This window comes from Mustelus asterias, chromosome 5, assembly GCF_964213995.1.
Source record: "Mustelus asterias chromosome 5, sMusAst1.hap1.1, whole genome shotgun sequence".
Taxonomy (NCBI): Eukaryota; Metazoa; Chordata; class Chondrichthyes; order Carcharhiniformes; family Triakidae; genus Mustelus; species Mustelus asterias.
Window position 1 is genome coordinate 79121665 of NC_135805.1, and position 72089 is coordinate 79193753.

The following is a 72089-nucleotide window of genomic DNA, read 5'->3' on the forward strand; positions in this document are numbered from 1 at the left end:
TCCTGGGGTCACTCGGCTCTACCAATTTGTAAAAGCCCGCAACCTGCCTTACTCGGTGGAGGACGTCAGGTCGGTAACAAGGAGCTGTCGGGTTTGCGCAGAATGTAAACCGCACTTTTACCGACCTGACCGGGCACATTTAGTCAAGGCCACTCGTCCCTTCGAGAGACTGAGTGTTGATTTTAAGGGCCCCCTTCCCTCAACGGATCAGAATGTGTACTTCCTCAATATCATTGATGAGTACTCTCGGTTCCCTTTTGTTGTTCCCTGCTCTGATACATCCGCTGCCACGGTTATCAAGGCATTCCGTGATCTCTTTACCCTGTTTGGGTACCCCAGCTACATCCATAGCGACAGGGGCTCGTCATTCATGAGCAATGACTTGAGGCAATTCCTGCTCTCATACGGGATTGCCTCTAGTAGGACCACGAGCTACAACCCTAGGGGTAATGGACAGGTGGAACGCGAGAATGCTACAGTCTGGAAGGCTGTCTTACTGGCGTTGAAGTCAAAAGGTCTTCCAGTCTCCCGTTGGCAAGAGGTGCTCCCTGATGCGCTCCATTCTATTCGCTCCCTCCTGTGTACGGCAACCAATGCTACTCCCCACAAGAGGATGTTCTCATTCCCTCAGAAGTCTTCCTCGGGGACCTCATTACCGTCTTGGTTGACGTACTCAGGACCCGTCCTCCTGCGGCGACAAGTAAGGGCCCGCAAGTCCGACCCATTAGTCGAACAGGTCCATCTCCTCCACGCCAACCCTCAGTATGCCTATGTGGCATACCCTGACGGGCGAGAGGACACGGTCTCGATCCGAGACCTGGCGCCAGCAGGGGACGTAGCAACCCCTGTCGCTCCCATACCCCCTGTAACAAACCCTTTATCTCTTGTTTCTTCCCCGGACACGGCGCGGGCAGCATCGGGATCATTGCTTAACCACTTTACTCCCATGTACAGCTTGCCTGAGCCCAGAAGATGGTCGCCACCGCAGGGCGTGTCAGGATCCCCTGGACTACCGTCACCTCAGGGTCAACCGGCCTGTGAGTCCGTGGAAGAACAGCTGGACGCCGCTTTGGGGAGAACGCCACTGCAAGTGCCTACTCCGGTGTCACCGCTGGTATTGAGGAGGTCACAACGACGGTGCGGTCCCCCTGACCATCTGAACTTATAGACTGCTGACACTTTATTCTGTTCTTGTACCCCGCCGGCCTTTGTTTTCAAAGGAGGGGTGAATGTGGTGAACCATCGTTGGTTCCCACTGGATAGTGCTGAGCCAGGGGCTGGCCAGGACTACAAGAATGTACATATGTTACTGTTGGGTTGTGCTATTGTTGCTGTTGGGTTAGGGTGGGGTTGTTACACCTTTGTACTGTAGTGTTGTGGCACATCCCAGTCGGGCTCCGCCTCCTGGGAGAGGTATAAGAGTCCCTGCTCTGGCCAGGACCCCTTCAGTCTGGGATAGTGTATATAAGTTCTGGTAGCTTCGTTAACAGTAAATAAAAGCCTTTCATTTACTGAGCTTCAAGCCTCATGTCTGAATAGCGCATCACCAACTAAATACATAATTTGGTTCTGTCTTCACAGAGGACTTAAATGAGGCACCAAAAATGTTGGGAAACACAAAGATTAAGCACACTGGGATGTAGATTATCAAACCCTGGGGATTTATTGGCCTTCAATCCCAATTTCCCTCAAACCATTTCTCTACTAATACAGATTTCCTTCAGTTCCTTCTCACTAATCTCTGTGAAAGACATGAAAGCAGAGATCATTCATAAACACGTGGACCATTTGAGGACAAGAGAGACATTCTAAAAGTCAGTGTTGCCATCAAGAAATATTTTTGAACCTGTAAGCACAGAAGTACCTGGTCAACCTGTTGTAGAAATAACTGATGTCGCTGTGAAAGCAAGTTGTAATGAATAGCTTGTACCGTAAAATGGGGCCTGGAAGATAGCAATCCGATTCGTGCCAGGCTTCTCACGCTGCCTTCCCGGCTCGCCACTCTGATCGACGGGCATGGCAAGCTGGTATGAGTCCTATGCCCTCTGACTCTAATGAACGTAAATTCCAGCAGTACATTTAGCAACCTAATCCATCAAGCAAACATTAATTGTAACTCTTAATTTTAACCTAGTTATATGGCTCTGGTATTTATATTATTACATGCACCATTTGTACACAAAGTTTCCAATGATTGGAGCCATACTAGTCATAATATTGGTGCTTATCAGATTCATCATTGTAGCCCCCAGGATTTCGCTGTAGGGAACTATCCTCAGCCCAGCTGTCTTCAACTGCTTCATCAATGGCTTTCCCTTAGTATTATCCATTTGCTATTGGTGCTAAAGCATACAGTTTCATTCACAACTCCTCTATAATGAAACAGCAATAGAAATGGGAAATGTCCAGGCCTGGACCCGATAACTGACAGATAATATTTGTAATACATAAATGGCAGTTCATGACTAGCTCAAATAAGAAAAAGCCTGCCCAATTCCCCCTCCCACTTACAAAGTGGCAAAGTGAGGTAGTAAAAAACTAATTTATAGTTTTTTAAAAAACATTAGAGCTGATATTCCCCAACGTTCACGCCAGGCCACTGCTGCCTGAGAGAATGGAGAATTTGGCACTCAGCCAAATCTCCATTCAGTGCAACAGGACCAGCAAATCCCACCCTAGTAATTTAAAATCTAATGTGGTGACTCAGATCAATAGACGTCCATTTCTAAGGTTTGAGTGAATGTACACATAAATGTTGTTAAATTAATTTTTTTTTGTATTTTTATTCCAATTCAATCAAATCAAGTCCAATTCAGAGTCTCAACAAGTTGAGACATTCCCGATCCAAGCTGACAAGACAGGGCTCTCTCCTCCTGACTTGGGCTTGATCTACATGATCTAAGCTGATTGGAGTAGGAATAGCTCCTCCTCCAAGGCTTGATCTCATTTGCATCTTAGCCAAAAGGCCGAGATGCCGCTTTTAAAAATTGCTTCAAATGAAGCTGAAATGTAACCTAATGACTTCAACCAAGCACAGCATGTCAATACTACACTTGATCTTAGCCAAAAGGCTGAGAGTTGTTAAATTAAATATTACTGCAGAATGATAATTGTTTTCATGTGCATAGCCATAAATTACACATTTCTATTAGTTCATGGGATGTGAGCATCACTGGCAAGGTCAGCATTTATTGCCCATTCATAATTGCCTTTGAGAAGGCAGCTAACTTTACGTATTTATGCAGACGTCCTGTGAAATATGCCACTCTTCTGACATGCATTTGAATTGTGTGCAGAGAGTAAAAATGAAATAAATTTGCATTTCTTCCAATCTAGGATACAATGTTGAATGTGCGGTTTTAGCACTTGAAGATTGTGCCTCTGGTGTTATTCCAATGAATCTTTATGATATCCTTTTCTCAGTTTGGATAACCTCTTTATAATCGATGCAGAGAAATGTAATAAATGGTGACAAAACTGAAGTCCTGCACAAATTTAAATTCAATTTAACGTCAATATTTTACTCTTATATTTCTTCCTTTTTTCTGCATAATCAATGCTTTTGAATTTCCCTCTAACCTGTTTTCTGAATCGCCCTCGGGTTCACTGCAATGGACTAGAGACTTGCCATTCCGTCCCTGCTCCTATGTTCAGTAGTGGTGTTTAGTGGTGGATAAATTATTTTACTTTGTCATTTAAAACATCACCACCAGAATACAATAATGATAGAAATACGTTTAAAATAACGCAGAAATATGTATAAATCTACATATTCCATAACCGTGTAACAAATATCACACAAAGAAAAAATCATGAACATTACATTGAAGTGCCCATCGTTATTTATTGCACTAAATGTAGTTTTTCTTCATTCATGCCATTCCTTTAATCAATAAATTCTGTTCACATAGGTCACAACAGGTTGTATCTTGCAATAGCACAATTCACAAATATATGACACAAATTTTACATCATGATAAAAATGAAAAGAACAAAACACATTTACAATTTCCCTTTGATGCCAATTATACATAAAAATCTTACATTCCACTCATATTCCCAGTCTTAAAACCAAAATCACTTCTCAAAGACCCATTATTTTCCTACAATTTAAAATATCATTTGACAGAAATTTAAAATATACAAAATACAAAGATTTTATTAATCCTAAAGATGATTTTCACAGAAAAAAATCATCACGTTAATAACTTCTCATACTGTAACAATTGTAGTTGCAGCATTTAATCTTATCAGCTTGTTACATTTAGTTCATTAGCTGTGAACAAAAGTTAAATTTCTTTCTAATGTGCTTTCTTTCATTAAATATTTTACTCAACTTTCCTCAAAGGTTTGGAGTTCAATAAACATTTTGTACTGACCCACAGACCATGTCAAATTCATTCCATTGAGCAAGACAATTTTTCTCTTTTCCTACTTTCGCTCTTTGCCCATGGAAGGTGTTGATATTTGGGTCCAAGTGTACAAGGATTGCCCCATATGGCCATTGTATTTGTGTGAACATGGACATTGTGACAGCAAACCATGTGAACATTGGGAGGAGATGCGGTATATGTTGGGGTTGGTGGTGGTGGTGGGGGGGTGGGAGCAATGAGTGGTGAGGGATGAGGTACTGGGATACCAAAGCATTAGTCTACATCCTGACAAACACCTTTTGCAGGAGGGCTCAGTAAATGGTGATGAAAAGTGGGAACACTGGCAACTTTTTCCCCTTTCCTGCAGAGATACCGAGGTTACTCCTAATAGCAATCCTACTGAGATGAACTCTACTTGATGCTGACCGGAGTTATTGAAGGAAGACACATTTGTTTCTTGAGAAGAGCTTTAGCAAAATTCTCCATACTTTCAACAGGAGATCAAGAAAAATGTCAGTATTCTAATCCAAACTGGCAGTGTTGTGTTGTGAACATTTCAAGCCCACAAGTTTGAGAGACTCTGCGTAGGCCCAAAGCAGGAATTGGGGGAATACACTTCAGAGTGTGGCCGGGGGTGTGGGGGGATGGGGAAAGAAAGCAGCATGTTCACTCTCAAATATTAAACAAGACACAAAAACACCCTTCTAAAATTATCCATAACATTCTGTGGAATTAAGTGTCATAATGGTGAGAATGTTGGAGTGATCCACGCCAGTCTTTCAAGTGTGCCGGCACCACATGCATCCCACACAGTCAAATGTTTGGAGCAAGGTGAGATGTGCACTGGTACTGTGGGTGAGCCCAACTTCAGAGTGATTAGGTGCCATTTCGCAAGGTGCCTGATCACACAGTGCACTGGGAGACCCCTTCCCTCCCCCCATGGACATTGGGACCCCACCCCCTCATTGACGGCATGTTTCCCCACCACCTTCCTGACACAGATCGCTGACATTGGGGCATTGGTGTCCTCCCAATAGGTCCTCATTCACAATCTCTGACATTCCCCCCTTGACTCAAGCTTCAACACGTTGGCACTGCCCCTGGCACTCCAGCAGTGCCAAACTGGCACTGCCAGTGAGTCCAGTGGCCACCGCCGGTGTGTCAGGCGGGCACTGCCTAATGATGCACAGCCATGCACCAACCACCCAGGGACTTCAATGGCCTCTGAGCCCCCCCCCCCCATCGGCTTGACCATCACATAGAAACATAGAAACCCTACAGTGCAGAAGGAGGCCATTCGGCCCATCGAGTCTGCACCGAGTCTTCAAATATTCTTCCTCTGTCGTACCCATGACTAACATGTCATCCAAATAACACTGGACGCCTATCAATCATAGAAATCATAGAAATCATAGAAACCCTACAGTGCAGAAACAAGCCATTCGGCCCATCGAGTCTGCACCGACCTCAATCCCACCCAGGCCCTACCCCCAGATATTTACCCACTAATCCCTCTAACCTACGCATCCCAGGACACTAAGGGGCAATTCTAGCATGACCAATCAACCTAACCTGCACATCTTTGGACTGTGGGAGGAAACCGGAGCACCCAGAGGAAACCCACGCAGACACGAGGAGAATGTGCAAACTCCACACAGACAGTGACCCGAGCCGGGAATCGAACCCGGGACCCTGGAGCTGTGAAGCAGCAGTGCTAACCACTGTGCTACCGTGCCGCCAGGCCTCCACTAATGGAGACCAGTTAGTGATTCACGTAGGAATGACCTCCCTCCAGAGAGGTGGGAACAATCCGGACGGAGGAACAATGACGTGCGAAACTCGCTAATGAAATAGAAATCCATTCTATCGAGTGCTAATCTGCTTTACGCGCTTTCTGGGTGCGATCCGGTTCCTGCTAGTAGAAAGGGCTCGGGTCGATTGAAAACTGTTCCACACCAGGCGCAAAATCAATTTTTAGGCACGTGCACTATTTTCCTGGATCAGTGCCATCTGCACCAGACCTGGCAAGGTGGGAAAATCACCCCCATTGTCTGCAAAACTAGATGATCTGGTTTACTTATATAAATAAGGAATCCATGATGGTGAATAATTCCACCACTAATAGCATAATCTTATAAATAAACTCTATGACACGACAGGTAATTTCTCAGCTTACACCAAAATGTTCTTGTGTGTGTCTTTTAATTGATATGAAATAGTGCACAATGTTGCTCACCCCATCAAATATTCTGTGTTAACAAGAAGCGCAATGCCACAGATTTTTATACATTCTTTAAAAAAGCACTCATTGCTTCTTGAATGACTTCTAAAATGGTTTTACAAGGTGTAAATTGACCATTTTTATTATTTGTTCTGTAACTGAAGGAAATCTGTTTTTTCCTTTGAGCTCCAGCAGTTAACTCAGAGTGGAAAAGCTTTGAGATGCGTCATTATCGCTGGAGTGTAAATGTTGAGTTAAACTGTAGCTTTCTGAAAGATTGGAGAAGGAAAAAGATCAGCAAGAGTTGGGAATCACAAAGCAACACCGTATTAATGTACATTTACTTACCTGCACAGCTCTTTTTAATTGCAGCATAGGGTTAAATATCAACACAATAACAAACTGTATTTGTATGGCACCTTTAATAGGAATAGAAGCAATTTCCACTATTTGACAATCAGACACTAAGCAGTGACAGAAGAAACGCTGGGTGAGGTGTTTGAAGTCGATAAGGAGCTTTTCAGAGAGTGAGAAGGGATTGTGGCAAAAATGTGGAGTTGAGAAGGCTGAAAGCTTAGACAAGGAACCTAATGGAGTGAAAGGGGAGCTATGATAGAAGAGCAGAAAGCACATCCTGGAATATAGGACTGGAGAAAGTAGCAGAGGTAGGAAGACGGTGCAGGGCTAAAAATTTTGAATTTACTGCATGGAGGAGTTAAGGACAAGGATGGTAAAGGATCTGGATTCTTGGTACAGGGTGTTTCAGTTTACATTGAATGTAAGTTAGATGGTTGGCATGGAATCACTGGAGGAATCGGGCTTGGAAGTGAGCAAATCTTGAATTAAGATTTCAGCAATGATGGGGGAAGAACAAAGGTACAAGCAGCAAATACTGCCAAAAGGCAAACAGATAGTCTTAGTGGTGAATAGGGTTAGAATTGCAAGTCAGGTTCAATCTGTCTTAGACTGACTGCCGACAAAGGAGACTGGAGTGCAGACTTTGGTGGAATGGAACAGGAAGACGTTGCTGAAAATCTTCCTGATATTTATCCCCATCTTGATTTTGAACAAGGAGTAGAACAACAAATGGCAGCCTGGAACAATTGCAAGGTAGAGCCTTGAGCTCTGATACCACACATGTGACACCAACAAACACTTATTAATTCAACAATATATTTTATCCCTCTTTTAATGTACTAAAGTGAGGTTAGTGAGGCTTTGCTTTTGGGGCGGCACGGTGGCACAGTGATTAGCACTGCTGCCTCACAGTGCCAGGGACCTGGATTCAATTCCTGGCTTGGGTCACTGTCTGTGTGGAGTTTGCACGTTCTCCCCACATCCGCATGGATTTTCTCCAGGTGCTCCGGTTTCTTCCCACAGTCCGAAAGACATGCTGGTTAGGTGCATAGGCCGTGCTAAATTCTCCCTTGGTGTACCCGAACAGGCGCCGGAGTGTGGAGACTAGGGGATTTTCACACTAACTTCATTGCAGTGTTAATGTAAGCCTACTTATGACACTAATAAATTAACTTTAACAGTGTGGGGTTTTGTAAAGCAGCAGTGAGTTGGAAATGGGGTTATATTACTCGAGGGTCAACACTATAACCCATGCTTGTGCATAGTGAGGCTCCTCACTAGGAGCTTCACCCTGCAAATTGACCCATATATATTTTAAACAGACTAGAAGATCACTAAAATATCAAAGAGAAGAATTATAGATATAACCACTCAGTGACTGTGCACTGGACAGTGTCACTGTAGATCCTTCAAAAATATCATCACGAATACGAAGGGTGAGGTCTTCCGGCTATTTACACCGGCGGGATCTTCTGGTCCCGCCGATGATGCACTCTGCTGTGGGTTTCCTGGCAGCATAGGGTGGATTCAATGAGAAATCCCACTGACTGCGACGGGACTATAAGATCCCATCAACGACAAAAGGCCCCTGCTGCTGAGAAACACACCACAGGGTGGCCAGAGAAACTTGTCCAAAATAGCAGATCACTAAAAATATTGTTGTACACTGGATATAAATGCTGCGAAGTAGCCTTTTGTTATTAGGATAACACTCTATGCCAAATAAATATTATTTGCTCAAATTTATTAAAGTCAGTTTTAAAGCCCAGCTTTTTCCCCCTGCAAGTGTTTTCAGATTTGCCTTTTTATCTTAAATCTGGTAGAAGCTGCTGAGGGACTTCACTGGTGCATTCTGGGAGAAGTCAGACCAGCAACATTTGCCTAGAAGTGGGAAGCGGAAGATCCCGGAAGATTGTTTGTTTGTGCACTAATTTATTTATTTATTTTTCAGTTAAATTTGTGAAAAAAAATCGGAGGTTTTTTTTTCAAAACAGGAAGTAGGCCCAGCAACAGCCTGGGAAGCTTTTGGAGGGTTTAAAAGTAGGCCGCACCTTTGAGCGGGCAGCGTCGTTAGCGGGCAGTGGAGTGAGCAGGGGGCAGAGTGAGAGCTGAAGGGCTTTGGCTCAAAACGGGCTTCGGCGAGAACAGGCAGAGGCGAGAGTAGGTTTCTTTTTCTTTTTCAGAAAGTTTATTCCTGTATTTCCCCAGAGTAAAAAAAAATGCCAGGCAAGATGTTGGAATGCTCCTCTTGCAGGATGTAGGAGATCAGGGAGACCTCCGGTATCCCTGACGACAGCACCTGCAAAAGATGCATTCAGCTGCAGCTGCTAGCAAAGCGTGTTAGGGAACTGGAGAAGGAGCTTGATGACCTCCATCTAATTCGGGAGAATGAGAAGTATATAGACAGTAGCTTTAGGGAGATAGTTACACCTAAGCAGCAGAGCACAGGAAATTGGGTTACTGTAAGGAGAGGAAATAGCAGTGTGAAAGGACAGGCAGAGCAGGGTTCCCCTGTGGCCATACCCCTCCACAACTGGTATACTGAATTGGATACTGTTGTGGGAGATGCTTTACCTGGGACAAGCTGCAACAGCCGGAACTCTGATACTGCGTCTGGTTCTACAGCGCAAAAGGGTGGGATGAAGAAGAGGAGAGCAGTAGTGATAGGGGACTCAATGGTCAGAGGTACAGACCGGAGGTTCTGTGGTCGGGGCAGAGACTCCCGCATGGTTTGTTGCCTCCCAGGTGCCAAGGTCAGCGATGTCTCTGATCGCGTGCACAGCGTTCTAAAGTGGGAAGGTGATCAGCCAGATGTCGTGGTACACGTCGGTACCAATGACGTGGGAAGGAAGAGTGAGGAGGTCCTAAAGAGTGAGTACAAAGAGCTTGGAAGGAAGTTAAAAAGCAGGACCCCGAGGGTAGTAATCTCAGGATTGCTACCTGAGCCACATGCCAGTGAGGGCAGGAGTAGGATGCTTGGGCGGATAAACACATGGCTGAGGAACTGGTGCAGGGGGCAGGGTTTCCAATTCTTGGATCATTGGGACCTCTTTTGGGGCAGGTGGGACCTGTACAAGAGAGACGGGTTACACCTAAACTACAAGGGGACCAATATACTTGCAGGGAGATTTGCTAGTGTTATTGGGGAGCGTTTAAACTAGATTTGCAGGGGGGTGGGACCCAGAGTGCCAGAGCAGATTGTGGAGCAGGGGTAAAAAGACAGGTTAGTTCAAGCAAAATCACAAATGGAAGGGTAGAGTGTGGTGGAAATAATTTTTTGAGGTGTGTCTATTTCAATGCCAGGAGTATTGTGGGGAAGGCAGATGAGCTGAAGGCGTGGATAGACACGTGGAAATATGACATTATAGCCATTAGTGAAACTTGGCTACAGGAGGGGCAGGACTGGCAGCTCAATGTTCCAGGGTTCCAATGTTTCAGGCGGGATAGAGGCAGAGGGATAAAAGGTGGGGGGGTGGCATTGTTGGTCAGGGAAAATGTTACAGCGGTACTCAGGCAGGATAGATTAGGGAGCTTGTCTACAGAGGCCCTATGGGTGGAGCTGAGAAACAGGAAAGGTATGACCACATTAATGGGCTTGTATTATAGACCACCCAATAGTCAACGAGAATTGGAGGAGCAAATCAGCGGAGAGATAGCTGACAACTGCAAGAAACACAAAGTTGGGATAGTAAGGGATTTTAATTTTCCACATATAGATTGGGATTCGCATATTGTTAAAGGTTTAGACGGGGTAGAGTTTGTAAAATGTGTTCAGGAGAATTTTCTACATCAGTATATAGAGGTGCCAACTAGAGAGGATGCGATATTGGATCTCCTATTGGGAAATGAGTTAGGGCAGGTGATGGATGCGAGTGTGAGGGAACACTTTGGATCCAGTGATCATAATGCCATTAGTTTCAACCTGATCGTGGATAAGGATAGATCTGGTTCTCGGGTTGAAGTTCTGAACTGGAAAAAGGCCAAATTTGATGAAATGAGAAGGGATCTGGGAAGTGTGGATTGGCACAGGCTGTTCTCTGGTAAGGATGTAAATGGAAAGTGGGAGGCCTTCAAAGGAGAAATTTTGAGAGTGCAGAGTGTGTATGTTCCTGTCAGGATTAAAGGCAAAGTAAATAGGAATAAGGAACCTTGGTTCTCGAGGGAGATTGTAACACTGATTAAGAGGAAGAGAGAGTTGTATGAAATGTACAGGCAGCAAGGAACACATCAGATGCTCGAGGAGTATAAAAAGTGCAAGAAGCTACTTAAGAGGGAAATCAGGAGGGCTAAAAGAAGACATGAGGTTGCTTTGGCAGACAGAGTGAAGGAAAATCCAAAGAGCTTCTATAGGTATGTTAGGAGCAAAAGGATAGTGAGGGATAAAATTGGTCCTCTTGAAGACCAGAGTGGTAGACTGTGTATGGAACCAAAAGAGATGGGGGAGATACTAAATGGTTTTTTGCATCCGTATTTACTGAGGAAACGGGCATGGAGTCTACGGAAATAGGGCAAACTGGTAGGGAGGCCATGGAAGCTTTACAGATTAAAGGGGAGGAGGTGCTCGCTGTCTTGAGGCAAATCAGAGTGGATAAACCCCCAAGTCCGGACAGGGTATTCCCACGGACCTTGAGGGAAGCTAGTGTTGAACTTGCAGGGGCCCTGGCAGACATATTTAAAATGTCAGTTTTCACGGGGGAGGTGCCGGATGTTTGGAGGGTGGCTCATGTTGTTCCGTTGTTTAAAAAAGGTTCCAAAAGAAATCCGGGAAATTATCGGCCAGTAAGTTTGACGTCGGTGGTGGGCAAGTTATTGGAAGGTGTGATAAGGGATAGGATCTACAAATATTTGGATAGACAGGGACTTATTAGGGAGAGTCAACATGGCTTTGTGCGTGGTAGGTCATGTTTGACCAATCTATTAGAGTTTTTCGAGGAGGTTACCAGGAAAGTGGATGAAGGGAAGGCGGTGGATGTTGTCTACCTGGATTTCAGCAAAGCCTTTGACAAGGTCCCTCATGGGAGGTTAGTTAGGAAGGTTCAGTCGCTAGGTATACATGGGGAGGTAGTAAATTGGATAAGACACTGGCTCAATGGATGAAGCCAGAGAGTGGTTGTGGAGGATTGCTTCTCTGAGTGGGAGCCTGTGACTAGTGGTGTGCCGCAGGGATCGGTGTTGGGTCCATTGTTGTTTGTCATCTATATCAATGATCTGGATGATAATGTGGTAAATTGGATCAGCAAGTTTGCTGATGATACAAAGATTGGAGGTGTAGTGGACAGTGAGGAAGGTTTTCAAAGCTTGCAAAGGGATTTGGACCAACTAGAAAAATGGGCTGAAAAATGGCAAATGGAGTTTAACGCGGACAAGTGTGAGATATTGCACTTTGGAAGGACAAACCAAAGAAGAACGTACAGGGTAAATGGTAGGACTCTGAAGAGTGCAGTTGAACAGAGGGATCTTGCAATACAGGTACAGAATTCCCTAAAAGTGACGTCACAGGTGGATAGGGTCGTAAAGAGTGCCTTTGGTACATTGGCCTTTATAAATCGGAGTATCGAGTATAAAAGTTGGAGTGTCATGGTAAGGTTATATAAGGCATTGGTGAGGCCGAATTTGGAGTATTGTGTACAGTTTTGGTCACCTAGTTACAGGAAGGATGTAAATAAGATTGAAAGAGTGCAGAGAAGGTTCACAAGGATGTTGCCAGGACTTGAGAAGCTGAGTTACAGAGAGAGATTGAATAGGTTGGGACTTTATTCCCTGGAGCGTAGAAGATTGAGGGGAGATTTGATAGAGGTGTATAAGATTTTGATGGGTATAGATAGAGTGAATGCAAGCAGGCTTTTTCCGCTGAGGCTAGGGGAGAAAAAAACCAAAGGGCATGGGTTAAGGGTGAAAGGAGAAAAGTTTAAAGGGAATATTAGTGGGGGCTTCTTCACGCAGAGAGTGGTGGGAGTGTGGAATGAGCTGCCGGATAAAGTGGTAAATGCGGGGTCACTTTTAACATTTAAGAAAAACTTGGACGGGTTCATGGATGAGAGGGGTGTGGAGGGATATGGTCCAAGTGGAGGTCAGTGGGACTAGGCATAAAATGGTTCGGCACAGACAAGAAGGGCCAAAAGGCCTGTTTCTGAGCTGTAATTTTCTATGGTTCTAGGTTCTATGGTAAATACCAGGAGAGGCAGCAGCATTTGGTACCAAAAATTGTAAATTGAGAGAAAACTAGTTTAAAAAAAACTATTTTCATCCATTTTACTTGGACTTAAGGAATCTTCAAGATTCAAGACAAGTTATTTTTCCTGTGAAGAATTTGACTGTGATACACAGGAAACAAATCCTTTGCAAAGCAAAACTTGACTCCTTTCGTCCCCATCAATTGTTATGTTAGCATCAACAGAATTTCATCATATATTTACTGTATTCCTAATTATTATGAATTGATAAAAAAATTATTCCACACATCCAGTGCACATCATGCTGATTGGTAGCTTTTAGAATAGCGACAATGTGCTTTAAATGCACTGGATCTATCAGTAGATTCATAAGTATTTAAATTGGGCCTGGATTTTAACTGAGAGTTCATTTCCCTCAGAAATGCACTCATTCCTCGTGCATCCTTTTACTTCAATAATAACTACCAAATTACAGCAATAATTTAAAATAACTTTTTTTTGAAATAACTTTTATATTTTTAATCATGGGAGTGGATCTATTATAGTTCAGCTTCATGATTATACTTACTCCTTCTAGAAGGAAACAGAAATTTCGGTTTTGAGGAAATCCTCGAGGTAGAAGTGATCTGTCCAGTCTGAAACTAACCAAAAAAGTGTTAATGTAGGAGCAAACAGCCTTTGTTTACTTGCTGTTAATTTTTTTTAAACCAGCTCTCCCCATTTCTCTGTCCTCTGAACAGAGTGATTCAATAAGGAACAGAACTCACTCAGAGCACATCACAGAAATTACCAGCACACAGCCCAGAATTTCATGAGATCTTCTCTCTACAAACACTGCTGCTTGCTGGGAACATCAAGACAGTGGCAATTATTTTTTTTCATATATATACTGCTCCCAATGGGAGCCATCAACAGACAACTTGCCTCTGTGCCATTCTGAATCTAGCTAGCTGGAGAATAAGCATGGCAAGGGTAATTCAGTTACCCATGTAAGTTCCTCACCCTGAGACTGGGATAGAGCTGGGAAATCAGGGCTGTACTGAGGCTGGGTCAAGAGGGTGGTCAGGTTGAGAGGCAGTTAGTTAGGGGTGGGAGATTCGTTGGCTGATTGGCCAGGTGGTCATGAGAATCTGGCGACTAGTCAGGACAGCATGGAAGGGTCATGTTGGGTCCGAAGGTAGTATCCGGAGCTGGAGGTTGTGAGGGGCGGGGGTGTAGTGATTGAGGGGCCAGTTTTGAAGTTACCTAGGCATCATACTAGGTAGTTTCCACCCATCATCCAAAGGTGGGACGAATTCTCCAACCTTGCCCGCGGCTGGAATTCTCCAGTCCTGCTGCAGTGAACAGAAATTTGGCTGAGCGCCAAATTCTCCATTCTCGCTGATAGTGGTGGCGGGGCATGCAAGACCAGAGAATTCTGGCTGATGTGTGAGTTAGATGGACTAGCCATGGTAAATGCATGAGGTTAGGCTGGAGGGGAGGGCTTTCGGGGAGCCAGTGCAGACTCAATGGACCTGATGGCTGCTTTCTGCACTGTAGGGATTATATGATTCTGTGGTTCTATATTAGATTTTAATTAGTCTAATGTTCCTGAGTAACTATTTGAGTAAGTACCATGGAACTGTCCCAAGTCTCTGACCCTAACTGGGATGCATTGGAATAGTCACGTTTAAGTATACCAAAAACATGAATGAGGGTTTCAGCAAAAGACAGTACAGACTGTCTTAGCAATGGAGTGAACATATGGAAACTCATCTCAAGGGCTGTGAATAGTTTATATCAGTCTCAGATAGCTGCCAGGGAGAAGGATGGAGTCGGTGGTTAGGGAACGGAGTTAGAAGTGCAGATCAATAACGCTGATCTTCCCAGTAGTTAATTTGAGAAAGAACTTTCACATCAATGTCATGAAGCCTGACAATTGGGTGGATCAAGAGAGTTGGTGTTGAGGTATTGTTGTCGACATACATCTGGAAAATGTCACGGTTTTCTGATGATGATGCTACAATCAGTAATATCTCCATCTTGATGTGATTAAACATAAGGCTGATAATCATTATACATCCTAGCTTTTCTTCACATTCCTTCGTGGTTGAGGTGATCCTCAACTCTAGAACCTTTTCCCATCTTGTGTACATTCCTTCATCCTCCAGTCTTCTAGTCTCTCTTTATCACCGTCCTTTTGCGCTTTTATTAGGGGAACAGCTCCTTGTTGGCTGAGCTCTGTTGCCATGAGTTCCATTCTCAGACCTCTCCATCTTTCTATTCCTCTACCTTCCTTCAAAAATCTAATCGAATCTCATTTTATAAACCAAGTCTTTAACCGCCCTTTCCTCTTATCAATTCTTTGAACTGCACCATGGGACATTGTGTCAAATATATAAAGATATAGTGCAAGCTGTTATTGTCCTTCCATTCCCATCATTCTGTTCACTCTCAAAATAGCCGACCAATTCCATCTTATATAAGTTCTGAGGTAAAGTGTCCATCTAGAGCATTTATATTTATTTTCTTTTTAGATGGTAATTTTCTGCCATTCTTATTTTTTAAACCTTACCTTTGTTCGAGAAGAAAATCCTGACAATGAAAATTTCTTCAACAAGCTTTCTCGTACCTAAGTTAATGGCAGAAGAAAATATTTTATTAGGTGAAGAGAAAATAAATAATGCTGGGAAACTGGTGGAAATGGTGAGTGAAGCTTACCTTCTTATCCATGAATGTTCCAAAGACCAGAATAAAGAATCCCTAAAAAAGGAAGACATTCTTCAGCAGTTAACCAATAGATCTTTAACAAAGTATAAATTTTCTTTTTAAAACGTTGACCTATTGACAAATGTTCTATTTATAACAAGTAGTGCAATCAGGTTAAAATAGACTTTACAAGCAGAGGTTTCTTTTAACCAGTGATATCCAATGCAAAACTTATCAGAGCAAATTATTGGCAGATCCAGAGAACAGGTTCCCTCCCTCTCCCACAAAAATGTTGCTTATGGTTTTAGCTCCACACCCTAGATAATCAAACCCTGTTCCCTATTAAAACTTGTAAGCTACCACTACAAAGAGTGGTCAGACGATTAAAATTCTTATCCTTGTTTTCAGTCTCTTCATGGCCATGTACATCCTATCACCGCCCTACAATCTTTAGAGATCTCTGTACTTTCAGTTCTGTCCTCTTGTGTATTGCCAATAATAATCTTCACTGGCAGCCTTGTCTCTTCAGTTGCATTGGCTTAACATTTGAAATTATCTCCTTAAACATTTCCTTGCACAACTTCCTTGCTTTGGTAGTCCATGGCCCTCACTTACAGTGAGATGGATGGGGAGAGGAGAATGATCTATGATATGTTTAACTCATGGAACATGCTTAGCTGGTGATAAGTACTTTATATGAATTTGACTGCATAAATATGAGTTAACTAAAAGTTAGAAGTGAGGAATTATAAAAATATAGATAATACATACCTGAAAAGCATTGAGAATTGTAAATACATAATGAAAAGCCTTAGGAGAACCCTTTTGAAAAGTCGGTATTCCAAATGCCCAGGTGAGTCCGAGGATTGGGGTTAACACAGCAATGCTTCTCACAACTTGTTTGAACGTTTCTCTCTCCTGATTATTTTCTCTGGATTTGTCCCCAATTGTTGGCCGTAACAGTTTAAATATGACAACAATCAGAATAATGAGGTTTATTGCGATTATAACCAGTGCAGGTATAACAAATGCAAGTAGAGGGTATTCTTTCTCCCAGCCGAGCCAGCAGGCACCTTCTCTTGTGTAACTGTCTCTTGGGTAGGTAACTCCAATGGTGATGACAGAGATTATTAATGGAGATAGATAACCAATACTAAATGATATTCCCATCATAGCTGACTTACTGAGATTATGGAATGGGAAAAGCAAACGATAGACAAGTAGTAGACCCAGGGTTAACATCCAAAAAAATAAGGCAAGATAGAAAAAGTGAATGAAGAAAGTAGCAGCTATGCAAGCCCCCGTTCCTGGTGTTACAGCTGAAGCCACAATGAACCATATATCAGCTACCAGCAGATTTACCGCTATATTCAGAATTCCAACATGGCGAGTATATGAAGTCTTATTTTTGGTCACATGTTTCCACACTGCGGCCTCTATAATAACAGCGATTACTAAACATCCTATTGATATGGCAACTCCAATTATGGTTATATACCCCAAAGCTGGGTCGTCTATGGAATCAGGGGACATTAAAATAGAAAAGGATGTCAGGTGATCACAGTTACATGTGATATTTTCCCCATTAATTTCAGGCGTACAGCCGGTGTCATTCCATGCGCCATTGCCACTAAAATCCCAAAATGCACACATGGCAGTGTTGAGATCAAGCGTGCGATTTCTTGGTGAGAAGGTCATGCTGATGTTAACAGGTTTCTTAACGTTTAATGTTATTGTCACAACAAGACCATTAATCAAAAAGTCTCCACCGAAGGTTGTAGTATTGGGTAAAATATCAATCCATGTTGGATATGCAATGGTGATAACTGTGGCATTTGATGACATATCTTCAATTTCTTCAGCAGGAATGAACACATTAGCACTTAAATTGGAATATTTTTCAAGGGGAAAATTAGCAAAGGTTGCATGAAAAGGGGTGTTATTATTCTGATGAATTCTAGAAGCACGGAACTCAAGATTCTTTTCTTTGATGTGTAACGTATCATTCTGCAACTTGAGACGAGTATTAAAATTTTCCACTGACTGTAACAATTGAGAGCTAGGGTTGGGATTATCTTCATTTTGTGTGTTTGTGAGATCTTTCCATGTGTTTACTGATGCAGAAGAGATAACGCTGTTTACGGTTTGCAAGAAATTCTGAAAAACACAAAAGAAAGCTTTATTAATCAAATAGTCAATTCCAAGTTCAAAGAAAATCAATATTTTTGGCAGTAAAAGAATTGCGAAAGGTACATGTGAACATACAAAACTGATATGCAGTGAAAAAACAAGTTGGTTGATTAAGCTTGCCCCAAACGCATGGGGCAGAATGTTACGCTCCCCACAAGATGGATTCTGAGGCCGTGGGGCGGTGGTGTGGGGGAGTGTAAAAATTGAATGAACAGGATTTCCCTCCCAGGAACCTGCCCACTTAAACTCAGATGCAATTTCATGTAGGGTAGGCAGGGTCTTAGGCGGAAAACCTTTCTATTCACCTATTAAGGCCTTTAGGTGACCACTTAAGGGCCATATCCTGTCCAGCCTCAATTTCTAGGCCCAGAGAAGGCCCACTCAAAGCAGAAGTGCCTTCCCCACTTGTCAAAAAACAATGTAGCTCCCTCTTGAAGGCTTGTAGAAAGTAATACCTCATAAGGCAGCAATTAATCCCAGATGCTCGGTCCTCTCTGCAGAAAGAGTCACCTCATCTCTAGACTATTCCTACTTCTGTGTCATTTAAATGCATGTCTCCATGTCCTCCCCAATCTGTCAAACCATAAAACCATAGAATCATAGAAACCCTGTAGCGCAGAAGGAGGCCATTCGGCTCATCAAGTCTGCGCCAACAACAATCCCACCCAGGCCCTATCCCCATAATGCCCCATTTACCCCATTAATCCTTCTAACCTACGCATCCTGGGACACTAAGGGGAAATTTAGCATAGCCAATGCACCTAACCCACACATAACCATAACACCTTAAGAAATATGCAATTAGCTCAATGGACCTTTGAGGCCATTACTCCTTGAATCAGAATTAGAATTCCGTGGCCTTAGTGCGTTATCATAGTGAAATGAGAATTAAGACCTGAGAATCATGTTTCTATGCGGAATTAAGAACAAAACAAATTTCTGTTAGATGGGGAGAGGATGAGAGCAAACGTTGGAAGAAAACATCAGTATTTTATATTTCCAGATGTCAGAGTCACATTTTTCAGAAAACTGCAGAATAATGGGACAGTTTGTTGGAAAATCCGAAGTGTCAGGCTTTCATGTTCCCCACAGAGGCTATGTTACTCATTCTCTCTCCATTTTACCTGGTTTGCAAAAGATAGGTGTTTGATGGCCAGTGCAGACATGATGGGCCGAAGGGCCTCTTTTTGTGCTGTAATGACCCTATGGGATTCAACATTCACCTTGCTAAACTTCACTTTCACATCGAAGAGACAACATGCAGTAAAATGTTAGGCTCAGAAATGTTTCTGGCAAATTCTGGTTCTTACCTCCATATCTGTTTCATTAACAGTGGCATTCACAGTTGAAATTTGTGTCAGAATGGTAACCACAGCTTGGACATTGCCAAGGGTGTTCACGTTGACTTCATCTGTGACATTGGATAATTGCTCAAGCAGATTCGAAAAAGTTTTTTTCAAAGTGGTGAGGTTTAACGCCTGGAAATGAAATTAGAGATGATTACAGACATATGAAATTGCTGGACTGGAAAAGACAAAGTGGTAAATTGTGCACAGTCCACGGAGTCATGGTGTAACTGCCTAGCACGATCCCAGTGCACCCTCCATTCCCACTCCATCAACAGTCACATAATCTCCTGGGAAAGGCAAAAAGAAAATAGTTTTGTAAAAACCCTATGGCACTTCAGGCAGATAAATCTCGGAGGTGATATTACGGCCTCGCCACACCCGGCACAGATGGCGCCGATCTTGGAAAATAGCATGCGGGCCTAGAAACAGGTTTCGCGCCCGGCTCCAAACATGTTGTAATCATCCTGGCCCCTTTCTACTGGTGCAAACCTGGATTGCAGCAATTAGCAGACTGAAAGTAGCGATTCTTGCCAGCAGTGATTCTCGCTGGCGTGGGGGACGCAGTCTGGAGGCCGGAAGATGCCATGCAAAAGGTAGGCGAATTCTTTTAATGCCCATTGATTGGCTTCGCGCCCTGTCAGGGTGCAAAGCTGATCTCGCCGGAAAAACAGGGCCGAAAGGATACAAAACTGGTTTGCGCCCGGTCTGAATTGGCATCTTAGCCTCCCATGCAATCTTCCCGGCTCGCCACGCTGAGCGACCAGCATAGCGAGCCAGTAAGATTACACACAGAGTTGTCATGTCCTTATTTTAAACATCTCAATCAAATCCCCCTGAAATGTGCGCTTAAACCGCAGTAAAAAGACACAGCTATTCAAGCAATGAAACTAATTAAGCTTTTAGCTCAGGATTATGAATGAATGGCATAGCTCGTTTAAAGAGCCATTGAAGCCACAAAGGGCCAGATGGCCTCCACTTACACATTGCATCATTCAATTATTTGTTACAAATATGAAGTTTGTAAGATTGTGTGTTGAGACTGTCTTTTTAATTAATAAAATGGAAGAATTATGGAGGTCCCTGTGACTTGTTCTGACTCCTGCTTGAGAACAAGCTTGGATGATTTGGTTGCAAAAGGTTAAGGGAGGTCGAAATTATTTTCCTGGAAAAAAGGTGCAAGATATTCACATCTGTAAACAATGACTGGGGCAGCTGCGTTGATGGTGAATAGACTGGTAGGCCAGTGTTCTCTGACCCCACCTGCACCTAGAATTATCTGGTCCTGCTGGTGTGAACGGAGATTTGGCTGAGTGCCAAATTCACCATCCTAACTGGCAGTGGTAGCAGGGCGTTTAAGACCAAAGAATTTCAGCCTTAGTCTCCAAGTAACAGGGAGGTGTTAGGAATGGCATGTTTTTTTAAACGGTTATAATTTACACTGTCTATTTAATTAGAATGGAGCTGAAGGTCTAAAGGAAAGTTAATTAACATTTCTACCTGGATAGAAGGTCCATAAGTTAAGTTTATTTATTAGTCACAAGCAGGCTTACATTAACACTGCAATGAAGTTACTGTGAAAATCCCCTAGTTGCCATACTCCGGCGCCTGTTCGGGTACACTGAGGGAGAATTTAGAATGGCCAGTTCACCTAACCAGCACATCTTTGGACTGTGGGAGGAAACCGGAGCACCTGGAGAAAACCCACTGAGACACGGGGAGAATGTGCAAACTCCACATAGACAGTGACCCAAGCCGGGAATCAAACCCAGATCCCTGGTGCTGTGAGGCAACAGAACTAACGACTGTGCTACCATGCCGCCCCGCCCACGTGATTCACACTGCCATGGGGAAGCCATTGTAGGATGCAGCTGTAGATTTTCTTGAAGTATCAGTAAACTGCACAGACAGGTTTGTCGGCACGAATCTGGAAGAGGGAATGTCATGATCCCAGCTGAGTTTACTACTTGACAACCTGTTCCCAAGATGTAACCGGCTTAATAGTTCCTAACTTTTACTTTTTCTTGAGATATGTGGAAGGTGACTATTGAACAGAGTGACAGAAGTCAGCTGCTGAACTTATTACAAAACAATAAAACATACAATAAACAAAGGATTAATTATGTTACATTACTTCTTCACCCATGATACCTTTACAGATATATACAGATTTGTAAGGATAACACAAGTTACAGAATCTTCCTTATACTCTGATGTTCTCAGTAAGTATACAGTCCATATAATAGGTGAAATGCATTTCAACACCTAACACATTGAAACCAAATGACAGATGCCATCCAAAACAACTTCTACGGATTTCTCATAAATTCCCCCAGACACTTGCCACACTGTGAGCCAACTGGTCTCACTGGAGCTCTGTCCTCTATGTGAGGGTTTCCAAACTCCACTTTCAAAAACACACCTTGAAATCTTCTCCCAAATAATGCTTTCTCTCAGATGTCTTCATCAAGGATCCACCTCCAGGGTTTCAACATCTTCTTTCAGTGCTCCTCCATTGGATCGCCATGTGCATTCAAGCTTCCATTCCACATAATCTCCCAGATACCTAGCTGTGCAACTGAAGATCACTGCTTCACAGGCCATAATAATGTCACCAACCTTGGGTCACCTTGGATCCCTGTCTTCTCACAAGGTCTGAACTTTGCAATTCTGTCTTTAACATGGAGCCTCTCTGCTTCTCACTCTCAACTTCACAGAACAGGACTTTGTAAAAAAAATACTAGCTTCTGTTCTTTGTCCCTTGATTTCACAGTCTTCGTGGAACTTTCTTCTGTCACATTCTCTGGTTTATGGGAGTTTTCTGTTATTTAATTTGAAATCTGCTCTCTTTAGACTCTCTTTATATCCCTGATCCAGCAGTTTCTGTAAATAGCTCCTTAATTCTAGGTTACATTCTTCCAACTGTCTTAAAATACTCTCTGTTCCCATGTGCATTTTAGGGTCATAAAACCTCGTGACAAATTAAGCATCTAAACAAAGCCACAGGCCAATAGACAACTTTTAAAAATGAAGCTAAAACTTAAAGATATAGATTATGTCCAACATAAATAAATATAAATTATTTACAGCTATATCTGTTTCCTACCAGGAGAGAGAGAGAGAGAGAGCAGAAAGATAGAGACAACTAACCCTGTACCTTAAGCACTGAAAATGTTAACCCTGTCAGTCACCATGTGAAACACGTATTGAAGAGACCAAGTTCTTAAGGACTGAAATGAGATTGGAAGATTCACCTTGCTTGGTTATAAGGAAGAATCTTAAATTTATCCCTCACTGTGAAAGTTAGTTTGGGGATTAGAGGTTATCTGGCTGGAATAGAAAAAAAGCAAGCTGAGAATAGCTCTGGACAGGTTTCTGGAGTATGAAGTGTCCAAGTAAAGAACATATATAACTGTGAAGGGAGATTTTCTGTTTGTTTAAATGTTAAAGACATTTTCATGGTTAATACTATAAGTTGTCAGTTGAACTAGCCTTTAGTCAATGTTGTTTCTAGTTCATTTCTTACAGTAAAAATCTTAAAGCTTGAAATCTTGTCAAGTGACTCTTCCGACAGCTACGTAAAATTTGGATATTTTTCTAAAAGTTGTTGGTCTCTGCAGGATTTGTGATAGATCCTATGCTACTAAGTATCAATCTAATGGCTCTACTCTGCAACTGTACTCGTGCCATTATATCACCCGTCATATTATGTGAACGTAATGTTCTCAATAAGACCTGGCCAATATCTTATCAAAGGATTTTTAGTTTTATATTAGATCTTTTTGTAATGCATCTTAATAGTCCATTTGATTTTACTACCTGTATCATTTGTAACCTTACAGCAATAAATGTTCTTATAAAACCTAGGTCACATGGTATCTGCTTGATATTAGCCGGCCTGCATTCATAACATTGCATTTATTGGTATTCAGTATCATCTACCAAAGACTGACCCATTTCACCATTGAATCTGGATGTGATTGCATTTATTATTTGTTAACATTCATGAAAGCCTTCATCTCACTTTTGAACTGGAGACAAGTTCCCCTAAGCCTATATCAATAGACAGTTATCCTCTACAGACAGTTACATGGGTAAGATTGGTATAGAGGGATAAGAGCCAAACACAGGTAATTGGGACTAGCTTAATGGTAAAAACTGGGCAGCATGGACAGAAAGGCCTGTTTCCATGCTGTAAACCCTATGACTCGATCTAGATTATTAAAATAGATTGCAAAGAGAAATAGTTATAACACCAACATCCATGGGATTCTACTCACAATCGATCTTCACCTGGACTATGACCATTAACAACAACCCTCTTCCTAAAAGGATGCAGCCAATCCCTCAACTTCCCAATAACAGCCTGCCATTCCATTTCTAGTGTTTCACAGTTTATGTTACTCTCTCTCCCTCCCCTTAGTTTGTTTCTCTCTCTCATCCCAGAAGTTTGTGTGTCTTCTCACTCCCTCACAAACAACCCCCCAAACCGAGTTTGTGTGTCTCTCCTCTTCTAATTTGTCATCTTCTCTTCCTCGCTCCCTAGTTTATGATCACATTTCTATCCCTCCCTGGAAATTGTGATCTTCTCCTCTCTTGCTCCTCACTTCCTCTCCCTTCTCCAGTTTGTGTTTGTCTCTTTGCCCTCCCGCACTCTTTCCCCACCATTAGCATTTTGCTCTCTCTTCCCCCGTCACTTTGTTAGGATTCAGAGTTTCCAAGTAATTTTCTTGGCTACAGTGCCATCATCCTTACAACTAAAAATGAAGCTGTGTTTCCCAAATAATAAGAACCAACAGGCCTCAGACAATGTGGTTTGGTTACAAACCATGACAAACTGGAGTACAATGTATACATGAATCATACATACAAGGACCATTTTTATCTCCAGTTACCAGCAGAGGCACCCGTGGGAGTTACACACACTTAGTCACACTAACTCACTCCCACATGCACAAAATGCCCAACAGTCACAAAATCACTCACTCCCACACAATCATTCACTCACTTTGACTCCCACACACAATCACTCACTCATACTCACTCCCACACACATTGTCTCTTGCACTCCCCTCTATATATTCACACACACTCAATCCCACACATACAGTTACACTAATTCACTCCACACACACATACTCACTCACCTCCCACACATACTCAATCTCACTCACTCCCTCACATACACACTTAGTCACATTAACTCATTCCCACACACGCACATTCATTTCCCTACGCGCGCGCACACACCCCCCCTTTCCCTGGGCCTGCCAAGACTTCACCCTCCCTATGCTCACTAAGTCCTCATCAGGGCTGTGGCTGGATCTGAGGCTGTGGACCCCTCACACACCCAGCCAGACTGCCCATCTACCTGTTCACACCAGTCCCTGCAGTCCACCAGCTCTAACCCACCCACTCACTCCCCATTAAAAGTAGCACTTTGAGTCTCTTTAGCCTGAAACTGAGATATAAGAACCTTACCCAGCAATTGGTGATGTGCTGCTTGTCCAATCAAAGGCTGGCTTCATCCTACATTGCCTGCTGAGCCTATCAGCAGCCAAAAAGGTAATAATCTCTGGATTACTACCTGAGCCACGAGCTAATTGGCACAGGGTCAGTAAGATTAAGGAGGTAAACGCGTGGCTCAAAAATTGGTATGGGAAGAATGGGCTCGAATTCATGGGACATTGGCACCAGTATTGGGGAAGAGGGGACCTGTTCTGATGGGACGGTCTTCATCTGAATCGTGCTGGGACCAGAGTCCTGGCGAATCGTATAACTAGGATTGTAGATAGGGCTTTAAACTAAATAGTGGGGGGGAGGGTTCAGTTGTATGGAGAATTAGAAAATCAAAGTTAAAGGAGAGGGTAGAAGTGCAGGTTAAAGATGAGGACTTTCAACTGGTTAAAGGAGCTGAGGGCTCAGGAGGGTTTAGTAAAGTTTCAAGACCATGTAACAGAACAGAGAGTACAGAAGATGGCAGGAATCTAACCTCAGACAGAGCAAAAAAGGTGACAAGTATGATAAGGGAGGTGGTCAATGCAGGACTGAGGGTGTTGTACCTAAATGCGCGCAGCATACGGAACAAGGTAAATGAGCTTGTTGCGCACATTGAAATTGGTCAGTACGATGTTGTGGGCATCACAGAGACGTGGCTGCAAGGGGATCAGGGCTGGGATCTAAATATACAAGGATATGTGTCCTATCGAAAGCACAGCCAGATGGGCAAAGGGGACGGGGTTGCATTGTTAGTAAGGAATGAAGTGGAATCGATAGAAAGAAGTGATATAGGATCAGAAGGCATAGAATCTCTGTGGGTAGAATTGAGGAATCACAAAGGTAAAAAGGCCGTAATGGGAGTTACGTACAGGCCCCCTAGCTGTAGTCAGGCTGTGGGGCAGAAAATAAATCAGGAAATAGAAAAGGCATATAAAAAAGGCAATATTACATTAATCATGGGGGACTTCAATATACAGGTGGACGGGAAAATCAGGTAGGTAGTGGATCACAAGAAAAGGAATTTGTGGAATGTCTAAGATGGCTTTTTGGAGCAGCTTGTGACAGCGCCTACTAGGGAACAGGCAATTCTGGATTTGGTGATGTGTAATGAGGCAGACTTGATTAGGGAACTGAAGGTGAAGGAACCCTTAGGGAGCTGTGACCACAATATGATAGAATTTACCCTGCAGTTTGAGAGGGAGAAGCTGGAATCAGATGTAACGGAATTACAATTAAATAAAGGTAACTACAAAGACATGAGGGAGAAGTTGGCCAGAGTTGATTGGAAAGGGAGCCTAGCAGGGAAGACAGTGGAACAGCGATGGCAGGAGTTTTTGGGGATTATACAGGAGGCACAACAGAAATTCATCCCAAGGAGGAGGAAACATACTAAGGGGAGGACGAGGCATCCATGGCTGATGAGGGAAGACAAGGACAGCATAAAAGCAAAAGAAAAAGCATACAAAGTGGCGAGGATTAGTGGGAAGCCAGAGGATTGGGAAGCCTTTAAAAGCAAGCAGAGGACAACTAAAAAAGCAATAAGGGGGGAGAAGATGAAATATGAGTGTAAGCTAGCTAGTAATATAAAAGAAGATAGGAAGAGATTTTTCTATCTATAAAGTAAGAGATAGGCAAAAATAGACATTGGAAAATGTAGCTGGAGAAGTAACAATAGGAAACAAAGCAATGGCAGAAGAACTGAATAATTACTTTGCATCAGTCTTCATGATGAAGCCAGAGGTTCAGGAGAATCAGGGGGCACAGGTGAGTGTAGTGGTCATCACCAAGGAGAAGGTTCTGGGGTAACTGAAAAGTCTGAAGGTGGATAAATCACCTGGACCGGATGGCTTCAGAGTTCTAAAAGAGATAGCTGAGGAAATTGTGGAGGCATTGGTGGTGACCTTTCAGGAATCACTGGAGGCAGGGAGGGCCCCAGACAACTGGAAAGTAGCTAATGTAACACCGCTGATTAAGAAAGGAGGGAGGCAGCAGATGGGAAATTATAGGCCGATTAGCCTGACTTCGGTCATTGGCAAGATTTGAGAGTCTATTATTAAAGATGAGATCGCAGAGTACTTGGAAGTGCATGATAAAATAAGACTGAGTCAGCACGGCTTTGTCAAGCGGAGGTCATGTCTGACAAATCTGTTAGAGTTCTTTGAGGAGGTAACAAGGAAGTTAGATAAAGGAGAACGAGTGGACGTGATTTATTTAGATTTCTAGGTCTTTGACAAGGTGCCACGTAGGAAACTGTTAAATAAGTTAAGTGTCCATGGTGTTAAAGGAAAGATCCTGGCATGGGTGGAGGATTGGCTGACTGGCAGAAGACAGAGAGTGGGGATAAAGGGGTCTTTTTCAGGATGGTAGCCAGTGACTAGTGGTGTGCCTCAGAGGTCAGTGCTGGGACCACAAATTTTCACAATATACATTAATGATTTGGAGGAAAGAACTGAAGGCACTGTTGCTAAGTTTACAGATGATACAAAGATATGTAGAGGGACAGTTAGTATTGAGGAAGCAGGGGGGCTGCAGAAGGACTTGATCAGGCTCGGAGAGTGGGCAAAGAAGTGGCAGATGGAATACAATGTGGAAAAGTGTGAGGTTATGCACTTTGGAAGGAGGAATGGAGGCATAGACTATTTTTTTAAATGGGGAAATGCTTCGGAAATCAGAAACACAAAGGGACTTGGGAGTCCTTGTTCAAGATTCTCTTAAGGTTAACGTGCAGGTTCAGTCAACAGTTAGGAAGGCAAATGCAATGTTAGCATTCATGTCGAGAGGGCTAGAATACAAGAGCAGGGATGTACTTCTGAAGCCGTAAAAGGCTCTGGTTAAACCCCATTTGGAGTATTATGAGCAGTTTTAGGCTCTGTACATAAGGAAGGATATGCTGGCCTTGGAAAGGGTCCAGAGGAGATTCACAAGAATGATCCCTGGGATTAAGAGCTTGTCCTATGAGGAACGGTTGAGGACTCTGGGCCTGTACTCATTGGAATTTAGAAGGATGAGGGGAGATCTTATTGAAACTTACAGGATACTGCGAGGCCTGGATAGAGTGGACGTGGAAAGGATGTTTCCACTAGTAAGAAAAACTAGAACCAGAGGTCACAGCCTCAGACTAAAGGCACGATCCTTTAAAACAGAAATGAGGAGGAATTTCTTCAGCCAGAGAGTGGTGAATCTGTGAAACTCTTTGCCACAGAAGGCTGTGGAGGCCAGGTCATTGAGTGTCTTTAAGAGAGAGAAAGATAGGTTCTTGGTTAATAAGGGGATCAAGGGTTATGGGGAAAAGGCAGGAGAATGGAGATGTGAAAAATATCAGCCATGATTGAGTGGCAGACCAGACTCGATGGGCTGAGTGGCCTAATTCTGATCCTATGTCTTATGGTCTTATGATCTGTGATTGGACAAGCAAGCTCTGAGCATTTTTAAAAACTCTCACAGGGAACTTTTGGAGTTGCACGATTGCCTACACTACAAAGATGCAATGGGCTTCATGAAAATGCCTCATGGGTCAAATGTCGCCCATAGGTCAAGCCTTGGATAAGTCTGTGCTAGATGGTCTTGAGCTACTTCAGCAAATTCCTGATTGTGCTTTGAAGACGCTTTGAGTGCTCAAGAGATAGTTCTGTTATCACAAAGAGCCCATCTACTGCCCTGATCAGATAGCCACGATATTATTACAGATAATTTAGTTCAACATCCAATCAGTGGTTATCCAGAGGATTTTAATGATATGACAATCATACTCTTGAAGGTGATAGGAATATGACTGGCCTCTATGTTCTGACGATAGCCATTATTTAGCAATTAGCTGGCATCACTCCCTTCAACAGTATACACCCATCACATTTCTAACCCCATTCAGTCTCCAGCCAAGCCTGGACACCAAGTTTTCTGACTCTTAGACCTTCGAGATTGAGGATAACTTCCTTCCACTTCGGTTCAATGGATTCTGAGATGGTCAATGAACTCAATGTACATCTGCAGGCTCTGTTACACGTGGGGAAGTGTTGCTTTGAGATTTGGGTGGATGAGATATTGGGAGGTTTGTGCACTTTCACCAAAGCCTTGATTTTACCTCAAATGTTTCCAACAAAGTCTCTCGATGTTTTCAGTGCCTTCTGGATAAAACTTCTCCATATTGGTCAGTCACAAGTCAGGGACTCCCATGAGTCAATGGAGGTGTTTGACCTCTTTAGCGATGTTTTGAGGACATCCCTAAGAAGTGTTCCTGTCATCCTCCTGGGTGCCTCCTGCCACAATCGAGTTCTGAGTAGAACAGTTGCTTTGGGAGTTTGGTGCCAGACAAAGAAAAGATATTTTCAGACCAGTGGAGCTGTTTTTGTGATCGATGCCTCAAAGCTGGGCAGCTTCGCTGGGGAGAGATGCTACTCCAGGAGTGCCCTTTTCAGCACAGGATTTGGAGAATCTTGAGAAGACATTTCTTTGAGGTGCTTATTCAGCATTTTAACTTCAGTGTCTTTGTGAATTCCGTACCTTCCAGTCCACCAAAAAGTGTAAATTCTAATCCTTAGCAAAATGCGTTTCAACTAACTAACGACTGTGCTAAAACAAAACAATGAAGAATTTGCTATGAACACATCTTAGGGAACAGCACTGACTGTAGTTTCTACTTTAATAATTCATACCTGAAGGATATTGTTGATTTCCTCTGATATACAGAAATCTAATTCCTTTTCATACTCCCCATTCTCTCCACATCTTCTCTTCTTAACCCCTGGCTGATTTTCACAGGGGATTTCTACAGTGGTATTATAGTTTGCTGTGCCATATATTTCATCATAGCATGGTATTTTATCATCTGTTTAAAGAAAACAGCGTTGATACAGCTTTCCAAAAGCTACATAATTTCATTCTTACTGTTCATTTAAGTTTATCACTTGTTCCGTACTCATCTGATGTGTGCGTTATTGATTATTGATATGCGAATATATGCCACTGTGCTTGGAACAATTATTGACCGGCAAATATTTCGATCCACAAGTGTCATACAAACATCATTGGTTGGCTTGCTAAGAAGTGAAATAAATGAAAAGAAAAAAAAGGAGACAATAGGAGCAAATTTAAATTGATCAATTCCACCAGGCTGGAATCAGGTGAACTATTTTTGTGAATGTGCAAGTGAAATCCAGATTAAACTGCATTTATTTCAATTCAAGAGGCCTGACGGGCAAGGCAGATGAACCCAGGGCATGGGTGGGTACGTGGGACTGGGATATTATAGCAATTAATAGGATTGAGGGTTATAATAGGATTGAGGGTATTAATAGGATTGAGGGTTATAGGTAAGCCTATATATAAGCCTAGGTAGGTAGGGACATGACCGGTGCAACTTGTGGGCCGAAGGGCCTGTTTGTGCTGTATCCTTTCTATGTTCTATGTTCTAATTACTGAAACATGGCTAAGGAAGGGAGAGGACTGGCAGCTCAATGTTCCAGGGTACAGATGCTATAGGAAAGGTAGAACAGGAGGTAAGAGAGGAGGGGGGAGTTGCACTTTTGATTAGGGAAAGCATCACGACCGTACTGAGAGGGGATATATCCAAGGGTTCGGCCACTGAGTCTATATGGGTAGAATTGAGAAATAAGAAGGGGGAAATCACTTTGATGGGGTTGTACTATAGGCCCCCAAATAGTCGGTGGGAAATTGAGGAACAAATATGTAAGGAGATTACAGATAGCTCCAAGAATAATAGGGTGGTAATAGTCGAAGATTTTAACTTTCCCAACATTGACTGGGACAGCCATAGTATTAAAGGGTTCGATGGAGAGAAATTTGTTGAGTGTATTCAGGAGGAATTTCTCATTCAGTATGTGGATGGCCCGACTAGAGAGGGGGCAAAACTTGACCTCCTCTTGGGAAATAAGGAAGGGAAGGTGACAGAAGTGTTAGTGAGTGATCACTTTGGGACCAGTGACCATAATTCTATTGGTTTTAAGATAGCTATGAAGAATGATAGGTCTGGCCCAAAAGTTAAAATTCAAAATTGGGGCAAGACCAATTTTGATGGTATCAGGCAGGAACTTTCAAAAGTTAATTGGGGGAGTCTGTGGGAAGGCAAAGGGATGTCTGGTAAGCGGTACGCATTCAAAAGTGTGTTAACCAGGGTTCAGGGTAAACACATTCCTCTTAGAGTGAAGGGCAAGGCTGGCAGAAGTCGGGAACCCTGGATGACTCGGATATTGAGGCCCTGGTCAAGAAGAAGAGGCACATGACATACATAGGCAGCTGGGATCAAGTGAATCCCTTGAAGAGTATAGGGGGTGTAGGAGTAGAGTTAAGAGAGAAATCAGGAGGGCAAAAAGGGGACACGAAATTGTTTTGGCAGATAAGGCAAAGGAGACTCCAAAGAGCTTCTACAAATACATAAAGGGCAAAAAAGTAACTAGGGAGAGAGTAGGGCCTCTTAAGGATCAACAAAGCCATCTATGCGCGGATCCACAAGAGTTGGGTGAGATCCTAAATGAATATTTCTCATCAGTATTTACTGTTGAGAAAAGCATGGATGTTAGGGAACTTGGGGAAATAAATAGTGATGTCTTGAGGAGTGTACATATTACAGAGAAGGAGGTGCTGAAAGTCTTAAAGCTCATCAAGGTAGATAAATCCCTGGGACCTGATGAAGTGTATTCCAGGAGGCTAGGGAGGAAATTGCGGGTCCCCTAGCCGAGATATTTGAATCATCGATAGTCACGGGTGAGATGCCTGAAGATTGGAGAGTGGCAAATGTTGTGCCTTTGTTTAAAAAGGGCTGCAGGGAAAAGCCTGGGAACTACAGGCCAGTGAGCCTCACATCTGTGGTGGATAAATTGTTGGAAGGTATTTTGAGAGACAGGATCTACAAGCATTTAGAGACGAAGGACTGATTAGGGACAGTCAGCATGGCTTTGAGAGTGGAAAATTTGATTGAGTTTTTTGAAGGGGTAACCAAGGACGTAGATGAGGGCAGTGCAGTTGATGTTGTCTACATGGACTTTAGCAAGGCCTTTGACAAGGTATCGCATGGTAGGTTGTTGCATAAGGTTAAATCTCACGGGATCCAGGGTGAGGTATCTAAATGGAGACAAAATTGGCTTCTTGATAGAAGTAAGAAGTCTCACAGCACCAGGTTAAAGTCCAACAGGTTTATTTGGTAGAAAATACCATAAGCTTTCGGAGCACTGCTCCTTCGTCAGATGGAGTGGAAATCTGCTCTCAAACAGTGCAAACAGACAGATAGAAGCCAGAGGGTGGTTGTAGAGAGTTGTTTTTCAAACTGGAGGCCTGTGACCAGCGGTGTGCCTCAGGGATCAGTGCTAGGTCCACTGTTATTTGTCATTTACATGAATGATTTGGATGAGAATATAGGAAGCATGGTTAGTAAGTTTGCAGATGACACTAAGATTGGTGGCATAGTGGACAGTGAAGAAAGTTATCTCCAATTGCAATGGGATCTTGATCAATTGGGCCAGTGGGCTGACGAATGGCAAATGGAGTTTAATTTAGGCTAATGCGAGGTGATGCATTTTGGTAGATTGAACCAAGGCAGGACTTACTCAGTTAATGGTAGGGCGTTGGGGAGAGTTACAGAACAAAGAGATCTAGGGGTACATGTTCATAGCTCCTTGATAGTGGAGTCACAGGTGGACAGAGTGGTGAAGAAGGCATTCGGCATGCTTGGTTTCATCGATCAGAACATTGAATACAGGAGTTGGGAGGTCTTGTTGAAGTTGTACAAGGCATTGGTACGGCCACACTTGGAATACTGTGTGCAATTCTGGTCACCCTATTATGGAAAGGATATTATTAAACTAGAAAGATTGCAGAAAAGATTTACTAGGATGCTACCGGGACTTGATGGATTGAGTTATAAGGAGAGACTGGATAGACTGGGACTTTTTTCTCTGGAGCGTAGGGGGCTGAGGGGTGATCTTATAGAGGTCTATAAAATAATGAGGGGCACAGATCAGCTAGATAGCAATATCTTTTCCCAAAGGTAGGGGAGTCTAAAACTAGAGGGCATAGGTTTAAGGTGAGAGGGGAGAGATACAAAAGTGTCCAGAGGGGCAATTTTTTCACACAGAGGGTGGTGAGTGTCTGGAACAAGCTGCCAGAGGGAGTAGTAGAGGTGGGTACAATTTTGTCTTTTAAAAAGCATTTAGATAGTTACATGGGTATGATGGGTATAGAGGGATATGGGCCAAATGTGGGCAATTGGGATTAGCTTAGGAATTTTAAAAAAGGGTGGCATGGACAAGTTGGGTCGAAGGGCTCTAAATGAAATTGGTGAGCTACTTGCACACTTGAAGCTGGAGTGATGGTGGTGGTGTGGGCCTTCAACATAAATGCATTACACGCCCCAAAGGGCCAGACATTTGGGAGCAGGTGCTTTGTCCCTCACAACGCCAGGGACCCGGGTTCAATTCCAGCCTCGGGTCACTGTCTGTGTGGAGTTGGCACGTTCTCCCTGCGTCTATGCGGGTTTCCTTTCGATGCTCTGGCTTCCTCCCACACTCCAAAGATGTGCAGGTTAGGTCGATTGGCCATGTTAAATTGCAATCAGGCTGTGTGAGAGCTGCACTTCGGGGGTCCCGGGCTGGCCAGCGAATGAGCTGGCCAGCAAACTGCAGGCTGACAATGCGGGGCCACTGCGCGTGTGCAGAATCCCACTGATGGCAGCCTCCCGGGCGGAAATAGGCCCCACCTCTTGAAATTCAATGATAATCACGCTGGTGGCCTCTGCATTGCACAATCTGGGAGATTCTTGTCTGAAGTCCCACGGAAAAAAACAGCGTGAATTATTCCAGTTTTCCCACAAATTTGACGCTTAGAATTTTTTTGGGAGAATTCCACAAAGCTGAACTCTGTTTCTCTCTCCACAGATGCTGCCAGACCTGCTGAATTTTTCCAGCATTTTCTGTTTTTTTATTATAGACACCCTATTTAGTTAGATGATAATTATTCCATTTCTACTCATTTATAACTTCAAATGCTCTCTAGCAAAATTATTTTATTATTCAAAAGATTACTTACCGGGTAACAATTCAGTTGTATATTTTGGAGAAAGATTTTGGATTTGGGTGGTGATTTCATTTGAAGTTAAAGGTTTCTTAGAGACCACTTGATAGAGTATAATTACACTCCCTTTGCTAAATCAGTAAAGACAAGAAAAGGGATTATTGTAGCCATTTTCTTAAATCAACTTATTCAAACTAAGAACCGAATGAAGGTGTGAAAGAATGGGAAATTTAACTTTTATCTTTGTTTGGAGTAGTTAGGCTTTTAATAAAAGCTGCATTCTCTTCAATAAGGTTCAAAGTGCAAAACTGCAGATTTTCCAGACTGAACCTTTCACTGAAGTCTCGGCAGTTCCTTAGTGTAACTTCAGCAGCTCCTTTGCCACGTCCAGAATTCCCTGACAGAACGTGACAGTGTTGTGCAATGTGCCAGCCCGTACGTTCAAATGAAAAGAATATGACCTTTGATGCCAGTTCCATCATTTATCTCAGCAATGCTGAGTGCTCAGTCCCACATTCCTGGAATCTAGGAGAGCAGGCAGAATGGCGGAATATAGATAAATATAAGTGCATCTTTTGCCTAGGGAATTGCAGGCTGATCTTGTAAACAATGTTGACAGTTTTACACTTTGGGACCATGGAGACAATGGGCCACCTGCACCGTGACTGATGTCCAACAATCCACTGCCACCCTGAAGCAATCAGTCACCCTGACTGTGATCGATGCTGAATATGCTGCTGTCACCCTGAGGTAGTGGGTCACCCTCACTGTGATAAATACACAAGCACCCACCGTCACCATTCCCTGTGCATTTAAATATGCAAATCACCCTGCAGGCAAGGTCAGGCACAGACGGATTTTTGTTTGGATTCACCAAAATTACAAGTATTGACCTCTCTCTCTACAGAGAAGTAGAAAACTTGCTGATAAGGAAATGAAAAGTGGCAATTTTTCTATTATTGCTTCTGGGCATTTAAGGTTGGCTGGACAGTGGATTAAGGGAGATCGGGCAGGCAGGATTGCAGCCCAAAACAAAGAGTGTCTGAATTAAAATGAATGCAGGGAAATCTGGCATCTCCATTTCAGATATGCAATCCTCATAGGGATGAGAATTGCAGGCTAGGCCAGCAATTTTTGGCCATCCTTAATTCTCCTCAAGAAGTTAGTGGTGAGCTGCCTTCCTGAACTACTGCAGTCCATGTGTTGTAGGTGGCCCACAGTTCTGTTAGACAGGGAGTCCCATTGACAGTGAAGGAAAGGCAATATAGTTCCAAGTCAGGATTGTGTCTGACCCAGAGAGGGACTTGTATGCTGTGGTGTTCCCATGCATCAGCTTCCCTTGTCCTTCACAGTGGTAGAGATTGCCGGCTTGGAAGGTGCTGACGAAGGAGCCTTGGTGAATTCATGCAGTGCATTGTGTAGATGATACACACTGCTGCCACTGTGTGTTCGTGGTGGATGAAGTGAATGTTGAAGGTGGTGGATGGGATGCCAGTCAAGTGGACTGCTTTGTCCTGAAAGATGCCCTTGAGGGTTGTTGGAAATGCATTTATCCAGTCAAGTGGAGAACATTCCATCACACTCCTGACTTGTAGATGGTGGACAGGGTGTGGAGAGTCAGGGGTGATGTATTCAGCTCAGAATTGCCAGCCTCGGACCTGCTTTTGTAATCATTGTATTTATATGGCTGGTTCAATTTAGTTTCGGGTCAATGGTAGCCCCCAGTCTATTGTAGCAGGTTTCCCCTGACAGTAATGCCATTGAATGCCATGGGGAGATGGTTAGATTATTTCGTGTTGAAGGTGGTCATTGCCTGCAATTGTGTGATACGAATGTTGCCAATTATCAGCCCAAGACTGAATATTGTTCAACTCTTGCTGCATATGAACATGGACTGCTTCAGTATTTGATGAGTTGTGGATGGGCTGAACATTGTGCAATCATCAGCAAACATCCCCAACTTGACCTAATGATAGAGGGAAGGTGATTCCAGCTGCAAGGATCCAGTCACATGGCTGCCATCAATGGCCCCTGGGAAATTCAATAATACAGTCAAGTTGGGGAGTCTTGAGTTAATTCTAGATGATCCTCAGGGTAGAAGGTCAAGGTGCAAATGTTGAAGGTGCTGGACACTGACTGCAATCAGCAATGTTATCTCTGTGGTGCAGGTTAGTCTCTTCTAACCTTGTAGAAGCTGGAACATTTTAGTAACTGTCTCACTACTGACTGAATTGTGTGGAGACCTTGACCTCAGTCAGCGCCATTGGTTTTTATGTGGGGCCCAAAAATTGGGAACAAACATTTTCGGTGTTGTCTGAGACGCCCTTGATATTGGGCATCAGTTTTCACTTAATACAGCTGGCAAGAATTAGCATAAAATTGGGCCATTGCTATGATCTTAGCAGCCCTCAGCTAAAGATGAGTACGGGGTCAGTCAGGAATGGAGGTATGAAGCCAACATAAAACCACATATGAATATCACGTTGGGAGTTCAGTGATGGGAGCAGGAAATTAGTAATGGAAGATTTCAGTAGGGACATAAGGGGCCAGGTCCGCCAGAAGGGGCAAATATTAATAGTAGTGAAAATTGTACAGTGGCACAGTGGTTAGCACAGCTGCCTCACAGCGCCAGGGACTGGGGTTCGATTCCTGGTTTGGATGACTGTGTGGAGTTTGCACATTCTCCATGTCTGCGTGGGTTTCCTCCGGGCACTCCAGTTTCCTCCCACTGTCGAAAGATGCACAGGTTATGTGCATTGCCATGCTAAATTCCGCTTCAGTGTACCTGGAGGGGAATTGCACTGGAACTTGAGGCACTGGAGTGTGGCAACGAGGGGATTTTCACAGTAGCTTCATTACAGTGTTAATGTAAGCCTAAATGTGACACGAATGAAATAATAAACTTTAATTGGGAAGGATGGTAATTGTAAGTAAAGAATGGAGTCTGCTCCTCCCAGCTGCACATTCAGGGAAAATATTTAACATTTTTGTTACAGGCAATCCCTGGAGTTAATTTCTCCAAATGCAGCCAGTATTCATGCTGATTAGTTCAGAGTAAGTGATGTTGGAGATTTAACGTCACACAGGCTTAAACCCCTATTTGTATCGGCCTGCTCCTGGCCTGGTTAAAAGATACCGCTTGTTTGATCTTAGTGCAACATGGCAATGGGTATACTTCAAATCAAAGTGTTCACACGCATCCAATCTGCCATTTTAGGGTCTTAGCCCACTCAACAGCTTCGAGGTCCAGGTCTTTCGATTGTTTAAACCAGAATTCAAATTTTCAAACCATCATATTATGACATGAATATTGATTATTTCCAAAATGAAGCTAACCTTCTGCATTATTAACCAGTAAATTACATTCCAGAGGTGTGTTGCAGATCATAAACAGGCCTGAAACTGTAGAGTCATATTAAAATAAGGCTCTCACATGTTTTACAAGAGCACTCTAGACCAGTTTGACAGGCTGGCTGAAGCATTATACTTGAAGAGGAATCCAGTGAAAAGGATTCCTTGCCAAGTTTCTCAGCTCTCAAAAGTACTTTACATACCAATGGGGCAAGTCCTGACTAATTGAAAATACAATCATCATAAGGATATGCAGTGTACTCTGCATGGTTTACAAAAATGTCTTGTCATATGTGATTTGGAGGAATGAGAAAGACAAGTCAGAGCAGTTTGAGTGATCAGTATGAAGAAGGTTGTTGCCAGGAATGGAGAAATGTGGCTATAAGTAAATAATTAATCTGCTGGGATTTGTTTTCTTTTTAACAAGGAAGCTAAAGGGAGATTGAATTGAGTTGTCCAAAATTATGAGGGTCCTAAACAGACTGAATGACAAGAATCAGAGGGCATGGATTTAAAATAATTGGTTGAATAATTAGAGGGAAGTTGAATTTTTTTCACTCAGAGGGTGGTAGAATCTGGGACTCACAGTTGAATAGCTCTCATTGTATTTAAAAAACACTTGGAAAGCATTTGAGGTGTGGTAATCTGCATGGCTGCAGAAGAGCTGAAAGACGAGCACAGACACATGAGCCTCATTAGCCTATTTCTTTGATGTACATCTTCCTATGTTTCTATCAGCAACAATAGCACAAGAAGAAGCAGAGGGTATCAGGTGTTTGTTGGCTTGACAACTAATGTGCAAATCTTATAAGGAAAACTGTTAAATAAACTTAAACTATGTCTAGCAGAGTAGCACTGGGGTCATGAAAGGTTCTTTAAAAATGCAATTTCTTTCTTTTCTTTCCAGGACAATTAAGGTGACATTTTTAAACGGTTATTCCCTATTCAAATAAGTTAATGTACCATCCAATTGACATGCGCAAATCTGGTGGCTGCACACTACCTTTCATATAGCCATCTGTATCCAAATGCAGCTAGACCGGGATAACATTCAGGTTTGCGCTGATGAGGGGAAAATTACATTTGCATTACACAAGTGCCTGGCAATTTCCACCTCCAACAAGAAAGAAACTAACCACCATCCTTTGACAATGGCATTCCCATTGATAAATCCCCCACCCTTAACATCCTGAATATATCCCTGACTAGAAACTTAACTGGATGCGACAAAAAATAATAGTGTGGCTGCAAGAGCAGGTCAGGGACTGATAATTCTACAGTGAGTAATTCACTTCCTGACACTCCAAAATCTGTCCACCATCAGTCAGGAGTGTGGTAGAATAACTCTCCACTTGCTCGGATGAGTGCAGCTCCAACAACACGCTAGAAGCTTGATACCATTCAGGACAAAGCAGCTTGACCACACCGATCGCCTCCATAAACATTTGCTGTCTTCATCACTTGAGATACAGTGGTAGCACTGTGTACCACATGCATGGCTACAACTTGCCAAACAATCTTTGGCAGTATCTTTCAAAGCCAAGACCTCAACCAGCTCGAAGGATAAAAGTAGTAAATGGAACACTATCAACTGCAAGCTTCCATCTAACTTATGCACCATCCTGACTTAAAACTATAATCGCTGATTCTTTACCATAACGGAGTCAAAATCCTGCAACTCCATTTTTAACAGCATGGTATGTGTACCTACACCAGATGGCTACAGCAGTTCAAGGTGGCTCACCACCACGTTCTCAAGAGAATTTAGGGATGGAGGAATGGGCAATAAATATTGGCCTTGCCAGCGACACTCACATCCAATGAAAGAATTTTTAAAAGTCCTCTATGCAAGACTGCTAACTCATAATTTAGTGCAGAATGTGGACATGTTAATCTGCAAGGAAGCACACTTCACCACAAGTGACAAGCTGTACCCATCTTGGACCTTAGTCATTGCTCCTCCTTCCTTACCCTCAAAATTTGCATGTGTGGAAGGGCTTTTATGATTTGCATCTCATGGAGTGAGGAATCCAGAAACGCTGCCAAAAGTGCCCAGGTTATGGGTAGGTGGGTAGGGAGGGAATGTGTCCGCACCTTCCAGAATTAGCTCAAAGTGCCCCTGTTGAGTTTTACAAAGTGAACCATCTTAAAATTGTTTTTTAAATTGCAGAGCAGATATCTGGCAATGGCAATAATAAAGAAAAGTTACCATCTTGTAACCAAAATAAAAGGCATAAATGTTTCCATTCCTTCATGTGTTCACTTTCCAGCTTCACTTATATATCAAATTCCCTGTGTTCAACGTTAGACCTTAAGAATAAAATGCAACTGTTGCTCCTCAAAATGTTTAACTTACGTGAATCCTAAAATATTTACTTCAGCATCAGGTTGCACCTCTCTGTAGGCACGTTCCAACTAAAGAAATAGACAGAAGATTAGAAAGATTATATTCCATAAATAATTGGCAAACAATTTTAATTTTACAGGAATTTACAAATGTGAAATGTTTTCATTATTCTACAAAGTTTATTATGACAGGGTATTTTTTTATTTATTAGTGTCACAAGTAGGCTTACATTAACACTACAATGACGTTACTGTGAAATTCCCCTAGTCGCCACACTCTGGCGGACACTGAGGGAGAATTTAGCATGGCTAATGCACCTAACCAGCATGTCTTTCGGACTGTGGGAGGAAACCGGAGCACCCGGAGAAAACCCATGCAGACTCCTCACAGATAGTGCCCCAAGCCGGGAATTGAACCCAGGTCCCTGGCGCTGTGAGGCAGCAGTGCTGCGCAACCAAGCCGCCCTAATCTAATGATGGTTACAGTTAGTTAGATTTGCCTTTGCATATTTGGATTAAGTTTTCTGCATAACAAATTACTTATAGTGTGGTTTGCTAACAGTTCAAATGAGGGAATCTCGGCATTGGTAACATGAGTGAACATGAAATTTCACATTTGTAAAAACTCACCAACAATCAAAACCTGAAGCAATTGTAATAGTTCACTTTCAGTGCTAGAGAGGTTGATTGGCAGTAATTAATATTATCACATTATTGAAAGGCTTGTTCAACTGCAATGGATAATACTTACAAAGAACAAACAAAGAACAAAGAACAATACGGCACAGGAACAGGCACTTCGGCCCTCCAAGCCCGCGCCGCTCCCCGGTCCAGGATTGAATCCTGAATCCAGGATCCCCGCCCAATTTTCCAGCCTATCTACATCCTAATATCCTATCCACCGAGCTGTCCCTCACAGCTACGATGCTTTGTTCATCACAACCTATTAACTCACCCCCACCCCCCCATTCCAGACCATGTGATCTCCAGGGAGAGGCGAAAACCCAGAGTGAAAACCCCAGGGCCAATATGGGGAAAAAAAATCTGGGAAATTCCTCTCCGACCCCCTGAGGCGATCGAAACGAGTCCAGGAGATCACACTGGCCCTGATCAGAAAATGCTTCCCAACCCTATTCATTTCCACTTAGATTAGATTGCGTCTCAATTTACACTTCACCCTATTCGAAACGTGTCAATGATGAGGCAGACAGTGAGATGTTAGCCAGAAATCTCTGGCTGTTCACACCTTTCTGCTGCTGCCAGTGAGAACAGAGAATTTGGTGCTTATCCAAAACTCCGTTCGCTGCAGCAGGTCTGGAGAATCCCAGCTGTGGGCGAGATTGGAGAATATGTCCCATTACTTTTTCTGGTTAATGGCACAGCAACGGATCTTGGACAACAACATTTGGACATTTGAGTTTAATCTGTCTCTATGCAAAGTTGCTGTATCATTTACGCATAAATAACAGAGTGTCACTAGCCTCACTGCTCTTTTGACGGAAAATTATAGTCCATGAAATTCACTGTTTATAGCACACATTCCTTATCACCACACACCATTCAGTGATATCACCATTCTGTTAAGCCTTGAGGTAGCATCTCAATAGGATTTAGCATTTCAAACCTGCCTGTTACGAAATCACAACCTACAGCAGCTCATTTCTACCATTAGGTGGAACTTCATAAACTTTACAAGTTCCCCTGACCTATAACTACAGCATTATTAATGGACTCTTGAGAATCCACCAATTTATATTTTTGAGTTTGTAAGTATATCACTTTGGCTGATCAGCAGCACAGTAAGGTAATGGCCAAAAAGCTCAATTTTCTTTTAGAAACACACAAGTTACTGAATTATTACCCACAGCCAAAAAGTAGTTGAATATAACATTGTAATGGTTTGCTGTCAATTAGTATTTATTCATTCACAGAATGTGTGCATCATTGGCAAGGCCAGCATTGATTACCTAACCTTAATTGTCTCCGAGAAGGGCTTCTTGAATATGACCTACTGGTTTGCTAAGTCACTCAATGGGCAGTTAAGAGTCAACTACATTGCTGTGGATCTGGACCAGATGTCAGCCAGATGATACAAGGACAGTAATTTCCTTCACTCAAGGACATCGGTGAACCAGATGGGTTTTTGCAATAATCAAGTAGTTTCACGGTCACCATTACTGACACCAGCTTTTTAATTCCAGATTTTTATTAAATTAACTGAATTTAAATCCTCCCAGCTTCCACAGTGCAATTTGAATTCGGTATTGCCTGATCATTGGTCCAGCCTTTGATTTCTTGCCCAGTAACATAATGACGTTGCAAAGACATGTATTGAAAAAAACAGGAATGCAACCACAGCAAGAATTCATACAGGAAAGATTTATTACTCGTCATTAAAAAAAATTCTGGATTGCAGCAGGTAGTCTTTGCAATTATCTATCAAATTGATGACAGATCCAATTCTACCGAAATCCAGGAAGTATCTATGCTTAAAGCTAAAGTTGCAAAACATTTAATACAAACATCCCACAGTAGGGAGATCTTGTGGCGCAACAGTAGTGTCTCCCCTTTGGCCTAAAAGCTCCAGATTTAGGTCCAACTTAATGGTCATGTGTTTATAATGTGGCAGAACAAGTTGATTATCAGCCAGTAAACATTTCCATTATGCCAGGTGGCAGCCGTAACAGTGGATCAGCTATCCTGAAGAAAGCAACAAAAAAAACCCACTGCAATACTTTGCCAAGAATAATCATGGACCAATTCAGTGGAATTCCCTAGTTGCCAGTATCTTCATAGGGCATGGTACCTGAGGGAGGAGGTGACTCCATAATAAAAAGTAAAAGTAAAGTTTCTTTATTAGTCACAAGTAAGGCTTACATTAACACTGCAATGAAGTTACTGTGAAATTCCCCTAGTCGCCACACTCCAGTACCTGTGTGGGTCAATGCACCTAACCAGCACATCTTTGGACTGTGGGAGGAAACCGGAGCACCCGGAGGAAACCCACGCGGACATGAGGAGAACATGCAAACTCCACACAGACAGTGACCCAAGCCGAGAATCGAACCTGGGTCCCTGGCGCTGTGAGGCAGCAGTGCTAACTACACTGCCATTGTGCTGCCCTATCAAGTCAGGTTTACTTCAATGTCCAAAAACATTAATATAGTGGCAAAAAAATCTCTGTAAATCTGTATTTTGCATGCTGTGTGCCACAAACATATCTCGCGGTCACATGTTTCATGGTCGCATTTAAAATAGGAAGCCATAAGGAAACTTTTATAATGGGAAAATAATGTGAAAGGAGTTAGTGGCATGGTACGGTCATGATCCGTGCAATTCCCTCAAGACACTTCCAAAAAGATTTTCACCCAGTACTGAAACTTGTATCCACAGCGAGATACTAACCTAATTTTTACTTAAATCAAAATGGTTACATATTGCACGTGGACAGGATTGTATTTTCCCATTTAATTGCCTTTTGAAACTTTTTAGATTTCTATTCATATTTTACTTTAATGCAGCAGCAGGACTTTAAATTTCTGCTGAAAGGCAAGATTCACCAACAATAGCAGACAGTTAGAAAAGAAACACTTTTTGATTAAATAATCTTGGTCATTCAGTTACATACCAGCGTCTTAAATTCTTTGGAGAGACTTTTATAGAAGCTTGATGAAGAATTGTTTAGTTCATCTGTAAAAGTCAGTCCTGAAACTCTGATTGCATAGTTCTGTCTTGCTGCAACAAAATAAAAATATAGAGAATGTGTATTTGTTTGCTTTAAGATACCAGGGGCAAACTTCCCAAAACGTTTCTAAGTGTCAGAACAGCGTTAATATGGGAGTCCATCACGCTGGTCTCTTGGGCAAGCTTGTCACTATAATTTCCCAGCACTTATGCCAGCGAAGACAGCTTCAGAGCGCTCGAGCGCCATTGCGCAGGGCGCCCTGATCTGACCGGGAGACCTCCTACCAACTCCCACCTCCCCATCATCGGCAGCATTACTACCTTCCACACCAACACAGGCAACGGGGCATCAGGACACTCCTGATGAGTCCCCTGGCGGACACCTGGCATACCCCGCCACCCCGCAGGGCCCCCCTCCTTCCACTCCTGACGTGACAACCCCGCTTGCAGAGCTCCCCTTGTACAACTACCTACTTGTTTGACCACCCCCCCGCCCTTGCATAGCCCCCGATTATTGTGCATGCCTTCTCCCATCATAGCCCCACCCTCTTGGCACTGCCCCTGGCACGCTTAGGATTGCCTACATTAATTCCGACCCTATGTTAAGAGGCTTCGCACTGTTTCTAGGTGTGAAGCTGTTCTCGCCGGTAAAGGGGGCTGGGAGGATAATGATCTGATTTCACAAATGCATTCAATAAGATGCCAGCAAAATGTTCAGATAACATAAGGAGTTATGGAGTTGGGTGTAAAATATTAGCACAGAGAATTGGTTAACATAAAGGAAGTAAGAAAAAGGCATAAATGCAACATTCTCAAGTTGGCAGGCTGTGACGAGTGCTGAACTGCAAGGATCAGATGTGGAGCCTTCGGTATTCCCAATCTATATTAATGATTTAAATAGAGAGAGCGAGAGAGAGTAATGTATCTAAGTATGCTGACAGTATCAATATAGGTGGAAAGGTGCAGCCTTGGACTGGGAGAAGAATCATAGAATCCTAATGTTCAAAAGGAGGCCATTCGGCCCATCGAGTCTGCACCCACTACAATCCCACCCAGGCCCTATCCCCATAACCCCATGCATTTATTCTAGCTAGTCCCCCTGACACTAAGGGGCAACTTAGAATGGCCAATCCACCTAACCAGCATATCTTTGGACTGTGGGAGGAAACCAGAGCATCCAGAGGAAACCCACGCAGACATGGGGAGAATGTGCAAACTCCACACAGACAGTGAGCCAAGCCGGGAATCGAACCCGGGTCCTTAGCGTTGAGAGGCCAGAGTCTTGGGCCATTGAGTTACTGCTCTGGGTTGGTTTGGAGGTGAGACAGATTGGGAAAGGAGAAGAAGAGAGAGAAAGTGGAGAAGGAGAGAGATGGACAGAGTAGAAAGGAGAGAGACAGAGTGGGAAAGGGGAGATGGAGAGAGAGAGAAACTGAGTGGGAAAAGGGAAAGCGAGTATCAGATAGAGAATAGGAAAGGAAAGCCAGCAAAATGTTGAGGTGAATTTCAGTAGTGCTGAAATTGAGATACAGGTTTGATACTCATCTAGGAAACTCAAATTCAGCCATTACATTAAAGCAGTGAGTGAGTTGAGCGTTTCTGTATTCTGTCTCTTAAAAAAATGAATTACATTGGTTTGTGTGTGTGGGAGACCCAGAACTGAGTTTGTCTATGTGCAAGAGGCCCCTGATATGAAAAAGGTTCCCCATCCCTGCCTTTGAAGGAGGTCATATGCCCAATGGGATAGGTCAGGTTCCCTTTGGGATTCCAAAAAGTAGGCATGAATGGATGTGATTGGAACTGTGAAGCTAATTGTCAATTGTTAACAGTATCTAAATAAACTGTCAAGAGGAGCTAGTAAAAACAATTCAAAAGCGTCAAGATGAATGATCTAAAGGAGCTGTCAAGACATTTAAAACTCCTGCCCTTTAATTATTTGAAACAAAAACTGTCGAGTGTTCAAAAAATTGTTACTAGCTATTTCACTCTGACACCTGACATAAGTCTTAGGGTTAGCTTTACAGGATCAGTATCACATGACTGATTTCACAACCCTCCATTAGCACAGTAGGGTCTGCCATTTCAGAGTTTGATTGACAGTTCCAAGTGGTTTTGGAATCTTTATTTCCAATGCATTTTTTATAAGTGTTGTGAAAATGAATGAAAAGTTTGCTGATGTTAAGGATAATGTATTGAAGGAATGTATTTATGATTGAAAGTAAAAATGAAGTCAGAATAGGCCATGGAGCTTTATTTAATCTCAACATGAATCTTGAGGTCTGCTTATTGTGCAAACTGAGATGGAATAGTAGATATAAGGATAACAGGTGTTGGATTGGGGCGTGGGTTGGCATGAGTTGCACTAGGTTGGCATAGTGGCTATGAAGGGCCATGGGGTGTGATGGGACCATATGTTGGAATGGAGCATATAAGGGGTCATGGGTGTGGGTAAAGCCATGTGGGTTAGCATCCAGAATATGAAAGTTCCTTTGGTGGGCAGAGGGGCATAGATTGACAATGTAGCGTATGTAGGATGATAAGAAGTGGATGGCGGGCATGAGGTGCCATTAGTTGGTATGGATGGGGCATTGGGAGTTTGTGTGACGGGGTGTGAAGGGTGAGGGCTGGGGTTCTATTTTCTGTCATTTTTTAAAAACTTTGATACAGTGCCAGTGCACCAAAGCTGGACTTCCACCCATCCCGTCGCTGTAGCTGGCATCTACCACACTCATTTGAGGATCACCAGCCCAACTCCAAGGGAGCCCCGTCACCTTCTGGACCAAGTTCTCCTGGGTCAGGTTTGCAGAACTAGGGAATGTCCTCCCTGACTCTGCACTGCTGACCCAGGAGGAAAGATCCAGGCTTTTGGTCTCTCAGGGAATCAAAGGATATGGGGAACAGGCAGGATAGACAGGTGGAAGTCCAACATCAGCCACGTTTGTATTGAATGGCAGAGTAGGTTTAATGGGCCATATGGTCTACTCCTGCTCCTGTCTCACAAAATCAGAAAACGCTGGACAAATTCAGCAGGTCTGGCAGCATCTACGGAGAGAAATAGTGTTAATGTTGTTGAGGGAAAATGGGGGAGGGGCTATAATGCAGTTAAGCAGGCACTGTCAGGGCAGCAGGTTGGCAGTGCCAAGGGGGGTCTGAAGGGAGTTCTTTAAGCAATCCCATAGCCTGATTTCACTCACTTTGTGGTTGGGGAGAAGAGGGCGATGTAATGCCCTAGTACCATGATGCCAGAGAGAATTGGGGGCGGGGGGGATGAAAGGGGGTGCACAGGTCACCTTCATGCAAGTGTAGAATGGAGGGGTGCGGGCGGTGAGCTGTAGATTCAGTGATGGGAGAGGGCGGGAGGTTGCCCCTCCAGGGTCAAAGGTTGAGGGTCTTCCCCATGTCTGCTGGGGAAGGGGGCGTGGGCTAGGCAGCACTATGTCTGTAGGTTGGGGGGGGGGGGGGCGCGGGGGCAGCATTCAAGATTGGGGCTCCCTTTAAAAAGGATGCTCTGGTCCTTGCCTGCGACTTTAGGTCCCCACTCGTAAGTGCAGGAGAATTCAGTGAGAATCTCCCCAGGCGGCAAAACAATTTCTAAGTGAGCTTGAATTGCAAACTGATTCGCAATGACTCTCCCAAAAGAAGTCGCACCAGGTTTCCTGCTGGGGACAACACATGATGCGAGATTTTCTGGTCCCACCCACTGAGGGAATCATAACAGGGACAGAAACTTCAGCAGATCATTTAAAGGTTCATTGACCTCAGGCAGGAATTTCTGGCCTTAGGGAGTGCGTGGCCAGAAAATCCCATCCTTAGAATTTTCTTTGGGAGAATTGCACCCTCTGTTTTTGTTTCTGTTTTTTGTTTCAGACTTCCAGCTTCCGCAGTATTTAGCTTTTATCCTCTTCCTTGTGTTCCGGTCTTGTTTTAAAAATGATAACCTACTGGTCTGAACCTCACACTATTACAAAGCATTAATTATTGAAGGCACCTTTGGCCAATACTCCATTTTTAACTTCAGTCACACACATTAACCTTTGATATTCTCTTCCAGAAATTCCCATCATCTTTTAGCAAAATACATAATCAAAATTAAGCACCTGTTGAAACTGCAAGCACAGACATAGATAGGCTGATTATTTTCATAATTTAAAGGGCAGTTATTTAAACAACTTGATAATTTGACTGCTCCCCAGACATTATTCATCCTTTACAAAAGTCTATATTTACTCTAAATATTTGTAACTGCGGGTTGAGACCTTGCTGCAGCAGTTTGAACTCAGCAATGAGTTAAATCAATCTGAAAGTACATATTTCCCCATTGTCAGTCATGTTCTGCCCTCAGTGACCTACGAGGGAAAATAGGATCAGTAGATAATGGGGACAGGACTTCTCGATCCATGTTCCCAGCATCATTTTGGATAAGATGTTGAGTCTCCGTAACTCTGTGAAAATCTAGATGTAAATGTTAGTTTTCAACAAATTTCTGCAAATAAACAACTTTACATTTGTTACACAGTTCAGTAATGTCAAAATATTCTCAGCTAGAAAGCAGTCAGTTCATATCTACAAGTTTACTTGCATGTAGAGAAAGAATAAACACTGCAATATACCTAAATTATCTGGCGTGGTTAATCTTGTTGTTTTCACCGTGGTGGTGGATGTTGTTTTCACCGTGGTGGTGGGTGTGGTGGTCACCGTGGTGGTGGGTGTGGTGGTCACCGTGGTGGTGGGTGTGGTGGTCACCGTGGTGCTGGGTGTGGTGGTCACCGTGGTGCTGGGTGTTGTTGTCACCGTGGCCGTGGTTGCAGTTGTCACCGTGGTGGTGGATGTTGTTTTCACCATGGTGGTGGGTGCGGTTGTCACCGTGGTGATGGGTGCGGTTGTCACCGTGGTGGTGGGTGCGGTTGTCACCGTGGTGATGGGTGCGGTTGTCACCGTGGTGGTGGGTGCGGTTGTCACCGTGGTGATGGGTGCAGTTGTCACCGTGGTGATGGGTGCAGTTGTCACCGTGGTGGGTGGTGTTGTCGACACCATTGTGGGTGCTGTTGACATAGTGGTGAGTGTTGTATTGCCTGGTGTAGATGTGGACTCAGTGCTGTGTGTGGGGGTTGTTGTTACAGATGGGAGCTCGCAGTATGTCCCTTCTTTTGGCTCACTCCTGATACAGTCACAGCTTCCGGCTCCTGTATTGTTCACACTGCAGGACTGGTATTTACTACAAAATGCTGAGTTCCAAGTAAATCCACTGTCACACTTGCACTGAGTTTCATTGTTCACATATCGACAAACTAGGAGAAACAATGAAAAAGTAATTAAAACATTGCCAGCATTCTGTGGGGGAGAAATTAGTTAGTGTATAATGCTGCTACAAGTGTGCTGCACATTGTACATTAATTCCTCAGCAACGGACAACAGCTCTCATGGGTTTCTCATGGATTTCAATGAGGAAATCTGTCTGGGCAAAGCTAGTCACATCATGTGATGCTGTTTGCCCTCGGAGAAGCGCCTGTACAGAAACAAATTTCTCCCCCATGGTTTCCATGTACAAAGTAAAGATTTATTCACCCCACCACGTCCAATGGATTCGATATATATTTAACAAAGCTAAGAAATCAATTATCAATAATGTGAAATAAGTAGATGTTTGCAAATTCAATCTACCCATTCAGATACTAGCCTTGTTGAAGCTGTGTGTGTGATTTCCACTTAACCAAGGGGGCAGAATCAGCAATTGTCTGATATATAATTTATCAAAGTTAAACCCATTTAAATTAATTTCACTTTTGCCCTCATTATCATGAAGAGAACTAGCAAAGTGATGTTGGATAATTGTTAACATTTCTATATTGTACTGTTTTATATAATAGAAACTCATATACATGAGCGCTGTAAGATATTTGATGTATAATTGTCCAGACTTTGTGGTTGTAATGACAGTGAAGTTGTTTCACATTTTTTTATTGTCACAATGAACATAGAACATAGAACAGTACAGCACAGAACAGGCCCTTCGGCCCACGATGTTGTGCCGAGCTTTATCTGAAACAAATGACTTTTAAAAATTCATTTATGGGATGTGGGCGTCGCTGGCTGGACCAACATTTATTGCCCATCTCGAGTTGCCCTTGAGTAGGTGGTGGTGAGCTGCCTTCTTGCACCGCTGCAGTCCCCCAGGTGTAGGCACACCCCCGGTGCTGTCAGGGAGGGAGTTCCAGAATTGTGACCCAGTGACAGAGAAGGAACAGCAGTAAATTTCCAAATCGGAAAGTACAGGACATGGAGGGGAACCGCCAGATGGTGGTGTTCCCAGATATCTGTTGCTCTTCTCCTTCTAGAGAGTATTCGGTTTGGAATGTGCTGCTCAAGGAACCTTGGTGGGTTCCTGCAGTGCATCTTGTAGATGATGCACACGGCTCCACTGTTGATCAGTGGTGGAGAGATTGAGGGGACGCTGTCACCAAACAAATTATAATTACTGAACGAGCATGAAAATGGGAGAGATTCACACCCATTTTTTCAGCGAGCTTTTAGAAATGATCTTATTGCACTTAGTGCAAAAAAGAGGCAAATTGTGATTTCCTCCAATAATGTGAATGGATGGAGTCTATACTTGCCAGAAAGCCAGCTGCTCACACTAGAGGGTGCTGTCACTCATGCGCAGATCTGTGTGTTCTGTGCAACAGATCAGGGAGATCCGTCAGTCGCTGGCCTCCTTGTCCAATCGCCACCGCACACCCCTCCAACACCCGTCCGATCGCTGTCCCGGCCAGTCCCTGATTTCAAGGAGTGCAGCTCCCCCACCAACCTCCCCCCCCCCCCTCCCCCCGACCCCCACCTTCGTTTAGATCCTGCGCACATTATGGCCCCACCCCTGTCCCCTCCACTTACACCCTGCCCCTATCCTGGCCCTGCCCCTTAGCACTGCCCAGTGGATGGAGCCAGGGTGCCCAGTGTGCAGTACCAGCTTGGTACTGACAGGGTCCTGGTCTGGCATTGCCAGGATCCAGGCTGGCACTGCCCAAGGGAGACTGCCCATCCTGCCCCTGACCATCCAGGGAGCCTCAAAGGCCTCCGGTCCCACGAATAAGGCCATCACGTCAGGTGCAAGCAACTCAAAGGACAAGTAAATTGCTATTTCAACTGGGAAGAGAACTCGGAGGGTTGGAAGGTAAGGAGGGAAACGGTAAAAGAGTGGGTTTCACATCTCCTGCACTTGTATTTAAAAGGACCTGAAGAAAGGGAGAGACTGTTTGGGGTGACTGAGGGGCAGCCTGGATGCCATGGAAGGAATGGTCCCTCAGTATACTGAGAGGGGAGGGGAAGCTGGATTTGGTGTTGGCAGCATCATTCTGGAAGTGGCAGTAATGGCAGAGAATGATCCATTGAGCATGGAGTCTGGTGAGGAGGAAGATGAGAACCCTAAGGCGGTTCTGGCTGGATGGGGAAGAGGTGAAAGCAGAAGTGTGTGAAATTGCACAGCCATGGTTGAGGTTCCCGTCGACTAAAGTGTGGTGGAATCCTCAGCTGAGGAAAAAAACATATTGGAAGTTTTATTATGGAAGGTTGCATCATTTGGACAGACGCAACAGAGAGAGAGAAACTTGGAGAATGTGACAGATGAGCTCTTGGAAGTGGTGTGTGAGGGAGTATAGTCAAGGTAGCTGTGGGTGTCAGTGAATATTGGCTAATAGCCTAAGAAGGGAGACAGAAAAGGCAAGGAAAGGGAAGGGCTGAGGAAAACAAAGGGTCAAAACTGAAAGCAAAGTTTCCCAGTTCAGAGCAAGAGCAGGAAGTGGCCTAACAGGGGGAAAGAAATTCTCCAAGATGGATTTATCTCAGGCCTATCTGCAGATGCAGGTGCTGAAGGAGTCACAACCACTGCTAACAGTAGTCATAGGGGCCTATTCCATTATAAGCAGCTTCCCTTTGGCATCACACCAGCTTTGGCTCGTTCCAGGGGGCCATGGACCAAATTTTGAGCAGATTAAGGGCGGCACGGTAGCACAGTGGTTAGCACTGCTGCTTCACAGCTCCAGGGACCTGGGTTCGATTCCCGGCTTGGGTCACTGTCTGTGTGGAGTTTGCACATTCTCCTTGTGTCTGCGTGGGTTTCCTCCGGGTGCTCCGGTTTCCTCCCACAGTCCAAAGATGTGCGGGTTAGGTTGATTGGCCATTCTAAAATTGCCCCTTAGTGTCCGGAGATGTGTAGGTTAGAGGGATTAGCGGGTAAAATGTGTAGGGATATGGGGGTAGGGCCTGGGTGGGATTGAGGTCGGTGCAGACTCGATGGGCCGAATGGCCTGTTTCTGCACTGTAGGGTTTCTATGATTTCTATGATTGATAGGCGTCCAGTGTTATTTGGATGACATGTTAGTCATGGGTACGACAGAGGAAGAATATTTGAAGAATTTGGGGAATATCTTAAAGAGATTGCAGGAGCACAGGCTGAAGAGAGAGAAATGTGACTTCTTTGCACTCAACTGAATACCTGGGTCATGTAATTGATGGCAAGGGGTTAAACAAGGCATCCATGAAGATGCATGCCATCATGAAGGCCCCAAGATCAGACAATGTGTCCTTACTGAGGTCATATTTGATGCAATTATGATGTAAAGTTCATTCCAGATCTGACGATAGTGTTGAAACCGATGCACTTGTTGCTGGTGAAAGCCCAGCTGTGGAAGTGAACAAAAGAATGTGTGGAGGCTGACAGGAGGTAAAGCAGGCTTTGAAGAGAGTGGGAATGCGAGTTCACTTCAACCCAAAGTTACCACTATCGCTGGCACGCGATGCCTCACCCTATGGGATTGGGGTTGTCCTGTCTCACATTAGGCCAAACGGGGAGGCAAGACCTACAGCATTCACTTCCAGACCATTGACAAAAGCTGAGGAAAAGTATGCTCAGGTGGCAAAAGAAGCATTGGGATCATTTTTGATGTCAGAAAATGTTATTACTTCCTTTATGGTAGGCATTTCATGCTTCTAATAGACCATAGGCCATTGACACCCATCTTAGGACCGTACACTGGGATACTGTCTATGGCAGTGGCTCAATTGCAAAGGAGGGCATTGGTTCTGTCAGCCTACTCATATGAGATCTGGGATCTTCAGTTAGAGAAAGATCGCAATATGGATACTCTGTCAAGGCTACGTTTGCCTGGAAGTAAAGACGTGCAGTCGGGCAGCATGGTCGGTGCAGGCTTGGAGGGCCAAAGGGCCTGTTCCTGTGCTGTAATTTTCTTTGTTCTTCTTTGTTCTCTTATTGTCTGAGTGGTAGTGGATGCTCACTCCAAGTGGCCGGATTCGAGGCTATGAAGTCCACGATGGTGGAGTCAACACCAGACAAACTTGATGAAATATTTGCCTGGTTTTGGAATCCGGAACAAGTGCTCAGTGACAATGGATACAAGTTTGTGGTACAGGATTTCGCACAGTACATGGAGCACCAGGGAATCAATCACGTGAGGTTGGCACCCCATCACCCGATGATCAATATTCTGGTGGAACGATTTGTTCAGACCATGAAACAGTCTCAGTTTTCTATAGCTCTTAGAGCTAAAGGGATCATGGGCTCTGGGAGGAAGGGGATCAGGATACTGAATTTGATCATCAGCGATGATCAAAATAAATGGCAGAACAGGATTGAAAGGCTGAATGGCTTTCTCCTGTTTCTATTTTCTATGTCTCTAAAGTCGTTGCAAGGGGAGGGGTTGCAAGTGTGCGGATAATTAAATTTCTGAGTATGTACCACACATGAACATTCAGTGTTCACTCGCTTCATTGACATTCAACAGAAATTTAAGAGCCATGTTGAACCTGCTGCGGCTGGAGGAGAGCCAAGGAGAACCAAGAGGGACAGGTGGCCAGAAGAGCAGAAAGTGCAAAGTCCAGGACTTTTCAGAGAGGGGAGTTTGTTCTGGCCAGGAATTGTACCTCTGGAAAAAAGTGGGTACCGGCTACCATTGTTGCACAAGCGGAACCTTTATCCTACACGGTACAGACCAGGAGCGAGCTGCTATGAAGAAAACATGCTGAGCAGTCGGTCTCAGCATCGCAACAGAGGTGGGAAGCCCACAAATGATGGAACTGTTCATGTTGGCCCCAGTGGGTTTGCCTGAACCTCGTATTTCAGAGTCAGAGTTGATCACCCCAGTGAAGGATTCAACACCTGTGGCACCAACCACCTGCGGTCAATCAGAAAGGGACCCTCATGCTGAACGACAGGATCTTCCAGAATCCCAGGAGACTACTCTGGAACAGGTTCCAGCAACAAGGAAATAAACTCACGAAACTGCCATCCCCCATCATTATGTCCATGTGAACTGTCTGAAGGGACTTTACATTGGGGACTGTGGTAATTTGCAATGCTCTGTAAAAATAGTAGTCATTATATGTAAATGTATTCTTTCTTGTTTGTGTATATCTAGATATGTAATATATATATGTGCCTGGGTTTTCAGTTGGCAAGTTTTGGATTGAAGGAGGAGGGGTATGATATATGTTTATATGTATTATCTGTTGGGGTTTATGTTTATGCCCTTTAGTCCATTAGGGCACACATAACAAAAAGGAAATGGTTTGGACCTGGAAAATGGAACCTGATAAAATGATGGAGAGCTTTGGAGAATCTTATGTATAGATAGGAAGAGATTGGAGAAGGAAGAAAAAATAGGTTTGTGATAGGAAGATGGTCAGTTCAGTGGACAGGAAAATGCCTAAATGAAGAGTTTGCCAGCACAGACCTGGTTGTGGATTTTGAGAACAAGGTTGAAGTGGACTTTTTGGAGTTGGGGAACATTGGAGGTTGGATACATGGAGGGACAATTTCCAGAGGAGATGAGCTCAGTCACAGGCGTGGAAACAATAGTTTGATGTTTCATGGTGGGATCATAGTCTGGGGGAGTTTGTAACACGTGATGAGTTGAAGTTCAGACTCTGCAAGAAGAGGCTAGTACAAAAATCAGAAACACCATTATCAGCAGGTTTGATGACAATGATCAGACTGTCACATTTGATGATGATTTGACGAAGGCAGCATGCTAATTTGGTAAACTAAAGCAAATTTGTGCAGTTGAAGGTCCATCAAGTGCCTCTTTCTGTACTGTAATTATTTATGAGGCAGTCAAAAGCGACTTCTAAGCAGCATATTAAATCAAATTGTTTTGTGAAAAAAAGAACCATGTTAAAAGTATTGGTTAATTTTTACCAGCTCATAGTTAATCACAGGGCAATTTTAAGATGGAATGAAATGTATTTTCCACAATGATATATATTTGATATATTCTGTCCACACTCACCTGTTGTCAGGGTGATGCCAGTAACATTAAATGTGCCATTTTCAAAAGGAATTTGAATGGGATACAATAAACTTTCCAGGTGTGATTTCAATACACTATCAGACGTGCTATTTCCAGTTAGGATCAGTACAACATCCAGCTCATATTCACGCTGTGGATCGACTGTAACATTAAACAAGTAAAGAATTAGTTCAATCCCAAAATAATTAACAGCAATATTTCACAGTGAACAGTTAAACCTGGCTAGTATTTACTAATAAACAATTGACAGAGATTCAGATAAAGAAGCTCCTGCCTAATCAGTCACCTCAAATTCTTTCAGGAATAGTCATTCCAAGTGCACTGTGGAAGTTCTACAGCGTGATGTCATTGGACTTTCAAATGGAATTTTCTGAAATTTCACATTAAAGACCATATGGGAGATTTTAAATCCCACACCTTCAATGCACCTCATGAAGAGTGGGGAGATTTAGACAGCCAATTATAAGAAAAATGACCCAAACCTACTGTCAACATACCTACATCTGTCTTTACTGTAGTGGGTTTCGATGCAACTGAGAAACTCACTCTAGAAAAGCAGCTACCTTTGTTTTATTCTTTCATGGGAGATGGGTGTTGCTATCAAGGCCAGCATTTTTGTTTCCACTTTTTAAATGTCCTTGAGAAGGCCGTGGTGAGCTGCCTTCCTGAACTGTTGCAATTCCTGTGGTGCCGTCAGGAAGGATAGTCACATGAGCAGCCTGGGAATGGAGGGATAGTCACATGAGCAGCCTGGGAATGGAGGGATACAAACGATTGGTCTAGTTGGACCAAGGAGCGGCACAGGCTTGGAGGGCCGAAGGGCCTGTTTCCTGTGCTGTACTGTTCTTTGTTCTTTGTTCTTTGAAGCGAGTTCCAGGATTTTGATGTAGTGACTGTGAGGGAAGGCCAATACAAGTCTGTGTGTCTTTGTGGGGAACTTGCAGTTGATGTTGTTCCCATACATCTGCCACCCATGTCCATGAAGTGGGTTTGGAAGGTTGCTGCAGTGCAGCGAGATGTATATTCTGTGTCAAGGGTGAACACCTGTTTGTTTTCACTGATGGTTCTGGCAGATTCCCAAAACATTTAGTTTAAGTATATTTATTATTGTCACCAGTAGGCTTACATTAACACTGCAATGAAGTTACTCTGAAAATCCCCTAGCTGCCACACTCTGGCGCCTGTTCAGGTAAACTGATGGAGAATTTAGAATGGCCACTTCATCTGACCAGCACATGTTTGGACTGTGGGAGGAAACCAGAGCACCCGGAGGAAACCCACGCAGACACGCAGAGAAGGTGGAGACTGCACAGACAGTGACCTAAACCAGGAATCAAACATGAGTTCCTGGCGCTGTGAGGCAGCAGTCATGGATCTACGAGGAAAAATAGGGTCTCTAGATAACGGGGACAGGACTTCTGGATCCATGTTCCCAGCATCAATTTTGGATAAGCTATTGAGTCTCTGTAATTCTGTGAAAATCTAGATGTAAATGTTAGCTTTCAAAAAGTTTTCTGCAAATAAACAAATTTACATTTGTTACACAGTTCAGTAATGTTAAGATAATCTCCACTAGGTAGCAGTCGGTTCATATCTGCCAGTGTACTTGCATGTAGAGAAATAAACATTGTGTAAAATACCAGTATATGGTGTGGTCAATGTTGTCGCTGTCACAGGTGCAGGTGTAGTTGTGAACACAGTGCTGTGTGTGGGGGTTGTTGTTACAGATGGGAGCTCGCAGTATGTCCCTTCTGTTGGCTCACTCCTGATACAGTCACAGCTTCCAGCTCCTGTATTATTCACACTGCAGGATTGGTATTTACTACAAAATGCTGAGTTCCAAGTAAATCCACTGTCACACTTGCACTGAGTTTCATTGTTCACATATCGACAAACTAGGAGAAACAATGAAAAAATAATTAAAACATTGCCAGTATTCTGTGGGGGAGAAATTAGTTAGTGTATAATGCTGCTTCAAGTGTGCTGAACATTGTACATTAATTCCTCAGCAGCAGACAACAGCTCTCATGGGTTTCTCATTGAATTCAATGAGGAAATCTGTCTGGGCAAAGCTGGTCACATCATGTGATGCTGTTTGCCCTCGGAGAAGCGCCTGTACAGAAACAAATTTCTCCCCCATGCTTTCCATGTACAAAGTAAAGATTTATTTAGCCCACCACGTCCAATGGATTCAATATATATTTAACAAAGCTAAGAAATCAATGATCAATAATTTGAAATAAGTCAAGATTTGTAAATTGAATCTAGCCATTCAGATACTGGAAAAATATTTACTAACAAAAACATAATAGCTTTGCTGAAGCTGTGTGTGTGATTTCCACTGAACCAAAGGGGGCAGAATCAGCAATTGTCTGATATATAATTTATCAAAGTTAAACCCATTTAAACTAATTTCACTTTTGCCCTCATTTTCATGAAGAGAACTAGCAAAATGATGTTGGATAATTGTTAATATTTCTATATTGTACTGTTTTATATCATAGAAACTCATATACATGAGCGCTGTAAGATACTTGATGTAGAATTGTCCAGACTTTGTGGTTGTAATGACAAGTGAAGTTGTTTCACATTTTTTCATTGTCACAATGACTTTTTAAAATTCATTGATAGGGTGTGTGCGTCGCTGGCTGGACCACTAGAGATATTGTCTATCTCTAGTTGCTCTTGAGTAGGTGGTGGTGAGCTGCCTTCTTGCACCGCTGTAGTCCCCGAGGTGTAGGCACACCCACACAGTGCTGTCAGGGAGGGAGTTCCAGAATTTTGACCCAGTGATAGAGAGGGAATGCAATAAAATTCCAAGTCGGGAAGTGTAGGACATGGAGTGGAACCACCAGGTGGTGGTGTTCCCAGATATCTGTTGCTCTTCTCCTTCTAGAGAGTATTCGGTTTGGAATGTGCTGCCGAAGGAACCTTGGTGAGTTTCTGCGGTGCATCTTGTAGATGATGCACACGGCTCCACTGTTGATCAGTGGGGGAGAGATTGAGGGGACGCTCACACCAAACAAATTTTTAGTGTTGAAAGAGCATGAAAACAGGAGAGATTCACACCCATTTTTTCAGCGAGTTTTCAGACACGTTGTTATGTTACTTAGTGAAAAAAAGAGGCAAAGTGTGATTCCCTCCAGTAGCACGAGTTGATGGAGTCTACACTCGCCAGGAACCGGCTGTGTCCTACAAGAGGGTGCTGTTGCGCATGCGCAAATCTCTCTGTTCTGTGGCACAGAAGAGAGAAATCTGTCAGTGACCCCCCCATAATCGCCATTCCCGATCGCTGGCTGATCACCTCCACACAGCCTCCCGCCCCTGGCCGACTGCTGTCCTGGCCAATCCCGGATTTCAGAGTGTGCAGCTGCCCCCCGCCTCCGTTTAGGCCTCATGCACATCATGGCCCCAGCCCTGCCCCCTCCACTTATTCCCTGCCCCTATCCTAGCCCTGCCCCTCAGCAATGCCCTATGCCCATTGGGCAGTGCTGGGGTGCCTGGTGTGCAGTGCCAGGCTGGCACTGCCAGGGCCTCAGACTGGCACTGCCAGGCTGAAACTGCCAAGGTGGGACTGCCCATCCTACCCAGTGGGGGGGGGGGGGGGGGGGGGGTGCTCAGTGACCTCCGGTCCCACCGGTGAGGCCATCATGCCAGGTCCTCCTTGGTGGTACAAGCAAATGGCTATTTCAACTGGGAAGAGAGCTTGGGCCTTGGAAGTTAGAGAGCAAGGAGGAAAAAGGGCAGGTTTCACACCTCCTGCACTTGTATTTAAGAGGACCTTAAGAAAGGGAGAGACTGTTTGGGGTGACTGAGGGGCAGCCTGGATGCCATGGAAGGAATAGTCCCTCAGTATGCTGAGAGGGGAGGGGAAGCTGGATTTGGTTTTTGGAAGCTTCATGCTGGAAGTGGCAGTAATGGCAGCAAATGATCCATTGAATATGGAGTCTGGTGAGGAGGAAGATGAGAACCCCAAGGCGGTTCTGGCTGGGTGGGGAAGAGGTGAGAGCAGAAGTGTGTGAAATTGCACAGCCATGGTTGAGGTTCCCGTCAACTGAAGTGTGCTGGAATCCTCAAAGGAAGACAGGGTAGGTACAGAGGAGATGTCAGGGGTAAGTTTTTCACTCAGAGGGTGGTGGGTGAGTGGAATCGGCTGACGTCGGTGGTGGTGGAGGCAAACTCGTTGGGGTCTTTTAAGAGACTTCTGAATGAGTACATGGGATTTAATGGGATTGAGGGCTATAGATAGGCCTAGAGGTAGGGATATGATCAGCGCAACTTGTGGGCCGAAGGGCCTGTTTGTGCTGTGGCTTTCTATGTTCTATGTTCTATATTGGAAGTGTTATTCTGGAAGGTTGCATCAACAAAGAGAAACTTGGACAACGGGATAGATTCACTACTGCAAGTGGTGTGTGTGGGAGTATAGTCAAGGTATCTGTGGGTGTCAGTGAATATTGGCTAATCGCCTAAGAAGGGAGACAGAAAAGACTAGGAAAGGGAAGGGCTGAGGAAAACAAAGGGTCAAAACTGAAAGCAAAGTTTCCCAGTTCAGAGTAAGAGCAGGAAATGGCCTGGCAGGGGGAAAATCTACAGATGGGGGAGTGAAGGATTCACAATCACTGCTAACAATAGTCACAATGTGAAGATGCCGGCGTTGGACTGGGGTAAACACAGTAAGAAGTCTCACAACACCTGGTTAAAGTCCAACAGGTTTATTTGGTTGCAAAAGCCACTAGCTTTTGGAGCGCTGCTCCTTCGTCAGGTAAGTGGGAGTTCTGGACCAAGTTCCGCACACATGAGGATGGCCTCAACCGGGATCTTGGGTTCATGTCACACTATCTGTAACCCCCACGACTTGCAAAATCTCACTAACTGTCCTGGCTGGAGACAATACACATCTCTTTAACCTGTGCTTAACCCTCTCTCCACCTCACATTGTCTGTACCTTTAAGACTTGATTACCTGTAAAAACTCGCATTCCAACCATTATTTTGTAAATTGAGTTTGTGCCTTTACATGCCGTTTGTGAACAGAACTCCCACTTACCTGATGAAGGAGCAGTGCTCCGAAAGCTGGTGGCTTTTGCGACAAATAAACCTGTTGGACTTTAACCTGGTGTTGAGACTTCTAACAATAGTCACACACATGGGCCTGTTCCGCATCACGTCAGCTCCAGCTCTGTTCCAGAGGACCGTCGACTAAATCTTGAGTGGATTGACAAGAGCCCAATGTTGCCTGGATGATATCTTAGTCGCGGGTTTGACAGAGGAGGAGCATTTGAAGAACTGGGAGAATATATTAAACAGATTGCAGGAGAACAGCCTACAAGTTACGAGAGAGAAATGTAACTTCTTCATGGAGTCCACTAAATCCCTGGGTCATTTTATTGATGGCAATGGGTTACACAAAACATCCATGAAGGCCCCAATGTGATCCAATTGAAGTTGCTTTTGGGACTTATCAATTTCAGACCTGTTGCAATGCTGTTGAAATCAATGCACTGGTTACTCATGAAAGGATAGCCGTGGAAGTGTACAAAAGAATGTGAGGAGGCCGACCAAGAGGTAAAGCAGCCTTTTAATAGATCAGGAGTGCTAGTTCACTGCAGCTGGCATGCAACACCTCGCCTATGGGGTTGGGGCTGTTCGGTCTCACATTATACCAAAGAGGGATTCATGACACATAGCAAAATCTGAGGAAATTTATGCTCAGGTGTAAAAATGAAGGCTTGGGCATCATCTTTGGTGATGAGAAATTTTATAATTTCTTTTATGGTAGGCATTTTGTGCTTCTAACAGACCGTCTAATAGGCCATTGACATCCATCAGTCTATGGCAGTAGTTGAATTGCAAAGTTGAGCATTGGTTCTGTCAGCTTGCTCATATCAGATCTGGTACCGTCAGTCAGAGAAACACGGCAATGTGGATACTCGGTCAAGGCTACGTTTGCCTGGAGGTAAAGATGCTCCCGGCTGGAATCTGAAGATAATGTACTTCACACAGGAAGATAAAGTTCTAGTAACTGCTAACCAACTGTGGAGTGGCAACCGGAACAATCCGATCATCAGCCCAAGTAGTGGATCTTGTCAGTTCAGTAGAAGGGCAGAGGGTCTTAGTGGTTGTGGATACTCATTTCAAGTGGCCGGAGTTCATGGCTATGAAGTCCATGACGCGGAGTCAGCGCCAGACAAACTCAATGAATGGCAGACAGGCTTGAGGGGCTGAATGGCCTTCTCTTGCTTCTATTTTCTATGTTTCTATGTCTCTGAAATCATCGCAAGGGGAAGGGCTGCTAGTGTGCGGATAATTAAATTTCTGAGTATGTACCGCAGCACACCACACACGAACATTCAGTGCTCACTTGCTTCATTGATGAAGTTTAAGAGCCATGTTGAACCTGCTGCGGCCGGAGGAGAGCCAAGGAGAACCAAGAGAGACAGGTGGCCAGAAGAGCAGGAAGTGCCAAGTTGGGGACTTTTCAGAGAGGGGAGTTTGTTCTGGCCACGAATTATACCTCTGGAGAAAAGTGGGTACCGGCTACCATTGTTGCATAAACGGGACCTTTATCCTACACGGTACAGACCAGGAGCGAGCTGCTATGGAGAAAACATGCTGAGCAGTTGGTCTCAGCACTGCAACAGAGGTGGGAAGCCCCACAAACTATGGAACTGTTCATGTTGGCCCCAGTGGGTTTGCCTGAACCTCGTATTTCAGAGTCAGAATTGATCACCTCAGTGAAGGATTCAACACCTGTGGCACCAACCACCTGCGGTCAATCAGAAAGGGACCCTCACGCTGAACGACAGAATCTTCCAGAATCCCAGGAGACTACTCTGGAACAGGTTCTAGCAACAAGGAAATAAACTCATGAAACTGCCATCCCCCATCATTATGTCCATGTGAACTGTCTGAAGGGACTTTACATTGGCGACTGTGGTAGTTTGCAATGCTCTGTAAAAATAGTAGTCATTATATGTAAATAATAAAGGAAATGGTTAGGACCTGGAAAATGGAACCTGGGAAAATGATGGAGAGCTTTATATATAGATAGGAAGAGACTGGAGAAGGGAAAAAAATAGATTTGAGATAGGAAGATGATCAGGTCAGTGGACAGGAAAATGCCTGAATGAAGAGTTTGCCAGCACAGTTGTGGATTTTGAGAACAAGGTTGAAGTGGACTTTTTGGCGTTGGGAAACTCGGAGGTTGGATACATGGAGGGAAGATCTCCAGAGGAGATGAGCTTAGTGACAGCCCTGGAAACAATAGTTTGATGTTTCATGGTGAGATCATAGTCCAGGGGAGTTTGCAGCAAGTGATGAGTTGACTTTCAGGCTCTGCTAGGTAGAGGTTGGTACACCAAACAGAAACAGCACCACCATTATCAGCAGGTTTGATGACAATAATCAAACTGTCACATTTGGTGATGATTTTACAAAGGCAGCCCGCTAACTTGGTAAATCAGAGCAGATATCTCCATTTGAAGGTCCATCAGGTGCCTCCTTCTGAACAGTAATTATTTATGAGCCATAGTTAAAAGTGACTTCTAAGCAACATATTAAGTCAAATTGTTTTGTGAAAAAGAACCACATTGAAAGTATTGGTTAATTTTTACCAGCTCAGTTAATCACAGGGCAATTTTAAGATGGAATCAAATGTATTTTCCACAATGATATATATTCGATATATTCTGTCCACACTCACCTGTTGTCAGGGTGATGTCAGTAACATTAAATGTGCCATTTTCAAAAGGAATTTGAATGGGATACAATAAACTTTCCAGGTGTGATTTCAATACACTATCAGGCGTGCTATTTCCAGTTAGGATCAGTACAACATCCAGCTCATATTCACGCTGTGGATCGACTGTAACATTAAACAAGTAAAGAATTAGTTCAATACCAAAATAATTAACAGCAATATTTCACAGCGAACAGTTAAATCTGGTTAGTATTTACTAATAAACAACAATTGACAGAGATTCAGATAAAGAAGCTCCAGCCTAATCAATCACCTCAAATTCTTTCAGGAATAGTCATTCCAAGTGCACTGTGGAAGTTCTACAGCGTGATGTCCTTGGACTTTCAAATGGAATTTGCTGAAGTTTCACATTAAAGACCATGTGGGAGATTTTAAATCCCACACCTTCAATGCACCTCATGAAGGGTGGAGAGATTTAGGGAGCCAATTATAAGAAAAATAACTCAAGCCCTCTGTGAACATACCTACATCTGCCTTTACTGTAGTGGATTTGGATGCAACTGAGTAACTCATTCCAGAAAAGCAGCTACATTTGTTTTATTCTTTCATGGAAGGTGGGTGTTGCTATCTAAAACATTTTTGTTTCCACTTTTTAAATGTCCTTGAGAAGGTAGGGGTGAGCTGCCTTCCTGAATTGCTGCAATCCCTGTGGTGCCGTCAGGAAGGGATTTCCAGGAATTTGATGTAGTGACTGTGAAGGAAGAACAATACAAGTCTGTGCGTCTTTGTGGGGAACTTGCAGTTGGTGGTGTTCCCATACAACTGCGACCCATGTCCATCGAGTAGGTTTGGAAGGTTCTGTTGAAGAAGTCTTGGTGAGTTGCTGCAGAACATCGAGAAGTACATTCTGCTGTCAACGGTGAATACCTGTTTGTTATCACTGATGTTTCTGGCAGATTCACAGTCATTTAGTTTAAGTTTAAAGGCGCCACAGTGGCACAATGGCTAGCACTGCTGCCTCGCAGCACCAGGGACCCAGGTTCGATTCCCGGATTGGGTCACTGTCTGTGTGGAATTTGCCTGTTCTTGCCGTATCTGCATGGGTTTCCTCCGGGTACTCCAGTTTCCTCCCACAGTCTGAAAGACGTGCTGGTTAGGTGCATTGAACCGAACAGGTGCCGGAGTGTGGCGACTAGGGGAAATAAAACTTTCAAGTTTATTTAGTAGTCACAATTAGACTTACATTACCACTGCAATGAAGTTACTGTGAAAATCTCCTAGTCGCCACATTCCAGCGCATCTTCGGGTAACTGAAGGAGAATTTAGAATTGCCAATGCACCTAACCAGCACGTCTTTTGGACTGTGGAAGGAAACTGGAGCACCCGGAGAAAACCCACAGACACCGGGAGAACGTACAGACTCCGCACAAACAGTGACCCAAGCCAGGAATCGAACCTGGGTCCCTGGTGCTGTGAGGCAGCAATCATGAACCTACGAGGGAAAATAGGATCTCTGGATATGGGGACAGGACTTCTGGATCCATGTTTCCAGCATCGATTTGGATAAGATGTTGAGGCTTGGTAACTCTGTGAAAATCTTGGTCTAAGTATTAGTTTTCAACAAATTTACATTTGTTACACAGTTCAGTAATGGAACTGTTAATTCTTTAAATTAATCTCAGCAAGATAACAGTCTGTTAATATCTACAATTGTACATGCATGTAGAGAAATAAACATTGCACAATATACCAGTATATGGTGTGGTCAATGTTGTCGCTGTCACAGGTGCAGGTGTAGTTGTGAACACAGTGCTGTGTGTGGGGGTTGTTGTTACAGATGGGAGCTCGCAGTATGTCCCTTCTGTTGGCTCACTCCTGATACAGTCACAGCTTCCGGCTCCTGTATTATTCACATTGCAGGACTGGTATTTACTACAAAACGCTGAGTTCCAAGTGAATCCACTGTCACATTTGCACTGAGTTTCATTGTTCACATTTCGACAAACTAGGAGAAACAATGAAAAAATAATTAAAACATTGCCAGTATTCTGTGGGGGAGAAATTAGTTAGTGTATAATGCTGCTACAAGTGTGCTGCACATTGTACATTAATTCCTCAGCAGCAGACAACAGCTCTCATGGGTTTCTCATTGAATTCAATGAGGAAATCTGTCTGGGCAAAGCTGGTCACATCATGTGATGCTGTTTGCCCTCGGAGAAGCGCCTGTACAGAAACAAATTTCTCCCCCATGGTTTCCATGTACAAAGTAAAGATTTATTTAGCCCACCACGTCCAATGGATTCAATATATATTTAACAAAGCTAAGAAATCAATGATCAATAATGTGAAGTAAGTAGAGATTTGTAAATTCAATCTAGCCTTTCAGGTACTGGCAAAATGCAAAAGTATTTACTAACAAAAACATAATAGCTTTGCTGAAGCTGTGTGTGTGATTTCCACTGAACCAAAGGGGGCAGAATCAGCAATTGTCTGATATATAATTTATCAAAGTTAAACCCATTTAAACTAATTTCACTTTTGCCCTCATTATCATGAAGAGAACTAGCAAAGTGATGTTGGATAATTGTTAACATTTCTATATTGTATTGCTTTATATATTAGGAACTCATATACATGAATGCTGTAAGATACTTAATATATAATTGTCCAGACTTTGTGATTATAATGACAATGAAGTTGTTTCGCATTTTTCATCGTCACAATGACTGTTTGAAATTAATTTATGGGATGTGGGCGTCGCTGGCTGGACCAACATTTATTGTCCTTCTCGAGTTGCCCTTGTGTAGGTGGTGGTGAGCTGCCTTCTTGCACCGCTGCAGTCCCCCAGGTGTAGGCACACCCCCGGTGCTGTCAGGGAGGGAGTTCCAGAATTTTGACCCAGTGACAGAGAAGGAATGGCAATAAATTTATAATCGGGAAGTACAGGACATGGAGGGGAACCACCAGGTGGCGGTGTTCCCAGAAATCTGTTGCTCTTCTCCTTCTAGAGGGTATTCGGTTTGGAATGTGCTGCCTAAGGAACTTTGGTGACTTCCTGCAGTGCATCTTGTAGATGATGCACACGGCTCCACTGTGGATCAGAGGTGGAGAGATTGAGGGGACACTCACACCAAACAAATTATAAGTAACCAAAAAGCCTGAAAACGGGAGAGATTCAGATCCATTTTTTTCAGCGAGTTTTCAAACACGATGTTAAGGTACTTAGTGCAAATAAAAGAGGCAAAGTGTGATTCCCTCCAATAGCATGAGTTGATGGAATCTATATTCGCCGGAAACCAGCTGTGTCATACGGGAGGGTGCTATTGCGCATGTGCAAATCTGTCAGTCCCCCCCATCACCATCCCCGACGGCTGGCCAATCACCTCCACACAGCCTCCCGTCCCCGGCCGATTGCTATCCTGGCCAATCCCGGTTTTCAAAGCTGTCCCCCGCCTCCGTTTAGGCCTCATGCACATCATGGCCCCAGCCCTGCCCTTTCCACTTATGCCCTGCCCCTTGGCACTGCCCTATGCCGGTTGGGCAGTGCTGGGGTGCCTGGTGTACAGTGCCAGGCTGGCAGTGAGAAGGTGCCAAGCTGGTATTGCCAGGGTCCCAGGCTGGCATTTCCAGGCTGACACTGCCAAAGGGGGACTGCCCATCGTGCCCCTGACTACCCAGGGGCTCAATGACCTCTGGTCCCACCGGTGAGGCCATCATGCCAGGTCCCCCTTGGTAGTACAAATTGCCATTCAACTGGGAAGAGAGCTTGGGGCCTTGAAGTTAAGGAGGGAGGAGGTAATAGGGCAGGTTTCACATCTCCTGCACTTGTATTTAAACGGACCTTGAGAAAGGGAGAGACTGTTTGGGGTGACTGAGGGGCAGCCTGGATGCCATGGAAGGAATGGTCCCTCAGTATGCTGAGAGGGGAGGGGAAGCTGGATTTGGTGTTGGCAGCATCATTCTGGAAGTGGCAGTAATGGCAGAGAATGATCCATTGAATATGGAGTCTGGTGAGGAGGAAGATGAGAACCCTAAGGCGGTTCTGGCTGGGTGGAGAAGAGGTGAAAGCAGAAGTGTGTGAAATTGCACAGCCATGGTTGAGGTTTCCATCAACTAAAGTGTTCTGGAATCCTCAGCTGAGGACAAAGGAAGACATATTGGAAGTGTTATTCTGGAAGGTTGAATCATTCGGCCAGACACAACAGAGAGAGAACAAAGCTTGGAAAATGGGATAGATTCGCTACTGGAAGTGGTGTGTGAGGGAGTATAGTCACGGTATCTGTGGCTGTCGGTGAATATTGGCTAATAGCCTGAGAAGGGAGACAGAAAAGGCAAGGAAAGGGAAGGGCTGAGGAAAACAAAGGGTCAAAACTGAAAGCAAAGTTTCCAAATTCAGAGTAAGAGCAGGAAGTGCCTGGCAGGGGGAAATCTACAGATGGGGGGGAGCAAAGGATTCACAATCATTGCTAACAAATAGTCACACACAGGAGCCTGTTCCGCATCACGTCAGCTCCGGCTCTGTTCCTGAGGGCCGTGGACTAAATCTGGATTGACAAGAGCCCAGTGTTGCCTGGATGATATCTTAGACACGGGTTTGACAGAGGAGGAGCATTTGAAGAACTTGGAGAATATCTTATAGATTGCAAGAGAGCGGCTTACAAGTAAAGAGAGAGAAATGTAACTTCTTCATGGACTCCACTAAATCCCTGGGTTATTTAATTGATGAGAACATAAGAACTAGGAGCAGGAGTAGGCCGTCTGGCCCCTCGAGCCTGCTCCGCCATTCAATAAGATCATGGCTGATCTTTTCGTGGATTCAGCTCCACATACCCGCCCACTCACCATAGCCCTTAATTCCTTTCCTCAAAAATGTATCTACCCTTGCCTTAAAAACGTCCAATGAGGTAGCCTCAACTGCTTCACTGGGCAGGGAATTTCACAGATTCACAATCCTTTGTGTGAAGTTGCTCCTCAACTCAGTCCTAAATCTGCTCCTCCTTATTTTGAGGCCATGCCCCCTAGTTCTAGTTTCACCTGCCAGTGGAAACAACCTCCCTGCTTCTATCTTATCTATTCCCTTCATAATCTTAAATGTTTCCATAAGATCTCCCCTCATTCTTCTGAATTCAAATGAGGATAGCCCCAGTCTACTCAGTCTCTCCTCCTAAGCCAACCGTCTCAACTCCGGAATCAACCTGGTGAATCTCCTCTGCACCCATTTCAGTGCCAGTATATCCTTCCTCAAGTAAGGAGACCAAAACTGTACACAGTACTCCAGGTGTGGCCTCACTAGCACCTTATGCAGCTGCAACATAATCTCGCTGTTTTTAAACTCCATCCCTCTAGCAATGAAGGACAAAATTCCATTTGCCTTCTTAATTGCCCGCTTCACCTGCAAACCAACTCCTTGTGATTCTTGTACAAGGACACCAAGGTCCCTCGGCACAGCAGCATGCTGCAATTTTTTACCATTTAAATAATAGTCCATTTTGCTGTTATTCCTACCAAAATGGATGACCTCACATTTACCAGCATTGTACTCCATCTGCCAGACTCTCATCCACTCACTCAGACTATCTATATCCCTTTGCAGACTTTCAGCGTCCTCTGCACACTTTGCTCTGCCATTCACCTTGGTATCATCTGTGAATTTTGACACACTATACTTGGTCCCCAACTCCAAATCATCTATGTAAATCGTAAACAATTGCAGTCCCAACACTGATCCCTGAGGCACACCACTAACCACTGATCGCCAAGCAGAAAAACACTCATTTACCCCCACTCTTTGCTTTCTGTTAGTTAACCAATCCTCTATCCATGCTACTACATTACCCGTAACACCGTGCACCTTTATCTTAAGCAGCAGTCTTTGGTGCGGCACTTGTCAAATGCCTTCTGGAAATCCAGATACACCACATCCACAGGTTCCCCATTGTCCACTGCGCAAATAATGTTCTCAAAGAATTCCATCAAATTAGTCAAACATGACCTGCCCTTCATGAACCCATGCTGCGTTTTACCAATGGGACAATTTATATCCAGATGCCTCGCTATTTCTTCCTTGATGATAGATTCAAGCATTTCCCTACTACAGAAGTTAAGCTAACCGGCCTATAGTTACACAACTTTTGTCTACCTCTTTTTTAAACAGTGGCGTCACATTTGCTGTTTTCCAATTTGCGGGAACCAATTTTGGTAAATTACCACTAGTGCATTTGCTATTTTCCCCTCCATCTCTTTTAGTACTTTTGGATGCATTCCATCAGGGCCAGGAGACTTGTCTGTCTCATTAGCTTGCCCAAAACTACCTCTTTCATGATAATGATAGTTTCTAGGTCCTCATCTGCCATAACCTTCCTGTCATCAATTTTTGCATGTTATTTGTGTCTTCCACTGAGAAGACCGACACAAAATACCTATTCAATGTCTCAGCCATTTTCTCATTTCCAGTTATTACATCTCCCTTCTTATCCTCTAAAGGACCAATGTTTAGCCACTCTTTTTCATTTAATACATTTTTAGAAACTTTTGCTGTCTGTTTTTATATTTTGAGCTAGTTTATCTCGTAATCCATCATACTTTTTTTATAGCTTTTTTCATGGCTTTCTGTTGACCTTTAAAGATTTCCCAATCCTCTAGTTTCCCACTAATCTTGGCCACTTTGTATGCATTTTCTTTCAATTTGACACCCTCCTTTATTTCCTTAGGTATCCATGGCTGATTATCTCTTTTTCTATAGTCCTTCCTTATCACTGGCATATACTTCTGCTGAGCACTGTGAAAAATCACTTTGAAAGTCCTCCACTGTTCCTCAATTATCCCACCCATAAAGTTTATGCTCCCATTCTACCTTAGGCAACTCCTCCCTCATCCCATTGTAGTCTCCTTTGTTTAAGCACAAGACACTGGTATTAGATTTTACCTTCTCACGCTCCATCTGTATTTTAAATTCAACCATACTGTGATTGCTTCTTCCGAGAGGATCGCTAACTGCAAGATCATTAATTATTCCTGTCTCATTACACAGGACCAGTTCTAAGATAGCTTGTTCCCTCATAGGTTCAAGGCATACTGTTCAAGGAATCTATCGCGGATACATTCTATGAACTCCTCCTCAAGGCTGCCTTGACTGACCTGGTTTGACCAATTGACATCTAGATTAAAATCCCCCATGATAATTGCTGTACCATTTTTACGTGCATCAGTTATTTCTCTGTTTATTTCTCACTGTGCCATGATATTATTATTTGGCGGCCTATAGACTACGTCTATCAGTGACTTCTTCTCCTTACTATTTCTAATTTCCACCCAAATGGATTCAACCTTTTTTCCACAGAACCTATATCATCTCTCATTACCGCCCTTATGTCATCCTTAAATATCAGAGGTACACCACCTCCCTTACCTTCCTGTCGGTCCCTCCGAACAGTCTGATACCCCTGGATATTTAACTCCCAGTCGTGACCATCATGCAATCATGTCTCTGTAATGGCCACCAAATCATACTCGTTCACAATGATTTGTGCCGTCATCTCATTTACCTTGATTTGAATGCTACGAGCATTCAGATAAAGTGCCCTTCTGCTCGTTTTTGTACCTTCTTTTTGAATCCTAACACTTTCATTAATAACATCTCTTGAGTTCTCCTTCCTTTTAACATTTTTCCTGGGTTTTTTTGTAGTTGGAACCTTCTTCCCACATTTTGTCCTTGCTCCCTCCTTCTCGGACTATTTACATAGGTTCCCATCCCCCTGGCATATTAGTTTAATTCTCCCCAAACGCTCTAACAAACACTCCCCCCAAGGACATTAGTCCCCAGGTGTAACCCATCCAATTTGTACAGGTCTCACCACCCTCAGAAGCGGTCCCAATGCCCCAGGAATCTGAAACCCTCCCCCTGACACCATCTCTTCAGCCACGTATTTATCCGATATATCCTGTCATTACTACTCTGACTAGCACGTGGCACCGGTAGTAATCCTGAGATCACACGTTTGAGGTCCGATTTCTTCACTTTCTTCCTAGCTCCCTGTATTCTGCTTTTAGGACCTCATCCCTTTTTTTAACCTATGTCGTTTGTACCGACGTGTGCTACAACCACTGGCTGTTCGCCCTCCCCCTTCAGAATGTCCTACAGCCGCTCCGAGACATCCTTGACCCTCGCATTAGGGAAGCAACATACCATCCTGCAGTCTTGTTTGCGGCCACAGAAACGCCTGTCAATTCCCCTTACAATTGAATCCCCTGTAACTATTGCACTGGCACACTTTTTACCCCTCCCCTCTGCAGCAGAACCATCTGTGGTGCAGCGAGTTTGGCTGCTGCTGCTTTCCCTAGAGAGGTCATTCCCCTCAACAGTATCCAAAGCCACATATCTGTTTTGCAGAGGGGAATGGCCACAGGTGATTCCTGCACTACCTGCCTATCTCTCTTGCTCTGCCTGGTGGTCACCCATTGCCTTCCTGCCTGCGGAGTCTGAGCCTGCGGTGTGGCCACCTCTCTATATGTGCTATCCACGATACTCACTGACTCCACAGTGTCTCCAGCCGCCACTCCAGCTCTGAAACTCGAGCTTCCAGGAGCTGTAGCTGGAGACACTTCCTGCACACATGCCGACTCAGGGGACTGGAACTGTCCCCAGCCTGCCACATGGAGCAAGAGGAGAAAACCACGGCTTGAAGCTTTCCTGTCATGTCTTACCCCTTTAAATTAAACTTTTGAAAGATGTTTTGTTTCAGATTATATCCAATTTTCTAGGGCCCTTCTTTCCTGCTCCTTGTTACTACCGAATATACCTTCACAAACTATAAACCATAGAAATTACACAGAAACATTATTGTAGTGTACAACAACAACAACTACAATGCCAAGAACAAAAAGAAAAAAATAACACTTACTGACCAATCAGCACTCTCCCTTGTAGCCTCTGCTGCCTGTTTCACTGAACTCCCTGTGTTCACCCAACTCCAAAAGCACTCCTCCCAGTCAGGCAGAACTCACCGTGCAGGCTAATTGATGGCAATGGGTTACACAAGACATCCAAGAAGATGGAGGCCATCATGAAGGCCCCAAGGCCAGATAATGCATACCAATTGACATTGTTTTTGGGACTTATCAATTACTATGGCAAGCTCATTCCAGATCTGACGACAGTGTTGTAACCGATGCACTGGTTGCTGGTGAAAGGATAGCCGTGGACTTGAACAAAAGAATGTGAGGAGGCCGACCGAAAGGTAAAGCAGCCTTTGAAGAGATCGGGAGTGCTCGTTCACTTCAATCCAAAAGTTACCACTGCAGCTGGCATGTGACGCCTCACCCTATAGGGTTGGTGCTGTCCGGTCTCACATTATGCCAAATGGGCAGGCAAGACACATCGCAACATCTGATGAAAATTATGCTCAGGTGTAAAAGGAAGGCTTGGGCATCATCTTTGGTGACAAGAAATTTTATAATTTCCTTTATGGTCGACATTTCATGTTTCTAACAGACCATAGGCCATTGACATCCATCGGTCAACCACCTGCGGTCAATCAGAAAGGGACCCTCATGCTGAACGACAGAATCTTCCAGAATCCCAGGAGACTACTCTGGAACAGGTTCCAGCAACAAGAAAAATAAACTCACAAAACTGCCATCCCTCATCATTATGTCCATGTGAACTGTCTGAAGGGACTTTACATTGGCGACTGTGGTAGTTTGCAACGCTCTGTAAAAATAGTAGTCATTATATGTAAATAATAAAGGAAATGGTTAGGACCTGGAAAATGGAACCTGTTAAAATGGAGAGCTTTTCAAAATCTTATGTATAGATAGGAAGAGAC

At 43.8% G+C, this 72089-nt stretch overlaps 1 protein-coding gene across 1 annotated transcript; it reads right to left on the reverse strand.

The window, feature by feature from the left end:
* Positions 1–6532: 6532 nt before the first annotated feature.
* On the reverse strand, positions 6533–58468 carry LOC144493990 (adhesion G-protein coupled receptor F1-like). Its single transcript, XM_078213564.1, has 14 exons — positions 58324–58468; positions 56208–56462; positions 54547–54708; positions 47860–48537; positions 43194–43300; positions 39576–39634; positions 33884–33999; positions 29500–29672; positions 19313–19480; positions 16584–17969; positions 15825–15866; positions 15679–15735; positions 13693–13759; positions 6533–6863 (listed from the first exon to the last, which is right to left on the reverse strand). Exons 1-14 carry the CDS (start codon positions 58466–58468, stop codon positions 6790–6792), a joined length of 3489 nt encoding a protein of 1162 aa, XP_078069690.1. The 3' UTR covers positions 6533–6789.
* Positions 58469–72089: the final 13621 nt, after the last annotated feature.

Bases quoted from the DNA above. Each gene is read 5' to 3' on its own strand.
- LOC144493990 (XM_078213564.1), bottom strand. From the start codon at position 58,468: ATGAAGCTTCCAAAAACCAAATCCAGCTTCCCCTCCCCTCTCAGCATA. The intron at 34,000-39,575 runs GTAAGTTAAACA...TTACTGATTTAG, and splicing joins GTAAATATTTTAGGATTCAC to CAAAGGGAGTGTAATTATAC. The intron at 15,736-15,824 runs GTAAGCTTCACT...CCATTAACTTAG, and splicing joins GAACATTCATGGATAAGAAG to GTACGAGAAAGCTTGTTGAA.